Below are 72,089 nucleotides of genomic sequence, written 5' to 3' on the forward strand. Positions count from 1 at the left end.
ATGAACATCGCTCAGTTAAGGTGTCTAAGTGAAACATCGTGCCAACTTTAGGAGGTCATCGATGGGTTAGGCCCTACAACTAACTATACCCGAGGTCAACGACAAATAATCAATGGCCAGAAAGCAAGCAATATGGCAATAAGTAACTTACACAGACAATCATTATGCCCTATCTAAATATGGGGTCGCTAATACCAAAATATAGATCCCAACGAGAAATGTCTATATCAATCACAATTAACATAATTGAATAAGACTACGAGTAACTTAGTTAGGACAACTATCATATCTTTCATATGCTTTATTGTATCTTGAGCACAATTGGCCCTTGTGTCTGTATCGTGAGCCTTTTGGACTCCGATAACTATATTTGAGCCTTCTGGGTTCCTATAACTGCACCTTGAGCACACAAGACTCTATTAAGGGTCAGTAATTTCAAATTACGCATAAAGAAAGGCCATAAGTGAGTAGATTTCAATATAGTTCTATAGGCAATCTACACTTGTCAATAGGCTTTCTAGGCAATAAATACAGGGACATTTATATGTATATGACTCAAATTCTTACTCTCAAATATTAATAGCTAGTAAGATAGCCACTTTAGGCATCAAACAATTCTAATTAATCAACAAGTAAGATGACGTTCTACTCAATCTTTACAATAATCTGTATTTCGTATTGAAGTATAAGGTTGCTAACAGGTAGATGAAATACCCAACATGTCATCATCATGACTCAATAGGCAACCACGATGCTATTTACTTGAAGGTAAAACTATAATTCTAAGTCATTAACTTTATAAGCATCACGATACACCAAAAGCAAACTATGTAATTTATAGGTATTGCAATCACATAATTTCTACATCAAATTATTTGTTATGTTTCTAATATCAACATTAAATACTAAGCAACTAATTATAAAGCCCTTAAGGCATCATCAAGGTATCAATAGCCAGGCCAACAAGACGATTATAATTTATTTGAGGAGATTCTTAAAATTTTTTGAGAATTTATCTCCTAAAAATTCACTCATCAAAAGAGATTGAAGAATCTGAATATCAATAATTTTCATAAGCAATTGAGTCAAATATGAATTTCGAGCGATTATAATTGTAAAGAGGTTTATCACTATAAAACTATGCAATGATTTATTTATTTTTGGATTTTTAAAAGCTAATTAGCTAAATAATGCCAAATGACTGAATTTTAAGCTGTCAATTGGCAGCAATTATGTCCATATATTTTAATAAATAATATAGAATAGATTTTTTAATTGATTTCTCAAAATTGTATCCAGATGAGTTTAGTTACACAGAGAACAAGAGGAGTGGAGTGTAAAGAAAAAAGGAAAATCATTGGCTGTCACAAGTTTTGAGAAGAAATAGGTGAATATATATAACAAAAAAAAGGAAAGCCGAAGCCTTTAGAAGCGTTGGCATTATTTTTGTACACAATATTCCCACTTGCACTCCCTCTCTCTGTGTACCCTCCGCATCGAGAAGGGAGCAAAACAAAGGAAGAAAAAACAATGGCTTCTCCGGTGACACTTCCGATCTCCAGTCCGCAATCTACGGGTACTGCCGGATCTCAATCTCAGGCCCCTATCTCCACTCCCGCATTCCGTTCATTCATATCTCGTCTTTCATCTTCGATCCGTCAAGGTTTCGCTCAACGACGCCCTTGGTTAGAACTTCTCGACCGCACATCATTTGCCCGTCCTGATTCCGTCGCTGAAGCAGCCTCGCGCATCCGCAAAAACTTCTCCTACTTTCGCGTCAATTACGTTACCTTACTTGCTAGCGTACTCGCTCTTTCCCTTCTATCTCATCCTTTTTCTCTCCTTGTCCTTCTTGCTCTCCTAGGAGGATGGTTTTTTCTCTATCTGTTTAGACCTTCAGATCAGCCTGTTGTTATCTTTGGCCGTACTTTCTCTGATCGTGAAACGTTGGGTATCTTAGTGGTATTCACCATTATTGTGGTGTTCCTCACCAGTGTTGGATCCCTGCTTATCTCTGCTCTTCTTGTTGGACTGGCTATTGTTTCTGCTCATGGAGCTTTTAGGGTTCCTGAAGATTTGTTCCTTGATGATCAAGAGCCGGCCAACGTTGGATTCCTTTCGTTCCTCGGTGGTGCTGCTTCATCTGCCGCCGCTGCCGCTGCGCCGGCTGTTGCTGCTCGTGTGTAGTCGGATCCATTTGATTTGGAGACATGATTATGAGGTTGGTTTGGAGCTTCTATATTTGATGTGAATCAGTTATTCAATTTAATTGAACTGTAATATTCTTGGTAGAGAAAAACTAGTTTCTGCGTCGGATTTTGCAGAAAATATTTAGAAATTTTGTATTCAGATTATAGATCTAGATTGGATCTGTAATTTCCAACTTTTAGATCTATATTTAACTCCTTACTTTTGTTTGCTACTACATTTTAATTCATGTTTATCTGTAAGTTGGTGGCTCAGATGTTAAAATTTACGTGATAGTTTGCCTATGAGTTGATTTCTACACTGAAAATTGATGATGACTTTCGTTCTGCTCCTGCTTATAGTTCTTGGATTTTTCTTTACATGCTTTTCTATTTTGTTGGTTTGTGGGCATCTCTGGTACATGCCATCAGAGGAGGGGAATGTGAGATGTTTAAGATGATCCTGTGTGGAGTTATGCTGGAATGAGAAGAAGAGAAAGAGATGGAGTTGAGGGAGAAACAATATGTGTGAACACTAACCTCTTAGGGAAGATTATGTTTATGGTAGCACTAGTCTTCTGCACTTCTGTTGCAGATATATATATATATATATTTTTTCTGGAGATGTTTGCAGATAGACAAGTTGTTTCTTAACCGTTTAGCCTTATCTCGATTTTCACAGTAATGTGAAGTTTTAAGTTTGTCTTTCGTCGTGGATAAATTAGCTATAAAGGTAGAGTGTGTGTGAGAGAGAGACCCCTTTGTCTTTGACTCTGTTTTGTATGCATTTATTTCTTCATGAATTGCTGATTGATCTGTTTCGATGACCAGCTGGCTGTATTTATGAATGTTAAATGATTGTTATTGTTCTTGCTGCATGGTTAAAAATCGCTTGGTTGATAGTATCTATTTACTATTTAGTCTAGTGACATTGAGACGGGGACAACATTCAGTCTCTAAAAGGCAGCATATGGTGACACATATGTTGGTTATTATTTTTCTAGTGTCAATGTATTTTATGTGAAACCACAAAATGTTTTTAAGAGTTGCTAAGCTGGGTTAGAATATGACATTATTAGCATCAGATGCGATGTTCTCAATAACAAGTAGATGGATTAAACAATAGATAAGATATATTGTCTCTTGTAGCAAGGTCTACAGTATAATGATCTGCAGTTGCTTCTTAATAAAGCTATACTAATATCTTGCCGGAAGGGAACCAAAAGGATAAAAGGGAAGGTAAGAAAGAGGTGCATTATGTTCCTATTATACATACTGGCAAAATGAGTAATTTTTAGGGTTACAAGTCTTATATACATGGAGGTTTAAGAACCATGAGTAGCTTCTTGATTGGAAATGCTTTGTGTGATGTTGTGATCACTTTGTGAAGTGTCTCAAAGTTATGAAACTAAGTTTTCTTTGAGTATGATATTGTAGTATCAGCTCTTTTTTTGTTCTCTCTTGCTCCCCTTAATATCATGAGTTGATGACCAACTTGCTAACTCTTAGGATTATCAAGTGTCAGTTATATTATTCTTCAATAGAAGTTGTCTGCCTCATGCGCGTGAGAGGTCCAGCAATGGGATCTTCTTCTTTTCTGGTGGGGGTAGTTAATATTAAATTCTATTTTCATTCATTAATGTAATAATAATAGCACTTGGATAGCTCTGGGTTTGTACAAAAAAAGAAGAAGATCAAAACTCAGCTTCTATGACATGCTAGAATTTACATGTTACTTTTTACACCAAAATACGTAGCTACAAGTCAATGGTATTCTAACCTATGTGTGTTCTCTGTGCTGGCCCCGAACATTGAGTTTCCATATAATCCACCAAATACAAAGCTGGAATGGTATCTCAGATTCTTCTTCTACCTTTTGCCAAACATGCTTTAACCTGTCCAGCAGAGAAGCAAATCGTTGCACAATAGGGAAACCACTGGTCCACACAGAAACAAATGGTTAGCCTACTCTATCTCAATTTCACTTGTAATATCTGCCTCACAAAATCAAACCCCTTACATTTACCTCCTTGAGTCAGGATCGCTTCATAAGAAGCGTGCAGCGACTTTTCTTGCGACTCCGTAGGACATGAAAGCTTTTCCAATTGTGAAATAACCAAGATATTGTTTCCAATTCCAGATAGTTGTGGTTCAACGGGCAACTTACATTTGGTCGATCCATTGTCTGTTGTGCTAACTTGTTTCTGCCAAGATGGAAAATGACAACACACTGTTCAGATTGTCCAGATGATGCATGGTGCTAGAACAATTAGTGATGTTCATATGGAGTTGACTAATGCAAACACTTAGTAGCAACTTGTCCAGTGATGTTCATACTATACCAACACATTCAAAACTATGGCTTGGATAATAATATTGTTTTTACTTCATTGGCTATACTCCATAAATATAGTTACTATTTAGAGTATTTACTACTTTGGGTATAAATTTTAGAGTATTTCATAAGTAAATTCAAATTTACTGCTTCAGAAAATGCATCTTCAAATTTATAAGTTTTATACATATATCAAAATAAATTATTTCTTCTAAAATGATACATAATTAATCATCTTAAAATTATAATAACTTACAAGTTGCAACTTTTTTTAAAAAAATATTGCTACTTTAGTAGAAAATTGAGGTATGCACATAATATATACAGTAATATTGTTTTCTAACATGTCTTCCATTGTATAATCATAACAAGCCTATAAAAATACTGTCATTTCTAGTAAATAACGATAACGAAGACATGAAATATATTTCCACTTGTGGTGGTTGTACATTTCTGGAATTCTTGCACGTATGATCCGAACATACAAATATTGATTACAGTCAGTCAAAATCTATTAATGATAATGTATAATACACCAGGCTAATGTTATGTCTACTACCATTAGTTTCTTTTTCTTTTTGGAAAAACTACAGAATATGACAAACATCAATATATATTTAAGACAAATGACTACATTTTATCTTTTTTATATTTTATGGATATAAATACACAATTAATAACAAAGTTAATGATATACAAATAATATGTTTTTTTATATATATAAATATAAATAAATATTAAATAGGATGCTTATTATTACACAATAATTAATTAGCCATGCACATTTTCATCTTTCTTAAACGGTTGTAATCAATATTTTCCTTTTTCAATGTTTCTATCTCATCAAACTTGCCATCATCAACATTTTCTCTTTCTTCAAATTCTCTACATCAATGTTTTTTTATTCATTCCCCAAATTATTCCTTCCGATTCATTATCATTTTGCACGATTCCAGAAAAAAGTTTGATGGTGTTTATCAATTATATATCACATGATTGTAGTTTTTTTCTTGATTCTATGAAGATTATATTTGTATACATACATATTTTCATCTATTTTTCATAGGGTTTCGATTGAAGATTTTGTTTCTCCATTACAATGGTTGAAAGTGGTACTCCGAGAAGGGTTACAAAATGTATACATTTATTTGATAAATTAGTGGATGAAATACCTTCTTTTGATTTGTATATTACTCAAGAGCAAGTCAAAATTTCAAGGTTTATTATTGTGATTGAGAAAGAAAGAAGAACAAAGAAGGTTAATGATCTTATACCATTGAAGTTGTGTGAAGAAACCGAACATGCAAAATCAATAAAGAGGAAAGAAGGTTCAAAATCTTTAAAAGTGAAAACCAATCTAGAAAAAAAGTCAACAATGTTGATTCAGGTGGTAGTGGAAAAAGAGTAGTTCAACAAGAATCGGAGGAAAACGAGATTGAAGTTTGTGTTCTTTATAATTTTAGAATAATGTCATTTATATATATATATATATATATATATATATATATATATATATATATATATATATATACACACACACTTTCATTATGTGAAATTGTCATTATGTGTTGTCATCTAGTATTGAAATAGTTTAACAAGTTGAATTTGTATGTATATAGTTGAAAAAAAAATTTATTGAGGAGTTGTGTGATTGTCAATTTTGCATACAGTAGAATACTTGTATACATAGTTCGATACACATGTATATTTGTATTGTTATACTTTCATCAATACTTTACATTTCTGTGTTAGTCAAACATAGCATTCATATTGATAATTTGTAGAGTAGAATGCATACAATTTTGGATACTTCTATTGTGTTAATGTGAACAATATAAGAAATTGAAATACAAATAGAGAGAGTTATACTTGTCATTTTTTTTTATGTATCTTCATCTTGTATTGAAATAGTTCAACAAGTTCAATTTGTATGTATATAGTTGTAAAAAAATGAGTATCGAAAGAACATGAGCAAAAAGAGATAGAATGATTGTGAAAATGTCAATTTTGTATATAGTAGAATACTAATATACATAGATAGTAGGATACACATGTATTTTTATGTTTTCATCAATACTTACATTTCTATGTTAGTTAGTCATTCCATTCATATGAATGTTTGTAGAGTAGAATACATATAATTAATTATTGATACTTCTATTGTAGTAATGTGAACAATACAAGACATTGAAATACAATTAGATATAAGTTATACTTGTCAAGCTTTTGAACAAAATAATACATATATACTTGGATAATTACATATACAAATGGATACTTCTAGTGAATAGGTTTCACTGTCAATTGATTATTAGTTTCACTTTGCCACATTAATCGGATGTACATGATACATTAATACTTTACATTTGATTATTTGTATTTCAATCTATGTTAGTATATTATTGCATTTGTATGAATATTAATAGAATTGAATACATATATACTTGTATACTTTATAGTGTACTAATGTGACTAGAAGAAAGAAATTGAGATTTATACTTTTCAAATCTTTTATACTAAACAATTTATATGTACTTGGATATTTACATATACAATTGGAGACCTATAGACTATAGTGCATTAAGAGTTATTTGCCACTTGTTTTGGATTTTCATATGTAGTTGTCACTTGGATTCGACTGAACATATACCCGTACTCCCATATCGTTGCATATTTTCACAGGAGTATCATTACCTTTGACACTGTATTTGATGGTGATACACGTTGTAGTCAGATCAATGTTCAATTGGCCCGAAATTAATTCAATCAAATCAGAATACGAAGTATATTCTTTCAATACGATTCCATCAATACTATATTCTATATAGCAATTTTCATCGTTTCATTTTCCAGCATGTCTGATCAATATTGTTAAGCTTGCCATTGAATTCAACTTTTTTCGATTCATGAATAAGAGCAATGAAAAATGAAGCAATTTAAAAAAAAAACTGAAAAGAATTAACGCAATCACTGTTAATTGGTAATTATGACTTGTTAATTGATTAATGGAAAATTGAGAATTTAAAGGGATTAGTTAAAGGTCTGTCAATTATAAATAAGAAATTTTACCTTATTTAGTGCTTTATAATTTTAAATATATTAATGTATTTAACAAAAAAAATGGGCAGGCATAGAATACGGCTATATTAAGTTAGAAGATATAGCCATTTTATGTAAATATCACACTTCTGACTATTTTAATTTAATAACCCTTAAACTATAGTTATTTTTGTAAGTTGCTCTTCTTTTTTTTTTCTCCATAAATTGCATCTGGGAAAGTAATAGCGTTATTTAAAATGCAAAATTTACTACTGCACTGCACTAGTACATATTTATAAGATTCTTTCTCCTTTTTAATATCAAAAATAGAAATAATATGCAGCTTGTAGATTACATATATAAATGACAAGTATCACTACAATCTTCTGAAATTATTATCATATCATGTGGCAGATTTTCAAAAATCTCAGCAAAATAAATTGTTTGTCCCACACTATTTTAAGACTCAAGATAAGAAATTAATAAAATGAATCATTCCTTCGAATAGGGTGTACATGATCGGGTTGGTTCGGGTTTTTCAAATATCAAACCAAACCATTTGCGTAAAATATTTAAATTTATAAACCAAACCAAATTAATAAAATCCATTTTTTTCAGATTTTTCAACTTCGGGTTGGTTCGGATTTTTCAAATACCAAACCAAATCATTGTGTCGAATTTTTAAATTAAACTAAACTAATAAACATCATATTTTTTCAGGTTTTTGGATTTTTTGGTAAATTATGCATACAAACATATAATTAACTTGTGCAATATTTCTTAGTCCAACCAAAATACAACTATCTAAGGTGTTTCTTAAGAAAATAACACAAAATATGAGATGAGTAATGACACAAAAATATTTAATAAAAAATAATAATGAAATCATCATATAAAACAAATATTGCAAAGTCATAATGAAAATGATCATAATTTAAAAGTACTAAATCATGCTAAAACAAGTCTAATAAGTACTAGTTACATGATTAAACATTAAAGAAAAATTAAAATTAGATTATGCATTTTAAATGTCTAAACCAATGTAAAACTAAAGAACAAATATTCAACATTAGAGCCGTCAATATGGGCTAGGCCCATAAGGCAGGCCTGGCCTAACCCATGATTTAATAGGGTTGGGCTATGATTTTTGGAGTCCATCTAAGAAAAAGGCTTTTTAGCCCGACTTGAATACGCCTGCCGATTTGTGGGGCTTGAGAAATATGGATAGGATCGGCCAGTGGGCTAAATAAAAATTAATTAAAAAATAAAAATAAAATAGAATATTAAAAATAACAAGAGTCTAAGCTCAAAATTTGTTAAAAGTTTGAAATATTACAATTTAAATATAAATTATGTTTATAAAATATGTACTACATAAAATAAAAATTTCCTAAAATTTCTAGGGAATCACTACATAGGCCAGTAACCTATGGAATGTTGTCATAGTTTTTGTGTTTTATTACGATCATTAAAAAACAATTAGGTTAATATTTCTATTTAGCTATTTATGCTTTTACTTGAAATCAAACTTAATAAATATTATAAAGATAATTTTATTTGTGGATTTGATTAACAAGTAGTAACACTAACACCATGTAATATTGTCTTGTCGATATTTATGATAATATTTTTAAATTATAATTTAATTAAAAAAATAGAAAAAATATAGGAAATTTTAGGTATAGCAAAGATAAAAATCCTATTTGTATGCTATAGCCAGAGGTGAATCCAGGATTTCAAGAAAACGGGTGCATCATTGCTTTAAAGATAAGATCAAAAAATTTATAATAACAATAACTAAGCAATATATTTAATTTTTTTTATTTTGTTAGTTTGTTTATTAAAAAGAGGAATCATAAATTAAACTTTTTGTAGTCTATTGACTTTTGAAATTGTGGCTGACTGGGATCGAACTCAAGACCTTAATGTTAAAATCTGACTGTCAAACCAGTGAACTATCCAGCGACTTTGAGAATGGGTTCCACAAGTTATTATTTAATATTTCTTTAATAATTATACAAGTAATATATCGAGTTTAGTCAGATGACCACGGGTTCCGGTGACCCAATTTTAATACATAAATTCGCCCCTGGCTATAGCTATTGTTTGCATAATTGCGCTCCATAACAAATTTTATGTTTGCTATGGAGCTATTAATCTGTATATTTCAAGATTCATTTGAAGTTATATACAATTTTATTTTTTAAATAAATTTAATAAAAGGCTGTAAATTATGTTAAAAAAAAGGATGACAATTGCTAAACTCACACAAAAAGATCTTTTTCCTTCTACGACTTCTTCATCAGTAGTGACTCCATTGTAACTGGGTAAATCACATCGATCAAGTTTTGGTGATTCTCTTCAAGCAATCGAGATCAAATCAATTTTAGAGATAACAAGAGGAAGTAAAATGTATTTCATGCCGAAAAATGCTTTGATTTTACTTTTTTCATATCGAAATTGGTGTTTTTCGTGTATTGAAACTCATTTTTGCTTTTAAACATTCATCAATTGAATGAACAATCTAAATTGTATTTTTTTAGATGTAATAGATTCCAACTCATATAGTCGCAATCATTGTTCGAATTCGAGTAAAATCATTTGTTGAATTATGCAAAAAAATTGTGCTTGTACAATGATCTGGAAGATATATTGTTGTTTACCCTTCATTTTTGAAAGTATTGTTCAAATTCGAGAAAGATCATCCGTTTATTTCTACAAAAAAAATTTGTGATTCTATAATGTTGTAGAAGATATTGTTGTTTATCCTTCATTTTTGAAAGTAGATTTGTTTTTTGAAAGTCATTAATTTATAGGATTGTATATTATGATAGTAATCTATGTTGTTTGTTCTCATTTGTATATTAGTTGTTGTTAATTTGAATCTATGAATGAACAATGAAATTGTATATATATACAATGTCGATTCGTCCTTAGTTCTGATAGTTTAATTTGTATATCTGATAGTTTAGTTTGTATATTGTGTACAATTTGTATATGTATAAGTCTTTTATGTTATGCTTGTCAATTATATATTTATTTGTAGTTGTAGTTTATATATACACATACTCTATGTATTTGTATATACGTGAAATCTGTATATGATTTAGTCCGTTCTGTATAATCTTATATTTTGTGGTTCAATTTTTGTGAACTTGCATATTAATTCAGTGCAGGTTCGTGTTTTGTTGTGATAATTTAGTTTGTATATTACATATAATATGTATAAGTATATGCCTATTATGTTAGGATTGTCAATTGAATATTTGTATATGGTTGTAATTTGTCTATGTAGATATACTTTGTATAAGTATATATTTGAAATCTGTATATTAAATTGACTTGGCTATAATTTGTATAAATATATGTTCTTTTTTGTTGTGATTTTCTAATTTGTATATTTTGATAATCTTGCCAATTTATATACAATTTGATTTTAAAAAATAAATAAAGAAAAATGCGCTAATTTTTGTCACAAAAAAAAGAAGAAAATCGCTAAACTCATGCACATTATATTTTAATAGGATTTCTTTCCTTCTAGACTTCTTCATTAGTTGGGACTCTATTGTATCTGTATAAACAAACTAAAACATAGTAATTGTTTATAAACAAAATTACTACATATATATATAATTAAAGAGATTATACAGACATGTATTGTTATGTATAACTATGAAAAATATACAAATAGAAAATTATATACAAACAAATGCTAATATCTACTCCTACTTGTATATACAATGTCTTTTGTGCAAAATTTATAGAATATGTATAAACAAACTAAAACTAAAACATAGTAATTGTATATAAACAAAATTACCACATATATACTTAAAGAAATTATACAGACAGATCTTGTTATGTATAACTATGACACATATACAAACAACAAATTATATACAAACAAATGTTATATATATACAATTAATTTTTATACAGCATATAATTGTATAAAGGAAATTCATATGCATGATAATGGTGTCTACAACAAATAATCAAAAAATTATACAAATATGTAAAAACAAACAAATAAACATAATAAATCTGAGAAAGTATTACTATTATATATATATATAAGGGTTTATTATGCAATCATAAAATAGAACAAAATAATTATTGTTTATACATATACATTAACTTCTTCAGATCCATCCTGTTCACTAAGCCATGGACAATGTCTTCAGATGATTTTGACTGATCACTGGTAGAATCAATTGATTTTGCTTTCCTCTTCTCTGTTGAACTAGATTCGCCTTTTGTATTTGACTTTGTGATAATTTCATCCATTCTAATTGGGTCATTTTCAAACTTGGATCGGAAAAATTGAAAAAAAAAATCGATTTAGACAAGTTTTGGTGGTACCTGAAATTTTTGAAGTTACGATTGAGAGCGTAGTGGTGAAGATTTGAAATTCAAACTAATTTTATGGAGAGAATTTAGGAGAAATTGAAAGGTATGGGAGAGAGGAAGGAGATGAAGTGAATTGTATAAAAGGAATAACTTTCGTTTTTTTATTTACCTATACAAATCGTGGGACCCGTCAGTAGTAGCAAGATATGTGAAATTGTAGCTACTCAAAGGAAATAATTGAAACAGTAACTATATTATTTATTTTAAATTAATAGTTTGCCATTATGCACAATTTCCCCAAAAATATACCTTTTAAAAAAGAGGGTTGGCCCGTAGCCCACATACTTGTGGGCTGGGACGATCATTTTCTAGCCCACACAAAAAATGGGCTAGCCCATAAAATTTCAAAGCTTGTATTGGGTTAGCCCGGATGGAGTGGGTTAGCCCATATTGACAGTTTTATTCAACATTATTGTCATTCTTAGTGTTGAATTAATTTATTTTGTTAGCATAGTATTGATTTGATTTCAAATTGAGCTTTATTAGAGTTACTAATATATATGAACTATTACCTTTATTGGACCATTCAAAATTCTAAGTCTCAAAAATCTTTAAAAAATATGTTAAAAGATAAACTTGAAAACTTATATTTTGTTAGCCCATCTTGAAAACTTATAAATAATATTTAGAAATTACGTCAAAGTAAATACTTTTATATTGTAATTCATGAAAGTATAAGTTGTAATAAATATTACCTATAAGTTAAAAATAACGTACAGCCACCAATTGGACAATAAATACTTTTATATATAAAATATAGTTGTAACGTTATTCAATTATTTTTTTGCAAAAAATAAAAAATATGAGTTACAATAAATTATCTTTTGATAAAATGTAATTAATTTTTTTTCGATTTTTTCAAAAACCTAAACCATGAGTTTGTAAATTTTCTAAAATAATCTACTCCATTAGTTACTGCACCATATACTTGTTAAATAATCTCTTGTATTGAGGAAGAACTTAATTCAATTTTCCAAGCCTTTCTTTCTTGTTAATGAAGAAATTTTCTTCATTAGAGAAATCGAGAGCATCATGCCTAAAGAGTCGTTATTGTCCCTAACGTTTTAGCCTTAAAATGTATAGGTGAGTAACGAATTAATAAAACGTATTTGATAGTAACGTTTTATATATGTTCCCTCCGTCAGAATTCTGTCTTTTGTCATTGGTTTTTTTAAATAAAATAATACCTAAAACGTTACTACCAAATACGCTTATTCTAGTTTTGTAAAATTAAAAAAAAACCATATTATTTTGATGAATTAATTTAAATAGTGGCTTACTTCGGTCAAAATTTCTCTCAAGTGAAGAAGGAGGAGACAATGAAAAAAAGATAGTAGTAAATCACAAAGAAATGGTGCAAAATCTACTAAAAGAAACAATAACAACGTAATAGTGCGAAAATTAAAAAACAACATATTAGAACAAATTATTGAAAACAAGAAAAAACTATTATATATCATAAACAAAAACTATAATAAAACAACCAACCCCACACACAAATATATATTTAAGATACATTAAACTTATCTTCCATCAAAATTTGCATTATCAAAACTCTTAGTATTCCTTCCATTTCAATTTACCTATCACATTTTTTCATTAACCCATCTAAAAATGAATAACCTTTTTTATTAAAAAAAAAACTCAACTTCTATGTTTTTAATGAAATAATTATATAAATATTTAAGATTTATTAGACCATTATTTTTTTAAAAAATCCTCCCCTCCTTCCTTGTTTATATAATTTGTGTGAACCCAAATGAATCATTGAGAGGGGAAGTACTTTTTGATTGTCGTTATCCAATTGGAAGAGCACAAAATGAGAAGAAGCGATATATTTGTTATAAGGAAACGTCAAATCTAGTTAACCTCGGATGACTAAATGGACCCCCCGCTTAGACCAGCGGTAAGGATCAAGTCATAATCATAATACTTTTTCTCCATTTCAATTAATATGAGATAGTTTGACTAGATATAAAGTTTAAAAAATAATTTTGAATTTTTTTAATCTAAAATAAGTCATAAATATTTTTGTGGCTAAAAATCATTCTATTAGAAATAAAATAAATATTTTGAAGTAAAATTATTATTAAATATAAATATATATCATTTCTTTTAAATTGAGACAGAGGAAATATACATTGCAGGCGAAATTAGTAAATCAACAAATAAGGACAACGCAAAAGTATCAATTTTAAGTAGAATATGGGGGACCCCAACATGAAAAAGATAGCCGTTAGAGAAGAGGTTTAATTATTAGGTGGCCAGAATTAAAATAGCCCACTTTTCAAAGTATATTTTTTATCAACACACCATAACTTTCCAATATAAAGGCCAAAAACATTTTAGTTGTAGAAAAACTAGCCGTTATACGCTTTTAATTATTTGTGTTGGAGCCTGTCTTGTGAATCTGATTACACACCTGACACTTTTTCATGTCTCCCAATAAAACTTCTCATAGTTTTAGCTCTATATGCTTCCACTTCACGTGGAATCTTAGCTCCTCTTACTACAAAATCTTCTTCTTTTACTAGCGTCTTAGTTTCAAATTAGGGAGAGAAGAAAGAAAAGAAGAGGAAAGTTTCATTTTTTTTATTTATCTTAATTCTATTCTTTAAGATTGGAAATGAGAGATCAAGATCGAGTTTTTACTAGTTTTGAACCATACCCTTTTCGAGTTAACAAGTTTTTAACTCGAAAAGGAGGAGTTGGTAGATGCATAATTTCTCATCTTGCAAAAAGGTTCTTTCTTTTTGCTCAACTTTTCTTGTTATTTCAGTTACTGATATTTGGGATTCAGCCAGCTTCAGGTGAAGATTGGGATGGTATAATTATTACTGCAGCAGATTTTCAAGCACTTCAAGCTTTTAAACAAGAATTGGTTGATCCAAAAGGGTTCTTGAAAAGCTGGAATGATAGTGGATTTGGAGCTTGTTCTGGTGGATGGCTTGGTATTAAATGTGCTCAAGGACAAGTTATTGTTATTCAACTTCCATGGAGAGGTTTAGGTGGAAGAATTACTGAAAGAATTGGACAATTTCAGTCTCTTAGAAAACTTAGCTTACATGATAATGTCATTGGTGGTTCAATTCCTTCTACTTTGGGACTCATACCTAATCTTAGAGGACTTCAACTTTTTAACAATAGGTTAGCAGGTTCTATTCCTGCTTCTCTTGGTTTATGCCCTCTTCTTCAAACACTTGATCTCAGCAATAACTCATTCTCTGGTGTAATTCCACCTAGTCTTGTTAATTCAACTAAGCTTTATAGGCTTAATCTTAGCCATAATTCTTTGTCTGGTTCAATCCCCACAAGTCTCACACAATCTCCCTCACTCATCTTTCTTGATCTCAAGTATAACAAACTTTCAGGCTCAATACCAGATACTTGGGATGGAAATGGAAATGGAAAAAGACTCTTCCAACTTCAGTCTCTTACACTTAATCACAACTTCTTTTCTGGAAGTATTCCTGCTTCCTTAGGCAAGTTGAATGAACTTGTTGAGCTTTCACTTAGTCATAATCAATTGACTGGAGTTATCCCAAGTCATATTGGGGGACTCTCTAGGCTTACAACACTTGATTTGTCTCATAATGCCATTAATGGAAGCTTGTCTGATAGCTTCTTGAATCTATCCTCACTAGTGGTCTTGAACTTGGAAAGCAACCAACTTGATAACCAAATCCCAGCAGCCATAATAAAATTGCAGAAACTCTCAGTTCTCAACTTGAGGAGTAACCACTTTAGTGGTGATATTCCAGTCACTATAGGAAACATCTCTACTCTTAGACAACTAGATTTAGCTCATAATAATATAAGTGGAGAAATCCCAGCTTCTTTAGATACTTTACCAAATCTTAGTGCCTTCAATGTCTCATATAATAATCTGTCTGGTCCTGTTCCAACTCATCTCGTACGGGACTTCAACTCGAGTGCCTTTGTGGGTAATCTTCAGCTATGTGGTTACAGTGCATCAACCCCATGTCCAATCTCTCCAGTTAGCCCATCCCCCGAAACACCAAAAAAGCAACGTCGTAAGTTAAGTATTAAGGACATAATTCTCATAGCAGGAGGGGCACTTCTCATAATCTTGGCTCTGCTATGTTGCATTCTCCTATGCTGCTTGATCAGGAAAAGATCTGCAGCTGAAGCAGGGAAGGATGGTCAAGGCACGAGTAGGGCGGCTGCAGCCGCCAGAGGTGAAAAGGGTATTCCACCAACTGCTGGAGAAGTTGAAGCAGCAGGAGGAGGAGATACAGGAGGAAAACTTGTCCATTTTGATGGACCTATTGTGTTCACAGCAGATGATCTTCTTTGTGCAACCGCCGAAATAATGGGAAAGAGCACTTATGGTACGGTGTACAAGGCCACGTTAGAGGATGGCGATCAAGTTGCTGTGAAAAGATTGAGAGAGAAGATCACAAGAGGTCAAAGGGAATTTGAGAGTGAAGTCAATATTCTTGGCAAGATCAGGCATCCAAATCTTTTGGCCCTTAGAGCATATTACATGGGACCTAAAGGAGAGAAACTTCTTGTTTTTGACTACATGCCTAAGGGAAGTTTGGCAACTTTTCTTCATGGTAAGCACAAAATCAGTTTTCCATTTCACTTTGTATTTGTGAGAACTTCAGATTATAAATCTTACTGTTTTTTACAGCTCGCAGTCCTGATACACCAATTGATTGGGCAACAAGGATGAGAATAGCAAAGGGTACAGCAAGGGGATTGCTCTTCCTTCATACAAATGCCAACATCATTCATGGGAATCTTACATCGAGCAATGTTTTACTTGATGACAACACAAATGCAAAGATTGCAGATTATGGTCTTTCGCGCCTAATGACTGCTGCTGCAAATGCAAATGTTATTGCAACTGCTGGAGCACTTGGGTATCGGGCACCTGAACTTTCAAAACTCAAGAAAGCAAACTCAAAGACAGATGTATACAGCCTTGGTGTTATTATACTGGAACTTCTAACTGGGAAGTCACCAGGAGAAGCAATGAATGGTGTGGATTTGCCTCAATGGGTTGCATCAATTGTGAAAGAGGAGTGGACTAATGAGGTATTTGATTTAGAACTAATGAGGGATGCATCCGTTATCGGTGATGAATTATTGAATACCTTGAAATTGGCTTTGCATTGTGTTGATCCGTCACCATCAGCTCGACCAGAAGTTCAGCAACTTCTCCAGCAACTAGAAGAAATTAGACCTGAAACAGCTACCAGTTCTGGGGACGACGACGGTGCTGCAGCTCCCTCAGCAAGCGATGATTAGATATTAGATTTCTCATCTAAAGTCATTTTTAGGCAGGTGTGTTAGGAGTTAGGTGCCACAATTCTTTCATTCTTGAATTAGGTTGATTAAGAGAGTGATTTTTGTTCTTCTACTGTCTGTAGATACCCAAGTGTGCTATTTTGTTTTGTTATTTTGAGCAGCAATGGAATCCTCTTAATTTCCATAATTTCTGGCCCTAGAGACAGAAAATACACTAAAAACTGCACAAGTAAGAAGTAAACATGCTTGCATGTGTGTGGAGTCAATATTTTCAGGTCATTCTTCTATACAACAACAAACCTAGTGAAATCCCACAAAGTGGAGTCTATTTCGAATAGGTCATTCTTCTATCTAGACTAAAAAAAATATATATCACGTCAAACTGAAGATGATGATTATATATTCAGACAGTCTACCATCAGCCAATATTATTTAAGAAAAAGATTTCATGAAATTTGTAGGTGTAACATATAAGTTAGTTTGAAGTTTTCAAAGGTTTTTCCTTTTCTTCTTACTCCTAGTGTCGGGCTCATATGTTGGCTGGAACTCAACATATGAGGATCTGGGGGAAGTTTTGTTAAATGAAAATCCCCACAAGTTATCAATTAGAACTCTACGACGAAAAATATGTTGGATAAAACATCTATGCCTAAGATATGAACATGTCTCTAAGCTTGTATACAAATAAAGTACAATACAAAAGAAAGGGAAAGGGAAAGGGAGCCGGGAGGGGGAATAGAGAAACTAAAAATAGATAAAGAAAGGCAGAAGCCAAAAGCCATTATATACAGCAACTTCTCAGCTACCATGTTTTGCATATCCACTTGTTTCCTCTGCAACCGTCTTCCAAACATTTGCCATCTTTTCTGCATATCCTGCCTGGTAAAATCCAACTTGTTATTTTCTCCTATAAATCTTTTCAAGGGAATAGAAGGAAAAACTACTCTTGCTGGAAAGGAATATCATTAGTAACATTTCAACTGAAAACAGCAATAGCAGAATGATTCATCCAATTCACAGGTGACATATCTTATCTAAGAAAAGTTTAAAGGTGACCTTTAGTTTCATCTATACCCGACCCAAGATTTTAACTTGTCACAAGAAAGTTCAAGCAGTTTGCTCATGTCTGTCCCAGAAATGAATGGATCACAACAATCTGAAGCTAATCATTCTAATACAGATTGCTCAAACCGGAAAGCCAACTACAGCACAAACAAGTAAGAAAGATAGAGGACGGTAAGAAATTTGTTTGAGTTGAGTTGATAATGTATGTTAGCCTTCAGTTAAGCACAACACCAGTTACCATGTAATCATTATTATAAGCACTTCATTTCAAGTTTCCACAGATGGCAAACACAATTGATTTCCACAGATGGCACATTTAATGTGGGACCAGATTTAAGGGTCTTAGTTCTGTTGAATAATCGTGCTTCAGAATGAATCTAATCATCATCCAGTTTAACAATATGGCTTAACAAAGCAAAGTACTTCAAGTAGTTCAATGAGGCTGGCCAGAGAAATTAAAACAGCAGGTCGACCTCCTCAATGCCTTGGTTTACTGAAAACTAGAATAAACATCAGAAGCAACTCCATCGATTGGCAGTAGAGTCCCGAAATTCTAAAATGAACACAGTTGCTACATGCATAGGATGTTTCCAAGTTATTCACATGCTTGTATTCCAAATCATATAGTGGATATTCACTCACAATGATGCACCCTAAAAACTAAATGATAGCTACTATCATATCGAGAAGAGAGTAATTAGAAATGGCAAAACAAGCCCAGAAGAATAAAGATTCTTTTTTGCTTTGGCCTTTTTTGTCAGGCATTGAACCCCACCCCATGGAGCGGTGTGAAAGTATACTGTTGACTTCCTTAAAGATGATCATTTGACCTGAAGGAAACAAAGCAATGCAGAACAGCATTGCATCAACATTTCACATGATTCCAAGTACAAAATTCCTGATATTATCACAATATTCCAGGTCTCTAGTTCCTGTGCTCATAGCTTCTGAAACCACAGAAACAGACCCAAGATCCCACATTAACACTTGATTGGTTATCAATCTTCCACTTCCAGCCAACTAACCTAAATGACCAGCACCATTTCAAGCAATTATCAGTCTTAACAGTTCTTAATTTGTAACAACTCAGTTCGTAAGTACTTTAGCCTTTACTCTTCTTGGGACAAGAGTACAGAGCAAACCCACAGAAAACTCTTAAAACTGTGATGTGACACTCAATCCTAGGCGTAGCACAAAACACATCACCTATTGTCCATCAGTTATGCATCACTAAACCTCGAGTTAAAAGCAGTTAAAGCAACGTAATATTCCTCATCAATGTTCACTCTTTTCACTGAGATATGGGAACGACATTCTATCAATGGACCTTGTCTCAAACCATGTACTGACTTCCCCGTTGAGACACGATATGAGAGGAAAAGAGACGAGGCACCCAAACAATTTCATTCCACAAGGCAATAAAGAAATGACTGAAGATTACAACATGTTCCCAAACCCCTCTATATACATAGCAATCTCCTTTATCAGCTCTTTCTCAGCTTCCCCTCGTCATTTACCCATTCAACACAACTTTTCTGTATTCAGCTAGAAAATTAACAAACTCAATTTGGATATAGTAATGAAATAGGATGGAGTGGGAAGAAGGAAAACGGCCCTCCCTGAGTATGCATGCTGCAGAAGAGGTTAGGGAGGATGCAATTATTATGTCGTAGTCCTTGCTAAAGTAATTGAAACAAGGATCCTCCCTGTCTCCAAGAGATGTAGCTGTTCATGAAAAGCCTAAAAGAATAAGAGCAAGTCTAAGAAGACTAGAAAACCAATAGTAAAGACCCAAAACCAGCTTTGTGACAGGAAAAAACATAGCTGGTATGTGGCATATACTGATATCCTACACAGGGTACTTATTTTCCAATCACTCATCTCTATAGCGGAAAAGTTGCCCCCCTCATCCTTTTCTGTTCTTTTTTCTTCTCTGGCATTAGATTTTCAGATGAAATCTTACGTCTTCCACTCTAAAATTTCTCTAAGGGAACACAAAGGACAAACTGATATCGTGCATATTTACTTTTCTTGCACTTGCTAAAACACTTGCAATCTTTGGAAAGTTGGTGGAGAACGGACATTACCCTGACTATACTAGATGGTTAAAAATAGCTATAACTAGATTAAGTGTGCTTAACATCTGGAGTTTAAAATGGTCTATAATTTTAGTTGGGCATATTGAAAAAAATCAATTGCCTTTTACGAGCATTACTAATACAAGGGGAAAGATAAAGCATGTTCCTCAGAACAATGCTAAATCAATGATTTCCGAGAAGGCATTTGATGCAACAACACTAGAAGACAAGATACATTTTTTCTTGGTCTAGAAACAAAGATACCTGATTGACAATAAATCCTCTCAACATTCCCAAGAAGTCATCATGTCGTTCCTTCTCAAATCTCTCAAGCTCATTCTTGTTGTTTTCCTACAAGATTCACCATCAAACAGCTATAATGTCAATCTCATTGAAAATGATGTAGTATTAAAGAAAATGGAAGAGAAGATAAATTAAATATCCTCTATACAGCAGTTATATACTTTCCCAGATCAGAGCCCAATTTAAAAATAATACAGAAGTATCGCCTTCCTAAAATTACCATTATGCAAAATTAAACAAGATGAACTGGTAATACATGCATCGTCACTCTCTTGATTGGAGCGGGAGCCTGGTTGGAGGGGTCTTACATAAAATAACTTCAGCACCTAAATTTGTAAAAAGAAAACTAACGGAAAATCATTTAAGAGCACTGATTAGCAAGCCTATTACTTCTTGAAACAAATGGACACCAAGGACTAAACATCAGTGACAGTAAAAGGTTGAACAAATACAAAATCATAACAAGCTTCTCTTTTGAAAAAAAAAAGACTCTAAGAAGCCTCATTCAAATATGACTATCAACTACCTAGTAACATTGAATATAAAATATTTCTTTTATTGTAGCATGATTGCTGATATTAAGTGTCCCACCTTGGTTGAGGAAATAGGTTGTTGTCTCTTTTGGACAATACTCATCTCATGAGCTAGCTTAGGCCTAAGGTCAACTTTCTTAACATGGTATCAAAGCCAGAACCATCTTTATTCTTGATTTACCCAATGTTAGGCCCTCGTCATATTATTCACGCATCAGATGTCCAGTTGTAAGAGTGCCTAAGGGTGTTAATTGTCCCTCATTGATTGAGGGGATGGGTTAAGTTAGCTCAAAAGCCGTTTTCTTAACAGGGGACATGTTGAATAGTAACTCTATTGCCTCGGGTTACCTACATCACCTACACTGTACATAGTTGGCAGCACCTGATTAATAAACCAGAAATATTGTTCCAACACTAAGGTTCATAAGCTTTAAACGAATCTGCCAGATAAACCTTCTGAGGAAGTAGGTCTGTGATGTCCAATCCTAATCTTAAGCACTCGTAAAGCTATTGTCCTGTCCTACCAGAGCCATAAGAAACCTCACATTATGTTTCACTAATCCAATATGGGTAAAGGAATAGAGCTTTAATAGTCTATAATAGAATCAAGCATGAACAAGATCCACTGATATGAAATTCTAGGTTGCCAAATTTAGGTCCTCTTGTGGTGCTCAGAGTAATAAGTTAGAGATGATGTGGACAAGAATATCATGAACTAAATAGCTATGGTCTATTTTTGTCCCAGTCTTGTCTGAAAAAATGGAAGCCAAAAATCTGCAGATAGGAGGCCAGTGCAAATCAACCAGATGAAGCATTTACATTGACTTCCCATTGCAGTCTATGTATCCGAGTTAGCTTGAGCACACCTCAACTAATTCCATAAAATACTTGTTACCTCCCCTAGCACAGGTATCGGGCAACTTTGCCTAGCAAGACTTAGACAGATGGGAAGAAACCACCTAGTGCTTATTTGCCTTCATTGGGATTTGAATCTAAGACTTCATGGCTCTCAACCTATTTCATTGACCATTGGGGCACACCCTTGGATGCAAGCTAATGCTCGTCCTTGTCAACATATCAATAATTGGGCATACATGTAAATAGTCCAATTGTTATTAACTAAACTTGAACTTGGAACTGAGTATAACTAGACCAATTGTTGTTAATTAAGCCTGAACTTGGAACTAAGTAAATTCGTCCAATTGTTGTCAGTGACCAGCACCCAGAAGAATTTAGCCAAAAGACTACACGTCATATTCAAGATTAACAGAAAGATTCTCAATGACTTTGAACACAGTAAAGAGGATTTATTGTTTGAAGAAACGAGACAATGATGTTGATGATATGGATTGCTCACTAAGTAGTAAAGCAAATGAAGATACAAAAATCAGAAAGCTTACTTAGTTGCAAAACTAACTATTAACATGTGATGTTACCTTGATCCGCTCATACTCCTTCACAGCAGAACTTTTGGCATCTTCAGTAACTCTATGCGTTTCCTTGAGCTCTTCTATTTTGCGAATTCTGGACCTGTCCCCACCAAATATCTTAGATGCAGCAGCTTCAAGTTTTTCGATCCTCGAATTTAGTGATGACAGCTCAGACAACAATGTCTGTACTGTCAAAAGAGCACTTGACCTATCGGAAAATGCATTGTTCACAGCTAACATCACTCCAAGGTATTCATGGAGCTTATCCTGCAACATACCGACACTTGAATAGAAAATAAGCAAATGTAAAGACTACTGTATCAAAAACTTTTCAAAATTAGTAAAGCATAATTAGCTAGGATGTCTCCAAACAGGATATTGTCTGATGAATGTCAGGTAACAAATTTGTCTAATCAAGTATATTGGGTGCATCTTTATGAGTCAGCTTTCATGCTACTAAGAACTTACCAAATGTTTGACAGTTTGTGCATTTAGCTCCCTATATAGTCTGCTTGCCTTAACAGAAGCAGTTGCCACATTCTTCATATCGGCAGCCCTTGTTCTTTGTGAATCATAAACTGCTCGCTCTGTCTCAAACTTTGTTAACTTGACAAAAGCTAGGCCCATTTGGCCCATGGTTTCTCCAATATCCTGCTGAGCTTTTACAAGTGCTTCGGCCTGAAGAAAAATAGGAATAACTGCTCAGTGCCAGTAATGGACAAATACCTTTCTCAGCATAAGACTACTGAATAGCTCAAATGAAGATATTCATGCTCAGTCTAAGAAATTTACTGCATAGAGCACAGACAGTACTTTCATGATGAGTCTCAAGATTATGTGTACTAAAGTAACTAAAGCCACCAAGTGAACTTGCATTTATTAAAACTGAAATTCGTTTAGAGGACCAGTAATAATGTGCATACTGAACAAGCATAAAAGACCAACTTTATGATACTGCTATAATAATCAATTAGATGTGAACATGCCAACTATTTACCGGTCCACATTCTAAAGAAGAACAAGAACAAACAGAAAAAGAAAATGTTTTCCGAAAGATATTAACCTGCTGAGACACATTGCTGAGCTGCTGCTCAAAATCATGCAACTTCTGCTTCTTTTCCACTAATTCCTTATCCTCCTCTACTACAGGTGGCTTCACACCACCCCAATCATTAGACACAGATTGTTTCAACTCCCTAAAGATTCTCAACAGGTCCCTACCTCCCTTGGCAGGCTGAGCCACCTCATTGGCATCCACCATTCCCCCTGCTGTCTCACCAAAGATCTGCTTGGGTAACTGCACTGCCCCATCCAACATCCTGGATGCCACATCTGTTGTCCTCACCAGCGGCAGCTTCCCATTCGCCTCCAAAAACATTCTTAGCTCCTCACTCCTCCTTATCACAGGATGCGCAGCTAATCTCCTCAGGTACTTCTCCAGTGCTGCTCTCCTCTGTTCCAGGAATTCCTGTTTCTGCATCACCTGACTCTCAACAACACTCTTATCCGGCCTTAACGGAATGAAAAAACCTCTATACGACTCAGCTAATCGGTCGGACAAAGTCACCACATCTCTAAACCTCCTCCTCACACTAAATTCAGTTCCATCAAATTCCGGTAAATTTGTCCTGGTAGTAATTAGGTAGGTAACATAAGCAGTCCCCCCAGGAACGAGAGAATTGGACAACTCTTGCTCTTTCTGTGGATCGGAAACGGTAATGGTCAAAAAGTCGTCGGAGGATGGAGGTGAGGAAGGAGAAGCAATAGAGTGATCATGAGCGCCGTTGAGTTGAGGAGAGGAGTGATCAGCGTCAAAGGATCTGAAAATAGCCTCAGCGTAAGAAGGAGGTTCGAGGATGGAATTAAATGAAGAATTAGGGGTTTGACTTTGGTCAGTAGGGATTTCAGCGAAAGGAAGAGATGAGGATGATGAAAGTGGATCTGAGAAAGGATGAGCAGTGCCGTTGGGAGAATCGTCGTCGAGTACCAGAGATTCCATCTCCTCTTTGGATGCATAAAGGTGGGACTCTTGATTCTCATATCCCATCATCTTTACTGCTATATGTCAGTAATGGAAACTCAGAGAGGTGAGAAGGAGATTGAGAAGAGAGTGAAGTTCGCCGGGAAGAAGGAAGAGTTGTTACGGCAAGGGAGATCTAAGTTGTCGACGGTGAGACCGAAGCCTGCCTGCACGATGGCAACTCGAAGCACGTGAACAACATGTGTCGATAACGCATACCAGTTGCACTTGTACTACATTTTAGCCACATTTCCAGTAGGATTAGTTTTGGATTTCGCTTTCTTCTTTTTTTCGATAATAATGTACTACTCCTATTTAATTTGTATTCTTGTTCAATTATAACTCTAATTTCTGTCAAATAAATTACAATTCTAATCACCTACCTAACCGTTGTACAAGACTCTTAGGGGTCGTTTGGTTTGAAAATGAGTTATGATGGGATAAGTTATGTTGGGATAAGTTATGTTGGGATTAGTTATGATGGGATAAGTTGTGTTGGGATTATTTTTTATTGAGTGTTTGGTTTGTTGTATTCAAAATAATAAATTTTAAGAACAATTTATTTGTTTACAAAAATGCCCTTCATTAATGTAAAAAGTGATATAACAAAAGGGTTGAAAGAGACATTTTTGTCATTTACCTATTTTATCCCGGGATAAGTTATTCCGGGATTACTATACCACCCAAGGAGAGGGATAACTTATCCCGGTACTAATTATTAATCCCGGGATAAGTTATCCCGAACTTGCCAACCAAACAACAAAATAAACGGTACTATAATTTAATCCCGGGACTATTTGGTATTATCCCTCACACCAAACGACCCCTTAACACTTTGTTTGAATGGTTGTAACTTATATAATGTATCGCATTGTATTGTATTTTACTGTATTGTTTTAATAAATACAACATTTAGATAGATTGTATCGTTCTCCATCATTACATAATGTTACTTATGCAAAATTTGAATCATAAACATACAAGAAAAACAGTGTATGGGATAAAGTTATTATGAAAAAGGTAAGGTAATGATAAATAGAATGATTAAATAATTAAGACAAAATGAGAAGAAAATATTAAGATAACGACGTGATCACACCAAATCGATCATTACATAAAATAGATCTTTTCATTGTTACCTAATAATGAATTTAAACAATATTATACAATATAATTTAAGTAACAATCAAAACAAATATTATATTTAAACTAATAATACAAATATAATATAATGGGTAACAACCGTCCAAACAAGGTGTAATTGTGAGGCATAACACAACATTTGTTCCGGATAATACATAGGATCGGGTCCATTGTCACATCTTTTATGATCATATGTAAATATAATTCATAAATTAGTTTAAAATTAAATAAAATCATGCACACGTTTATCATATTATTTGCCTCTCTAACTTAAATTTATCATAATTTACACGTCATATAATAATACTTTTTTAAGTTATGCATGTTTAATAAAAAATAAAAGATTATTGGACACATTAAAATTTGATAAAAATATTTTACAGTATACTAAAATACGGTAAAAATAAGGATTGATACAATGCGATGGATCCAATATTTATAATGGATTACAAAGAGAGAAAGTTAGATTGGTAAATAGAATTCGATCGAAAATTCACATGAACATGTGAGTGAATTTAAGGCTAAGAATTTATTTGGCATTGCTGCTAAAAATTACTTTTTTTAAAAGTATTTTTTTTTAAAAAATAATTTTTCAGAAAAGTGTTTTTAAAAAGAAACACTTTGTGTTTGGCAAATTCATTCGAAAAATTCTTTTTTTTTAATATTAAGATTATTTTATAGAGAGAAACTATTTTAAATATCTTATACATAAACTTTAATTACATTTTTAATTTAATTATTTAAAATGTACATATTCAAATTTTCGATCAATATTGTTGAAAAATATTGAAAAGATGAATCTTTTTTGTTATTTATTACCTATTTTTTTGAATTCGATCTTAGCTATTATCTTCTTCTTTTTTTGTTATAATACTCTAAACTTTAAAAAAAATTCAAATTAAAATAAAATAATACGTAAATTAAGAATTTTTTTTTTTTTGTTATTTGTTACTTTTTTTGGGGAGGGTCTAAATCTTTCATTGTTACTTTTTTCTCTCTTTTCTTTTAACTCTACACAAATATCGTTGTTACTTTTATTTCTAATTCTGTAAAATAATATGTAAAGTAATATATACAATATAATATGTAATAATAATATAAAACATAAATAAAATAAAAAAATTATTATATAAAAATAAAAAATAAAATTCTTGAATAAAAATCAACCAAACTTATGAGATATGTTAATTAATGGGAAAATGCATAAGTACTCCCCAACATATGCCCGAAATCTCAGAGACACACTTATACCATATTAAGGTCCTATTACCCCCAACTTATTTTATAAATAATTTTCTACCCCTTTTCGGCTTACGTGGCACTATCTTCTGGGCCCAGCGCGTGTTGACAGTTTTTTCAAGCTATCTGATTGATAGTGTCACGTAGGCCGAAATGGGGTAGAAAATTTTTATAAAATAAGTTCGGGGGTAATAGGACCTTAGTATAGTATAAGTGTGTCTCTGGGATTTTGGACATAGGTTGGGGGGTACTTATGCATTTTCCCTTAATTAATTAATAAGGATATGTACATATGTAAGGGATATTTAGTCTTAAAAAATTAATTTTCTAATTCTGCTTCTGCTTTTTTTTTAAGTCAGAAATTTTTAGTTTCTTCTCAACAGCAGAAAAACTGCTTCTGCTTCCATTTAAAGCAGTTTTAAGATTTTACCAAATACTTATTTCTCAAAATAAGTACTCATTTTTTTATATAAAAAAAACACTTCTAATTTTCCAACAACAATGTCAAACAGGCTCTAACTCATACATGCATCTGACAATATAAAAAATGTGAATGAGCAATCTGTAATATTTATCAAAAACTATGAAAACTATGACACGGTATGCTGAAATTTCACTTCTAAAAATTCTAAACTCCAACATCATTTGTAAGGAATTTTCAAACTTCAATAAATTGTGTCCAAAATTTATTTGTTATCAAATTTTCATTTTCGCATTACATCTCAAAAGACAATTTTAAATGTTGGTCCGAAAACGATCAAGTCCAATTCAATTTTAACTTTTATACCTATTAAAAATCTCCCGAAAGTATTTTAAGTCCAATGTTAAAATGATTATCATGTTAAAAACTGTGCAAAAAAAAGTATTCCATCTGTAAAAGAAATAGAACTTATATTGAATGGTGTGTATTCAGAACTGGTTACATAGTAAATTTGAACTTTTAGTAGTGCATGAATGGTGTGTATTGTCAGATTCGACTTTTCGTCCCTTTTTTTGGAATCTTTTCAGCAAAGATACATTACATAAAATAGAGACTACTGTAAATGTAATGTATCCGAACATTGAAACTACTATCAAAAGGCTAGATTAAATATCAAAATAAAGTATATACATTAAAAATATGTACCTTAATGTAGAGTTGGACGAGATAATACAAATGTAACATTTTTTATCCCTTTGGTGGGGGGGGGGGGGGGGTCCACAGTAAATTTAGAAATCGAAGGTGCATTTGTCTTCGACTTTGACTTTTCCATACTCAAATTTTTCGTTAATAATGGATCGTGCCTTTTTTGGATCTATTTCCAGAGTTTAGTTGGGTAATACCAATACTAAATGAATGAGCATAATCCATATGTATCAGGAAAAAAAGGGTAAAAACAAAAAATTGAAAAACTGACAATGGAGAATACGAAAAGTACCTATTCAGTGGTTTGAATTTGATTGACCGGAGAGAGAATCCTTTTGAAATTCAAATTGAGATGAAAACTGTAACTGATAAGATTGTGGAGTGAAACTAGGGAGAGACTAAAGGAGTGAAAAAAAAAAGAAGGAAACGTTGGTTAATGATGGGATACTTATGTATACGGCTGACTAGAGATTTGAGAAAAAATAAGGGATTTTGAAAATATTTTGAAATGGTAGGGAATAATGAAAATTATAGAAAATAAAGGTGGGTATATAGGTAATTTATCCTAAAATTTATACATATAAAAAAGTTCACAAGAGAACCTTCTAAAGAACCCATGCTAAATTTATCATCTAGTTGAAGGCTTGGTTCAGTTCCCGAAGCTTTTGGGTGAGTCTCGTGTCCTTATTTGAAAGTTTGGAGATTCTTAAGTTAAAGTTGATTTTGTTCAACAAGTGACCTTGTTTGGGTGTTTTGATGATTTTATTGAGTCCGAAATATTATTTCCAAGCTAGAAGCATATTTGGTTTGTGTTCGGAAAGTTCTGGATGAGTTTTGGGTAAGTTCCTAAGCTTTTTGGGTGTCGTGATGTTGTTTCAGCAATTTGTGTCAACTAAAACATTAGTTATTAGTTACAAAGATCGAAAAATTATTCTGAAACTTCCAAAATTTTGAGCATGAATTATAAGGCTAATCTGCAAAGTTTGGTGCATTTTCACTAAGCTGAGATTGGACTTTTATCGTGATACATGAAATAAATGTTTACCGATAAAAATGATATTTGACTGGAAAAACAAGCACTAAACTGAATTTCGATTAAACGAGCAGATCCGTATAATTATTTAAGACGTTTAGAAAAAAGAATTGGATCATTTCTCTATCGTGTGAGGAAGTTACAACCCTTTTAGTTAAATTTTAAGTTGCTGGTGCGCTCGTAAAAATACCATTGTACATGTATTTAATTTCAAACTGTGTTCATTTGGTAATTTGAGCATATTGGGAGTTCTAGAGCTCGAAATGGAGTGATTCTTGCGGCACTCTTTTCGATTTAATATAGGGGTTAGTGTCCAATCCTCATTTTGACATTTTTCTCATGATTTCTTCATTTGGTCTTCTTTCCTTATTTGTGTACTTCTTTGGAGAAATTAAGGTTTTATCGATTTGGACTCAGTTTTAATGAAAAATGTATATTTAGGATCCTTATGTTTTGAGTAAACTGATTTTTGCATAAACTTGGTGATTCATCAATTATTTTCGTCATAGTAACCGCGAATAAGCTTAAGAATTTGAGTTTTTCCTCGGTAAAATTAAAATTTGATAAATTAAGGATTTCAAGGTCGATTTTAACTCCACTTTTTTTTTTTAATGAAATTTCATATCTTAACTTCCCTAAGCATGGGTAAGATATTTTCAAGAAATATTTTAGATTCGAGTCGGGGTTTCAGACCCGACTATTGGAAGGTTTTCTGATGAATTTGTGTTTTAAGTAAATTCAAGTTTTGAGCATGATTTTAACTCATTTTTCAATGAGATTTTCACCATTGAATTTCAAAACCTTTGCTTAATGTGATTTTATACAAATTTCTAGAATTATCTCTCATTTTTGGAAATGGGTTTTTGGGTCAATTTGTCTTGATTCTCAAAATCATTGATATAGATGTTATTAGTTTTGAAATCTTATTGTGGTTACTTATTTGATTAGATTACATTGATTTGGAGACTCAAAGAAAGGGGGAAAGCTCAAGTTCCAGAGTGATTGTGTGATTTTCTCAAGGCAAGTGAACTTCTAAACCTTGTTAAAGCTTGTGAAATCTTGAACTCTCTTTGTTGTATGTGTTGGGGAGTAAGGTGATGGGTTAATCGCTCAAATTGATTAACCTTAATGATAACGATGGGGTTAATGAAAAAAGCAATATCATGATATTGATGTGTTATTGTTGAAACACTATGTGGAGTGAAAATTGTTGGTAAACTTTGATTGTTGAATTGGATACTTAATTGTTGTTGATCAATAACCGTAAGGTATTGTTGTTGAAGTGTGTGCTACTTGAAAATATGAATTGTTAGATTGGGTTGATTTCTATGTAGGTTGTAATTGTGACGGTTCGGTTGAGATGAAATAAGTTCTTGTTTTCTAGCTATTTTTACCTTATTTAGTGGGTTACTTGCTGAGAACCGTGTTGTTGGTACTTACTCCTTACTTCTACACTTGTGTAGGTTCCGAGCCCGAATTCGTGTGATTGCTCTTCTTCTATCTTATATCTAAGGCTTTTCTGTGGAGACTTGAGAGGTAGTTGTTTGTCACCTCGGTAAACCATCTTGTTCCTTATTTATGTACGTTCTTGTTCTATCCTAGAAACAAAGACATTGAAACTTGTACTTCTTTCAATTCAGTTGTAATACATTGTGGCTTGTACACGTGACAATCAAATTTTAGGGGTTTTATGACTTTGACTAAGTTATCTGCATTTATAGTATTAATAGTTTACTTTCTGCATTTCTATCGCTATGTTTTGATTTTAGGCTTGGTGGGATAAGACGAGTCTTATCACACTCATTTTTGGATCATGACAATATACAACTAAATAGAACTAACTCGTAGGTCAATTCTCATCTAAAGAAAAGAAGAAGTGACATATATATACTAGTTATCACAAAATAAATTAAAAGTGGTTCCTCAATATATACCTTCAAAAGAGAAACAATGTCACAATTTAAATCTGACACTTAGACCGCGATAAGGCACCTGATGAGTTATGTACATATCCTCTCCCGATGAACAACAAAGAAAATGATTGAAAATTTAAATTTTTGATAATTTGGGTAACAATAAGAAAAAGAAACTGATTAGGAGAGAATTAAGGAATGCAATATCCTGTTAGTTAGAGTTTAATTTATGACAAATATAAATGATTATTACATACATTATTAATTAAATTCTTATTTTCTCTTTTTTTTAAGATATGAAATTTGTTAGGGATTATTAAGATTCTAATGTTACAACTTGAAAATTTAAGAATCATGTTAGGACTGATAGTATCAAGTCTTAAATATGTCATTTATTCAATTTTCTCAATATATCAAGTAGCACTCTCTCTAGTCCATAGAGTAAGTGAATTATTGGGCTATGTTACGTCTCTTAAGAAAAAAAATGCAAGGAAAAAAAATTAAAGGTTACTTTTCACTATTATCTTTTCGATTAGTTTCAAATTATTCTTGTAAAAGTGTATTGTAGTTAAGAACCTCATTAAATAGAGGATAAATATAAGAAAAAAATCTCAACAGTCTTCTTAAATTTAGAATAATTTACTCATTTTGAACTATGAAAAAAAATCTAAAGACTTCACTTAATATAAATTAGATGGAGTATTGCTCAAGAAATTCAAAAGGTAGTGTAGACAATAAAATTCGCGTCGAGAAAACAATAATCAAGAACGGAAAATTATAGCAACAATCGTATTTATTATTTCAAAGTACGAGTGTTACGATCTCTATGATTCCTCTGAATTCGCCTTTTCAAATATAAATTCAAGGGCTTTAAAGCTTGATCTTGAATCTTCGATGAATTTGAACTTTGAACTTTATCTTGATCTTGACTTTTGCTTGAATTCAAGGGCTTCGAGCTTGTTCTTGAATCTGATGGTCTTGATCTTGATCGTTCTTGAACTTGAATGCTTGAATTCTTAAACTTGTAGCTTTATATAGAATTTTATGGCGTTTATACCATGAATTTTCTCTAGCTTCTTGTTTGAGAATTTTCTGTCCCTTTTCTGAATTATGAGGACCCATATTTATAGTTTTAGAATATAGGAGTTGCGATTGGAACATGATTCCCTTCGACCAATCAAATTTAAGTGACATGACATATGGGCTTTATGGAGCGGGCTTGTCATCTTTGACACATGTCATGATCCTATTGGCTTCTTGCTTGACTTGGCATGCCACGTCATTTACCCACGTGACATCAAAATGGGCCTCTAGGATAAGATGAATTTGGGTTTAACAAATTGGGCTCATCTATTTTAGCCCAAATCAATTAAATTCATATTTATTGGACTTAAATAATTAGCCAAATTATATTAATCCATGACATTTATTTGGACTAATACATTTATGAATTTAATATAATTCAAATCATTTTATAAACTTATATTTAATAAATTTTAAATGATTACAAATGCCCCCTGCTTCAAGTCTTGTCAAATATTTTATCTTTTGAAAACTAGGCTTGAAGTATTAATTACACGATAATTATACACCATTATTTTTAGTGTATATACTCCAACGTGATTGGAGTGGAAAAATGGCATTCCAATGTCATATTCTGCCAACTTCTAACCATCCTTAGCCAATATGGGCAATTGGATGCCTGTTTTACCAATTAACAATTCAATTGTGACACGGAAAAGGGTTCTATCCGTTTCTTTTTTTAAAAAAAAAAATCTTTTACAACCAGTGGCGGATCCAGGATTTAAAGGTTATGGGTGCTCACTTCCTTTAACATAAACATGTTAGCAATCACATAGTGTAAGCGTATACTAACTCAAACTCTTTAATAAAAAAAAGTAAAAAAAATAAAACAACGATTAATATTATCATCATAAAAAACAACCACTAGTTATAAGTCACAATGACCTACTAGTAATATTATCATTACAAAAAGAGACTTCTAGTCTTAAAGTCATAATTGTGCTCGACGACTTTTCATATGTTGAAAACGATAAATAATAGCATCATTGCTTACATTTGCGAATATCTTACGCTCTACATAGCAAACTAAACAACCATTCAAAAATTCATCACCAATAATATTACGAAGTTCATTTTTAATGTACTTCATTGATGAGAAAGCTCGTTCCACAGAAGCAGTAGCAATGGGAAGAATGAGAGTCAACTTGATAAGCAAATAAACAAGTGGCCAAATTTGATGCAAATCTGACTTGACCAATACTTTAGCAAGATCACTAATTCCCTTCAAGTTGAAGAACCTTTTGTCAGAACCACGAACATAAACTATAAAGCTATCAAGCTGAAAATTGAGATCCCGAAGCTTGTTGATGTCAAACTTATTCATATAATATTCAGCCAACCTCATTATCTTGCCCTTATCAAAACTACCAAATGAATTAACTGGATTCAAACTAGCCATACCGAGAAGTAAGTCAGTACTCACAACATCAAAACGATTATTAAGCTCTTGAAGATGCAAATCAATAACAACATAAAATATTTCAACACGTAAATGATGAGAATATGTAACATCAAGAGCTTTACGCTTTGACTTCCCAGGAAAGTAGCTAGCATCCATCTCCGGAATGACTATATCATGTTTATCACAAAAAGAAGAGACATCATCCATTAATGATTCGAATTCATTATCCCTCATATTTTGTAATCTTTGCTTTGTAAGAGCAAGAAATCCCATAGCATTGACAATATTTTGATTCATCCTTTGTAATGAGGAGTTCAATTCATTTGTCATCATAAGAACTTTCCACATCAAGTGCAGCATAAAGGCAAAATCATATTTCTTAATCGCATCCACAAGAGTTTTAGCAAGAAGTCTATCAGTATAGTTTGGACACTCGCATCCAGTAAATTCAAGCACATGAATAACTGATGGAAATAGAACAATAAGATTATCTAATGTTCTATAATGAGAACCCCAACGAGTATCACCTGGCCGCTGAAGCCCACTTTCTTGATTTAATCCTCGCCCAGTATGCACTTCCCCTGATATAAGCAACTCCTCTAACTGTTCAGCTTGGTGTTTCCGAAGTAAATCCCTGCGCTTAAAAGATGCTCCAACAATATTTAACACATTAGTAACTAAGCAAAACAAGTCATCTACATTTGAATCCTTCTTTGCAAGAGCCACTAGTGTTAACTGCAATTGGTGGGCAAAACAGTGAATGCAATATGCCGATGGAGTCTCATTCAAAATCAAAGTTTTAAGACTATTTAGATGTCCTTGCATATTGCTAGCTCCATCATAACCTTGCCCACGTATTTGGGATGGACTTAATGAGTGATCTGAAAGAAAAGAATATATTGCTTCCTTTAATGAACAAGCAGATGTATCACTAACATGAATAATACCAACAAATCGCTCTATCACTTCTCCTTCTTTGTTAACATATCTCAAAACAAGTGTCATTTGCTCCTTGTGTGATACATCCTTTGATTCATCGACTAGTATCCCAAAATAATCCCCATCTAAATCTTCAAGAATAGATTTGATTGTTTCCTTAGCACAAGAATTAACAATATCCTTTTGAATACTTGGAGAACACATCATTTCATTTTTTGGAGCTTTTTCTAAAATAATGCTTCCAACATCTTCATTAATATCTCCATACCATTGCGAAAGTTCAAGAAAAATACCTCTATTTGAAGAAGATCGACTCTCATCATGTCCACGGAATGATAATCCTAATTTCAAGAGAAATCTTTTCACATCAACTGAAGAACTCAAGCGACGCCGAGACTCACTTTTTTCTTTCTTGGACTTTTTATCAAAGGAAGTGCGTATTGACTGTGATTGATTCATCAAATCAAGCATCTTGTTGAAACACTTGTTGTGGATGCTATTTATATCTCCAACATGAGCTCTAAATCTTTCAGTAGCTTTATTCCAAGCCCTATAGCCAGTCTTTGTGAAAGCAGCATCAACCACATATTCACAACTTTCACATTCATTTTTAAACAAGTAGCAACACAAACAAAATGCAGCATCTTTTGTTATGCTATACTCCAACCACTTACGACCATTAAACCAATCAGAAAAAAATTGTCGCATTTCCTTTCCAAACTTAGTTTTAGGAAAGTTATGATCCTTAGGTTGGCAAGGCTTTTTAAGAATATAATATCTCCTAATATCATCACGTATATTAGGATTATATTCTGCAATGGGCTTTCTAATTCCCGGATCAGCTTCAAGAGATTCTAAATCAACATCTGAAATAAATGTTTTCCTTTGAATTTTCGGAGCTATGGTTGAAGTGGTAGATGGATGAGTAGAGCTAGAACTTGGATGCCCAATTTTCGATCTTGTGACATACTTATCCATCTCAATTTACAAAGATAAATTTCTGCAAAAAAAATCAATTTTATCATAGAATTAATTCACATAATTCAATTAATTTTTATTGAAATCTATAACTTTCTATCAACAACCCAAACATCAATTAATATATCTATTTGATCTTTCAACACCACAAGCAATAATTAGCAATATCTGAGTCAATGAGCACAAAATTTTCAATTGCACAATTTGTTATTTGTATACATCCTAAAATTTAATTTTTGAATCAAGTAAGTTGGTAAGAAAAAAATTTATTTCAAAAGTATTCAAAAAATATATTTTTAATCACAAAACACTAAATATGTGAGACTCTAAAGTCTAAATCTATTTATCAAGTTACAAAAAAAGTATGTGGAATCTATTTTAAGAATTAAGACTTAAAGAGTACTAGCCATAAGCAATGCAAATCTCAAAACCTAATTTCCCTAACCCTTTTTTTTTTCATTATCTAACTTTAATCAAACATCAAAATTCAAATCTTATTACCTTGCTTTTGTATTTTGATTTTGAAAAGAAAAAAGCTTGAAGTTTGTTGTTGGGCTGGCTGCTCTTTCTTTGAAACAAGAAGAAGAAGAAGAGTGATTTCCTTGTTTTGTTAAAAGAAAAAAATCTCATAAAAGTGGATAGTGGAAAATGTTTTAAAGCATAGAAAAAATGGAAAGGGCCCAGAGTCCAGACGTTCTTGTTCTGTCCTTTTCTTTGTTTCCTTTTTATTTGGGCTTGTTTGGTCCAATTTTTGTACAGAATTATTTAAATAAAAAGGAGCTTTGAGCTCCGAATTTAGACCAAAAAAAAAAAGAAGTTAAAAATAAAAAAGAAAGAAAAAGTTAGTCACCCTAAACTAATTAAGAATAGGAAAAGTCAAAACAAGTACAAAATTCGGAGTAAAATAAGCCCTTAATTAAAAAAAGGAAAAGTAAAAAAAAAGGTGCAAAATTCGCTGGAAAAAGTAAAAAAAAAAAGAATGGGGCTGACGGGATTCGAACCCTCGCCCACATGCTTCGCGCGCGTTATTTTTCAGTTGTTAACCAGCGCACCCACGACTGCTATTGTTCTATGGGTGCTTATTTTTCTTTAATAACGTATTTATCATATTTTCTATATATATATATATACATTTTTTTTCCGGAGTCAATGGGTGCTCGAGCACCAAAAATTGACTACGTGGGTCCGCCCCTGTTTACAGCCATAATAACATTCTTCCTTAGGAATTTTAGCAGAAAAGAGAAGAGTTGTAATTGATATAAAATAAGGATTCTTCCACCGTCATTAATAACATCTAAAAAAAAAATTAGAGTCATACTTAGTGTGGAATATATATTCTCCCACAGTTCCTATACAAATAATATTTTTGAATTCTATTAGGATTCAAATTTGTATTGGATACTAATTGGAGTCTCAATTCTTATTCCACTAGGAGTTAAACCCCTATTTTTGAAATTTATAAATAGCCCTCACATCTCCATATTCTCTGAACACATTCAGAGATCGTGAGATCCATCTTCTCAACAGAGAGATTCTTGTGCTAAGGTAATTTATTTATTTATTTTATACTCTCTTTTTTTTGTCTTTCTTTTCAGAGACAAACATAAACAATATTTGTATTTTGCGAAGGCTAAATAATGGATAGCTTTATCACAACACAAGAGTTTGATCTTGAGGTGTGAAGGGATGTGTTTAACGTCTCCGCCTTGAAGATACTAACTTGAGGCTTTACCAGAATATTGTGTTTAACGTCCCCGTCTTGAAAAAAAATACTACTCTCAAGGCGTTACAAGGTCCTGAATACTTAAGCATAAGGTGTGAAGGGATGTGTTTAACGTCTCTGCCTGGAAGATCACCAACTTGAGGTTTTACTAGAATACTGTGTTTAACGTCCCCGCCTTGAAAAAATACTACTCTCAAGGCGTTACAAGGTCCCGAATACTTAACCAACTTGAGGCTTTACTAGAATATTGTGTTTAACGTCCCCGCCTTGAAAAAAAATACTACTCTCAAGGCGTTACAAGGTCCCGAATACTTAACCAACTTGAGGCTTTACTAGAATACTGTGTTTAATGTCCCCGCCTTGAAAAAAAATACTACTCTCAAGGCGTTACAAGGTCTCGAATACTTAACCAACTTGAGGCTTTACTAGAATATTGTGTTTAACGTCCCTGCCTTGAAAAAAATACTACTCTCAAGGTGTTACAAGGTCCCGAATACTTAACCAACTTAAGGCTTTACTAGAATAATGTGTTTAACGTCCCCGCCTTGAAAAAAATACTACTCTCAAGGCGTTACAAGGTCCCGAATACTTAACCAACTTAAGGCTTTACTAGAATATTGTGTTTAACGTCCCTGCCTTGAAAAAAATACTACTCTCAAGGTGTTACAAGGTCCCGAATACTTAACCAACTTAAGGCTTTACTAGAATAATGTGTTTAACGTCCCCGCCTTGAAAAAAATACTACTCTCAAGGCGTTACAAGGTTCCGAATACTTAAGCATAAGGTGTGAAGGGATGTGTTTAATGTCCCCGCCTTGAAGATCACTAACTTGAGGCTTTTTTTATGAGCCTTCGTTTTAATTATCTTCCATTAAGGAGGGGAGGTTTATTTGTCATTGAGCCATATAGTCCACACCGATTTAGTTGTCAATTTGGTTTTCATCAAGATATTCCTGACTATTTAGAAAATGATATTCGTGCTGAGTCGCTCGATGAAGGCCTTAGATATTAGCGCATTTGCATATCACGTGCAACTATGTCTAAAACGACATTTCCTCCTGCGATAACTTCCACAAAGAATCTTTATACTACCCAATATTCATCTTGGCGGGAGAGATCCTATGGAATGGTTCTTGAGGATAATTTGGATGTTATGGTGGAGAGCTGGGTCAGAATTTGTTACCATTTATAAGACAAAAGTCAAGATATCGAGAAGACACTTTCAAAAGTCAAGACACCACTTGCTCCCCAACATCAAAGTAAGAAGCTTAACTCCTCTAAGGTATCTAAGAAAGAAGTAGTTCATACTTATACTGATAAAGAGAAATGTCCCCAATTTCTCTTCTCTAGTAAACGAGCCCTTTAAGAAACAAGCAAAACTAGCAAGGATCAATGTTGGAAGAGGCAAATGGTTGAACCATCCGAGGCTGAAGTTGTTGATTTAAGAGTCGTAGAAGTTCAAAGTGTCGATAGTCCTTCAAGATCAATGACGATTCAGAGTGACAAGGTTTCCTTTTTTTTTTTTTTTTTGAATAACATGATTTTGCTAACCCACCCTTTTCACTTGTAGGTTAACGCTGCCGGACATCCACTAGGATCGCCACATGAAAGGCCACAAGTTAGCGATGAGTCTATTGCAATATCAAGACCTAAGGCAAAATCAATTTCAAATATTGAGCAAGAGCAAAAAACTTCATCTACTTCTCGTGCCCAAACTTTAAAAGGGTTGACACCTAATTCAAATGAGCTTTCTCGAGTTCTTCCAAAGAGTAATGGAGCTATGTTTGTCTTCAAAGGAAAAGGTGTTGTGTTCAACCACAAAAGGAAGTACATCTTGGGTCTTTGGGAAGAGATTTATGGAAAACTTTCCAGAACTTCTCTAGACAATATTTCATCTTACAAAGATGATATTTTTGAGATTTTCAAGGAGATGAGTGAGATGAATTTGTTAGATCTTTCACCATTGAAGAGCTTGGTAGATTCTCTTTTTGATCATGCTACTTCTTATGATCAAGAACATTCTAATTTTGTTGACAAGGCGCATGAAAATAAGAAGATGGAGTTGCTTTCCAATGCCAAAGAACGTCTCGAATTGTTCAAAGTAGAAGAGGGTGAGAAGCCAAAACATGTTTCTTCTATCAAGAAATCACTAAAGAAGGCTAAGCGGAAGCTAGCAACTTTACAAGGAGAGCGAGAGGGACTTGAAGTTGTTTTAGAAGCTGCTAAAAAGAATGTTGAGGAGATTCATGCCAAGATTTTAGCTACAGAAGATGAGATATCCTCGTATGAAAATATGAGTTTATTAACGCTTGAACATTCAATTCATTTGGAACAGAAAAGAGTGCTTGGAGGCTAGTCGTTAAGATTTGACTAACTATAAGTTACGCTTAGATTAGGCTTTTTCTTTGTGTTTCCCTTTTTTTTTGTTTTCTTTAGCATTTGATTGATGTTCTAGACAATTTTATAGTAATGAAGTTCTTCCTCTCTTTTTTTATATCATGCATTTTTATTGCATAATCCAATTTGAATTTGCTTTTTAATTCTTGATTGCAAGTTTTTAGTAATTCAAAGGCATTCCATATTTTGCATTCCAATAAGAATGAATATAGTACAAGTTCGACATTTTTAAGTTTGCACATTCAAACTTGAATTATGAATTTTGTGGAATTTAATTCTTCAATTTGCAACAAGTTTTAGGGCCTTAACTTGTAAATTCATAGAATTGAAAGACATTGACTTGCAGCTTGGTTGATTTAATAGTCTAACATGCAAACTTGTAGGACTTATCTTATTATTTTGTAGGATTTGAAGAATTCAACTTGTATACATGAAGGGTTTGAAGACTTCAAGCTTGCATACTTGTTTGAATTTAAAGACTTCAAGCTTACTATCAAAGAAGCTCATATTTTATAAGGGTTTGCCCCCATCTATTGGCCAATCAATACTTCGTACAAGTCTAAAGTTTGATGAGACAAAAGATAAAACAAAATACTTATCGCTTTGACTGTCATGTGACATATTAAGTGGGAACATATGGTTTTTTGACACTCATGCAACTGAACTTAGAATATATTCTAAGCGCCTACGTACCTCAGTGAAAATGATCAAGTCACAACGTAGTTCTGGGGGATTGAGTGATTTTTTATTATTTTTTTTTTATTGTGCCGTACACAGTTTATATTCTTGCAGGCCAAGAGTGACATGCAGTTTAGGCTCGTACCTTAAGGAGCATCATCTTACTTCAAGGGTAGTACCTCTTTAGGAATTTTGCATTAATAGGACCGATCCTTACGCCATCTGCATCAATAAGCTTGTAAGCACCATGTGAATATGCTTCTTGTACAACATACGGTCCATCCCACTTTGAGGTAAATTTGCCCCCAGACTTGTACGAAGTAATGATGGGTCTTCTTATTGCGAGAACTTGGTCTCCAACTTGGAAACACCTCAAGCGAACTTTCTTATTGAAAGCACGAGATAGACGAGCTTGATAACATTCAAGGTTTTATTGGGCTTCTAGCCTCTTTTCGTCAAGTGCTTCTAACTTAGCAAGACGCAGTTGAGCATTTTCTTCTTCAGTGAGCCCTTCTTGATTAGCAAGTCTTAAGGAAGGTATTTGACGCTCGAGTGGCAGGAGTGCTTCAACTCCGAAAGCAAGTGAATATGGTGTTGCTTGAGTTGGTGTGCGGTATGTTGTCCTATATGCCCACAAAGCTTCTTCCATTCTTTCATGCCAATCCCGTTTGGACTTGGGGACAACTTTCTTCAGGAGGTTGCATAGAGTCTTATTGAATGCTTTAGCAAGACCATTAGCGGCACCATGATACATAGAAGATTTACACTGCTTGAAGCCAAAAAGATCACAAATTTTGTTTATTAACTTGTTACCAAATGGCTTGCCATTGTCCGTTATTATGTAGCGAGGGATGCCAAAGCGATAGATGATGTTCACTCGGATAAAGTTTGCAACATTCTCTTTCTTCACTTCTTTAAGAGCAACGACTTCAACCCATTTTGAGAAGTAATTTGTTGCAGCCAAGATGTACAAGTGTCCACCAGAAGATATTGGTAGTGGTCCCACATCATCCAATCCCCAAGCGTCAAATGGCTAAGATGCGATAGTTGGGTGTAATACTTCAGGCGGAAAATGTATGAAATTTGCATGAAATTTACAAGCATCGCACCTCCGAGCATAATCTAAGCAATCCTTCACCATGGTTGGCCAATAATACCCCATCCTTTTTATGTGAAAGTGGAGTTTCGGTCCAGATTGATGTGATCCACATACTCTTGAGTGTGCTTCTTGCAGAGCTTGAATTGCTTCTTTATCTCCCAAACATCGTCGTAGTACACCCTCAAATGATCTTCTATATAATGTGTTCTTGTAGTAAAGTAAGTGAGGTGCACGACGACGAATGTCAATCTTTCTCCTTGGATTTTCTGGAAGTATCCCATAGCACATGTAGTCAATAATGGGTTGTCTATAATCTTCTTTTACGGCTTCAGAAACGACAATGAGATGCTCAAGCTCATTTTCTATATATTCTTCCTCATTTTGCGGTGGTACTATCTATCTTTGACAAATAGTAACTTGTGTTTGATCAGGAAGGGTTAGCGTTGAAGCCAGGGCAGCCAATGCATCGACTTTTTTATTTTCCGCTCTACGCACATGTTGAAGGGTTACATCTCCAAGCCATCAGATCAACTTTTGAGCATAGTTATGATAAGGACGCAATTCGGGCTTCTTCACCTCATAACTTCCCAAGAGTTGGTTGATCACCAACTGAGAGTCACCAAAGACTTGTAAGTATAATTGCTTCATGTCGACGACATCTCAAGTCCAAGTATCAACGCTTGGTATTTAGCGACATTATTAGAGCAACATTGCTTCAAAGTAAAGGAGAATGGTAGAATTTCTTCTTGCGAAGTGATTAACACTACGCCAGCGCCAGCTCCGCCACAATGTGCAGCCCCATCAAAATACATTTTCCAAGGAGGTTGAATTTCAATAGACATCGCATCTTCATCAGGAAGATCATCAGTTAACTCCCAATCATAAGGTATCGAATGGTCTGCCACGAAATCCGCTAATGCTTGTCCCTTCACAGCTTTCTGAGGGATGTACACAATCTCAAACTGTTGGAATTGGAGGTACCATCTTGCTAGTCGGTCACTAAGGACATGTTTTGACATAATAAACTTGATAGGATTTGCTCTAGAAATGAGGTGGATAACATGTGCTTGAAAGTAATGCTTCATCTTTTGAATTGAGAAGACAAGTTCCAAGCACAACTTTTGAATTGGCGAATAGTTTCGCTCATTCGGCGTCATCGTTCTACTTAAGTAATAAAGAGCGTTTTCTTTGTCGTCACTATTCTCTTGAGCTAGCAGGGCTCCTACAGACCTTTCTTGTGCCGCAATGTAGAGTATTAATGGCTTTCCAGGTATATGGGCTGCTAAAATTGGAGGTTTCGCTAGATACGATTTGATACTTTTAAAGGCATCGCTACATGTTTGATCCCAATTAAAATGAGCACCTTTCTTCATGAGATGACCGAATGGTTGGCATCTTCCCCCTAGATTTGAGATAAATCTCCTCAAGTAGGCTAACTTTCCTTGGAGACTTTTTAACTCGTGAATATTTCAAGGCTCAGGCATCTTCAATATTGCATCAAATTTGGCTTGATCAATTTCAATTCCTCGATGTCTCACAATAAAGCCAAAGAACTTGCCAGAAGTAACTCCGAAGGAACATTTCAATGATTCATCTTTAGTTGATATCTTCGGAGCAACTCAAACATCATTCTTAAGTCTTTCAAATAATCACCTCTTTCTCGACTTTACCACCAAGTCATCAACATAACAATCAACATTTTTATGAAGCAAGCCATCAAATATATTTTGCATAGCCCTTTGATATGTGGCACCAGCATTCTTTAAACCAAATGACATCACTTTATAGCAATAAATACCCTTAGGTGTGTGAAATACGGTGAGTTCTTCAACCTTTGGAGCCATGCAGATTTGATTATAGCTGTCCATGAACGACATCGCCTCATAACCAGTGGTGGTATCAATCATCAGCTCCGGAATGGGAAGAGGAAACTCATCTTTAGGGCATGCATTATTTAGATCTCTAACGTCAACACATACTCGAATTTGACCATTCTTCTTTCTTACAGGAACAATACTTGAAATCCATGTAGGATATTTGACCTCACGAATAGAGCTTGCCTTAATGAGTTTGTTAACTTCATTTTCTATCAATGGAAGCAAGTCTGGCCTAAAGCGTCTTTGAGCTTGCTTAACATGATAATAACCATTTTTGACTGCTAACTGATGGACCGCTACTTTAGTATTCAATCCAGACATTTCTTTATAACTACTAGAGAAGACATCCCTATATTCTTTGAGTATATTCATATAAGCGATTTCTTTATCAACTTCTAGAAAGGCACTCAAGTAAGTTGGCCTTGGGTCTTCATCAGTGCCAAGGTTAACTTCTTTCAAAGGATCTATTGTGGTTTTTACTCCTTCTTCAAGTTCCGGTGGAGCATCTCCAACATCTCCATCTTCTAAAGGATCATTGTCATTTACAGATATATGACAATACCAGACAATATCTTCTAACTCTTCATCAATCTTCATTTGAGGCAAATAATCGTACTCATTTTGGATTGTAACATGATTTGAGGAGCATACACTTTCTTTATTTTCCTCGCGCTCCTTGGTGTAAACCACAGTGTGAACCTTTGCCTTGAGTTCATCTTTACATGAAACTACAAGTTCCACTCGTCGCCTCATTTTAGAAGGAATCAAACCTTTGAAATTCTTTCGAACAAAATGTGAAGGAGGCGTTGTAACTTTTAAATAACTTCTTAGATTCTTTTTTTTCTTCAATGGACCTAACCTCTCAAACACAGAAGTTCTTGCAGTCGATTCTCCAAGTCGATCAAAGACGGAAGGCTTTTTGTTTGGAGTAGAGACATCATCTTCAAAAGTTATATGGTTGTTGCTTCCCCTTCTTATGGAAATGCGAATTGGCGGCGGTTGGCTATAGCCTAGGCCTTCACGTGCTTGCCTAGTTGTATTTTCTGATGCAAGTTTTCCTAACATTGATGGTTCATTAGGGTTGTATCCAGTCTTCACAAATAACTTGTAAGCATTGAGATCAAAACCTTCTCTTGTGCGTTTTGTAGGGAGCGCCACATCTCGCACTTGATTTTGAGAGATTGACTTTTCTGGCAGCTTTGAAGACAAGTTTACTGTATCAATCCGTCTGATAGGAAGGGTCAGCCCTCTCAATACATTTTCTTGAAGGTTATATGATTGACCTTCTTCTTTCTTCACTTTTGGAACATAGCAAAGTCTAGAAGTCATCTTCTTCTTCGAAGACATGATCTTCCCTTCATTAAGAATGGGACAAAGTTCTTTAGTGTCAACGTTTACCTTTTCGACTGCCGCATCAATTCTTTTGCTTATGACCTTATCGGACATGATTGGTTTTACATCATTAGATTTGGCCCCTTTAACAACATAACTTTTCAAATAGAATTTTGCATCGGCAAAGTGTGTCTCAACTTCAGTGAAAGGATTATCATTTGCAACTATCTTCCTTTCAATCCCGCCTTCAAGATACTTCAAACATTGATAGTAAGAAGATGAGACAATTCTATTCTCATGTACCCAAGGTCTTCCAAGTAATATATTGTATGACGTCTTTGCATCGATCACATGCATCCATGCGCTTGATCGCAAATCTTCCATGTGGATCTCTAATTTAATAGAGCCTATGAACCTCTGCCCCCTTGATTAAATCCTTGTATCAACAGACGACTTTTACTAAGTTCTCTAGTCGTGATGCCGAGTTTCTTCAATATGTGGATAGGCATAATGTTGACTCCAGATCCTTTATCTATTAAGATTCTATTTATCTTCTTCTCTAACACGTCACCCGCTATATATAAAGGACGATTGTGTAGTATTTCACCGAATAGAAGATTATTAGCTGTAAATGTGATTTTTGTATCACATGCATGTGCTTCTTGGGAAGAAGGTTCAATAGGTGTTTCAGAAGGTGAATGAGACATCATTAACGGGATTTCCCTTGTTGCCTTTTCATTATCACAAGGAGACACTTTTGGTGAGGATTCACTCGTTGTTCCTTCTTTGTTAGTAGGAGGCACCTTCATTGTTTCTGCTTTATCAGCATTGAAACATGATGCCTCGACATTGTCTTGAGTGGACTTTATGTTGAACGAACTTGGTAAGAATTCCTCTAGAGTCACAGGGCGTCGGGGATTTTGGTAGTGATGCACTTCTACCTTTGCCCTCTTTGGGCGCTTGATTGATTTTTACTTCTCCAATTTCTTCCCATTTTCCCTCTAATTGGTTGCTCGGATGATTTTTTTCGTAAGCTTGACTTGTTGCGTCTTTGCCTAGTTACAAGAATCCAACCTTTGTCACTATCTATATCAACTTCCTGCTCCAATGACTCTTCTTCATGATTTTCAGAGATATATATTTAGACCGGATCGAGTGAGCCAAACATGATAGAGATCTGGTTAGAACTAGCCTTCTCATCATCAAGGACAATTTTCTTTTTGTTAACTAATCGCATCACTCTATCCTTGAAGACAAAACATTTTTCGAAAGGATGATTCATAAGTCTATGATACTTGCAATAATTTGGGTCATCAGCTTTTCCAGCTTCATCGGGTCGCTTCATCTTTAGCAAGTCAATGAGCTTTAACTCGAGCTACTCATCAAAAATCTCAGAAACGTCAGAATCCAAGAAGGGATATTTTTTCCTTGCATCTCCCTTAATGTCGACTTTTGATTTGAACGTGCTTGGAAAGTCGTTCTCACATTTTGCTTCATGCCCTCATTCGTAGTGATCTTCGCAGGTGACACATTAACATTCATGGATTCTTTATTGTCATTTCTAGGCACAAATTTACTCCATCTCTTGGGTTCCTGCTTTTCGCTTCCTTTGCGAGGGTCTTGGACATACGTCATATCTTTCCAGCAGAGGACATGCTTAACTCCATATCATGAGCGCGAGTAGCTATATCTTCAAAGGATTTTGGTTTTATTCCTTGTAAGATGTAAAGAAGCTCCTAGTGCATTCCTTGAATACACATTTCGATTGCAGAAGCTTCATTAAACCTATCCTTGCAATTTAAGCTCGCGTTCCTCCATCAATTTATGAAATCTATAACTGGTTCATCCTTCCTTTGGCGAGTATTTGTGAGTTCTACCATGCTCACCGTACGCCTTGTGCTATAGAAACGATTGAGAAATTCGTGCTCTAATTGCTCCAACTATCAATAGAATTAGGTTTGAGATCTGTGTACCAATCAAAGGCATTTCCTTTGAAAGAGCGGACAAACTGTTTGACGAGATGGTCTCCATAGGTTCCTGTAATGACCCACCTGGTCATTTCTGTGTTTTGCCTTCGGTGTGTCATTTAGAGCATTCCTGTAGCGAACCCAAGTCGTTTATGACTTGCTGGGACTGACAATTCGGTCACCTGGTCGTTCATTTGACTTTTGTGTGAGTTTCACTGTTTTTGGAGTTTATGAACCTTGAACGATCGTTCTCGATAAAAGTTCAAAAAGATGACATTATAATCCAATTCTAATGATTTCATCAACTTCAAAAGGGTTATTTTAGGCTAGTAGCATGGTTAGCATGACTCCTGAGGTTTTCAGTGTGAGTCGGTGCGATTAGCCATTTTAACTTTAAGTTTTAGCCTACGTTTGACTTTAGTCAAGATTCTGAGTAAACGCGCTCGGATATGAATTTCGTCAGTGCGGTTAGTTCCATAATGTCGAGTTTGGTCTAGTTTGATCCTTTTTTTGTGTCCCAAGATTTCCGATATTTTTCTGATCCCTTTTGTGGTTTTTGACTTAAAATGACATTTAGGTGTAAGACCCACTTTTTGTCAAGATGACCTCGTATTGAAATTTTGACTATACCATTGAGTCCGGAATATTGAATTTTGTATAGTTGCATATCTCATTTGCGTGCACGGGGTTCCGAACGAGTTTGGAGCACCCCGTCTGAGTTTTTAAATTTTGGGAAAAATTGCAGACAAATCTGCTATAAATGCAGATATATCAGCAAACTTTTCCAAACTTAAAACCCTCGTAACTCTCTCATCTCTCAACTGAATTAGGCGATTCGAAGTGCGGGAGCTTCGTATTTTCGATGGCTTCTCTGTAGAGTATTCGGAAGTTGTTGAGTGCACGTAGTTCAAGGTAATTTTACGATAAGCCTCACTATTGTACCCTTTTTTGAAGTGTTCAAATAGTGTTGGGCATTTTTTTATTCTCGTTAATTTTGAGTTTAGACTGCTGTTGTTTTCTTTTAAGTTGGTTAAGTGTGGTTTTCTTGCTTGTTGGTTTTTGTTGTATATTGGGCCTCGAATTGTGTTCCATTTTGGAACACAAGTTTGGGGTACTGTTTAGGGTATCTTAACGGAGTCAAATACAGACAGTTTGGTGCGGGTCCCATGATTCCCGTTTTGACTTCAAAATTGACCCATTTTCGTTTGTTGTGATTTTGGTGTCTAAACGACCGAACTAACGTTGTGATCCTATATTTGATAGAGTGACATCATTTAAGGGTCGTTCAGGAAGGAAAAGCTCCGGTAAAGTGATTTGGAGCACGCGCGATCGGCGTTAAGGTAGGCTACGACTTCCTTTCTTTTAATTGTGTAAAAGCATGTCGATTGGAGCGAATTGGGGGTGGGTACCAGTTTCCTACCTTGCTTTGATTAGATACCTTATATTAGGATTGATTGGCCATATTTCGGGTATAGTATCATGTTAACCGGTTTAGTAGAGTTGCATGCTTATGTACTAAATGATATTATATGCTTGTATGCTATGTGTTGTATGCCTTGTTCATCCTTAATCTTAAGCATGATGTCATTAGTCTAGGTTAAGCTAGCATTGCCTTAGACTTATGACCCGAGTGGGCTGGATAGCCTTGACTTTCTGCCGACGTCGTTCGGATGACTTAGATCCTTGTAGACTGGAGTAGCAGACTTAAGTCTGATAGTTTGAGCCTTAGATTAGGCATTATAGCTGCTTAGTGCACTTCTATATCTTCTCTCTCTAGTTTCGACGCGCTCTCGAAGGTTTGGTGCATCACTAAAGGTGTGGGATTGAGATAGTGTAGGCTTGGAGCCTTTTTTGTGATTTCTTATAGTGGACGGCATTCCACGGTGGTTGTTGTTGGATTGGATCCTATTGGAGATACCATCACCCACGGGGTCGTTCTTTCTAGCTGGGCTGGGAGCGTATCGCTGGTTGGGTAAACTCGGTGATATCAGCGATCACTCTCGGGCCTCTCTTTCTAGTTGGGATGGGAGCTGACTGCATGGTAGGACGACTCGCGATATCTACCTCACTCACGGGTCCCTCTTTCTAGCTGGGCTGGGAGTGCACTGCTGGCTGGGTGGAGTCTGATGGATTATATTGGTTACTTTGGTTGGGAGCCCGGTTTCCTTCTTTCTCAGTAGACTTAGCTATTATGTGTACCTGTCAGGCTTATGGGGATTCGTTCAGGTTTTACTTAAACTTGCGCATGAGTGTACCTATCCGCTTTGACCTCTCTGTGTCTAGATTCTATCATTTCTTATTGCTTTTACCCTTTTTTCTCAGTCGGCCTGTGATGCCTACTGAACACATGTTGTTTTGGTACTCTTGCTACGTTATTCATCTATTTCGTGATGCAGGTCCCAGTACCAGTTACCAGCGGTGAGTACTTCCAGCCTTCTTTTGCAGCTGTGATTCGGAGACGAGGGTGAGCACTTGGCATTTTGGGTTTGCCTTGTCTTCTTCTTTCATTTTAGCTAGTCTTGTTGCCTTTGAGACACGCTTAGTTGTGGTTCACTTTTGGGACTTGTACTCTTTATTAGATAGCTTTGTACTAGTGACTTCCAGGTTCTGGGAGGGATTTCTATATATATTTATTTTGGTTTGCTTCCTCCTTGTTGTCCTTGTTTAGATTATTATTTTCGCTAGTTTCTGTCATTTCGCTCATTGCTTGATGTTCTGGGTTACGGGTTGACTTACCAATTGGTAGGGCATAGTAGGTGTCATCATGACTCGAGAAATTGGGTCGTGACAAGTTGTTTTAGTAATGGATATTGTAATGACCCTCTTGGTCATTTCTGTGTTTTACCTTCAGTGTGTCATTTAGAGAGTTCCTACAGCGACCCCAAGTTGTTTATGACTTGCTTGGATTGACAGTTCGGTCACCTGGTCGTTTGTTTGACTTTTGTGCGAGTTTTAGTGTTTTTAGAGCTTATGAACCTTGAATGATCGTTTTCGATCAAAAGTTCAAGAAGATGGCATCAGAATCCAATTCTAACGATTCCATCAGCTCCGGAAGGGTCATCTTAGGCTAGTAGCATGGTCGACAGACTCCCGAGGTTTTCAGTGTGAGTCGGTGCGATTAGGCGTTTTAACTTTAAGCTTTAGCCTAAGTTTGACTTTAGTCAACATTCTGAGTAAACGCGCTTGGATGAGAATTTCGTCATTACGGTTAGCTCCAGAATGTCAAGTTTGGTCTAGCTTGACCCTTCTTTTGTGTCCCGAGGTTTCAGATATTTTTTCGAGCCCTTTTGTGGTTTTTGACTTAAAATGACATTTAGGTGTGGGACCCACTTTTTGTTAACATGACCTCGTATGGAAATTTTGACTGTACCATTGAGTCCGGAATATGGAATTTGGTATGGTTTCATATCTCGTTTGTGTGCACGGGGTTCCAAACGAGTTCGGAGCACCCCATCGGAGTTTTTAAGTTTTGGGAAAAATTGCAGAAAAATCTGCTATAAATGCAGATATATCAGCAAACTTTTCCAAACTTAAAACCCTCGTAACTCTCTCATCTCTCAACCGAATTAGGCGATTTGAAATGCTGGAGCTTTGTATTTTCGGTGGCTTCGCTGTAGAGTGTTCGAAAGTTGTGGAGTGCACGTAGTTCGAGGTAATTTTGAGATAAACCAGACTGTTGTACCCTTTTTTGAGCTTTTGTTTTTGGCATTCTTGTTTTGGTCATATCTCACTCATTTTAGCTCGGTTTTTGGTGATTCGAAGTCTCACGTGTTGGAAATTATCGTGGCTACGTCGTAGAGTACTCAAGTAGTGCTGGGAATTTTTTGATTCTCGTTAATTCCGAGTTTAGACTGTTGTTGTTTCCTTTTAAGTTGGTTAAAGTGTGGCTTTCTTACTTGTTGGTTTTTGCTGTGTTTTGGGCCTCGAATTGTGTTCCATTTTGGAACACAAGTTTGGGGTATTGTTTAGGGTATCTTGACGGAGTTAAATACAGACAGTTTGGTGCAGGTCCCACGATTTCCATTTTGACTCCAAAATTGACCCGTCTCCGTTTGTTGTGATTTTGGTGTCTAAACAACCGTATTAATGTTGTGATCCTATATTTGATAGGTGACAACGTTCAAGGGTCGTTGGGGAAGGAAAAGCTCCGGTAAAGTAATTTGGAGCGCGCGGTCGGCCTTAAGGTAGGCTAGGACTTCCTTTCTTTTAGATTGAGCTTAATTGTGTAAAATCATGTCGATTGGAGCGAATTGGGGGTGGGTACCAGTTACCTACCTTACTTTGATTAGATACCTCATGTTATGATCGATTGACCATATTTCGGGTATAGTATCATGTTAACCAATTTAGTAGAGTTGCATTCTTATGTGCTAAATGATATTATATGCTTGTATGTTATGTGTTGTATGTCTTGTTCATCCTTAACCGTAAGCATGATGTCCTTAGTCTAGGTTAGGCTAGCATTGCCTTAGACTTGTGACCCGAGTGGGCTGGATAGCCTTGACTTTCTGCCGACGTCGTTCGGATGACTTAGATCCTTGTATACTGGAGTAGTAGACTTGAGTCTGATAGTTTGAGGCTTATATTAGGCATTATAGCTGCTTGGTGTACTTCTGTATCTTCTTCCTCTAGTTTCGACGCGTTCTCGAAGGTTTGGTGCATCACTAAAGGTGTGGGATTGAGATAGTATAGGCTTGGAGCCTTTTTTGTGATTTCTTAGAGTGGACGACATTCCACGGTAGTTGTTGTTGGATTGGATCCTATTGGAGATACCATCACCCCCGGGGTCGTTCTTTCTTGCTGGGCTGGGAGCATATCGCTGGCTGGGTAGACTTGGTGATATCGGCGATCGCCCCCGAGCCTCTCTTTCTGGCTGGATTGGGAGTGTGCTGTTGGCTAGGTGTCCCCTGGTCGCTCTTTCTAGCTGGGCTGGGAGCTGACTGCATGGGAGGACGACTTGTGATATCTACATCACTCACGGGTCCATCTTTCTAGTTAGGCTAGGAGTGGACTGTTTGGTTGGGTGTCCCCTAAGTCCACTCTTTCTAGCTGGGTTGGGTGGAGTCTGATGGATTATCTTGGTTACTTTGGGCTGGGAGCCCGATTTCCTTCTTTCTCAGTAGACTTAGCTATTCTGTGTACCTGTCGGATTTATGGGGGTTTGTTCAGGTTTTACTTAAACTTGCGCACAAGTATACCTTCTAGGCTTATGGGGGTCCAGTTAGGTTTAGTTTAGTTGTACTTAGTTTGTTTCTGGTATGCTCGTGTGCTTTCTTTTCATATCCGCTTTGACCTCTCTGTGTCTAGATTCTATCCTTTATTATTGTTTTTACCCTTTTTGCTCAGTCGGCCTGTGATGCCTACTGAATACCTGTTGTATTGGTACTCATGCTACGCTCTACATCTATTTCGTGATGCAGGTCCCAGTACCAGTTACCAGTTACCAGCGGTGAGTACTTCCAGCCTTCTTTTGCAGCTGTGATTAGGAGACGAGGGCGAGCACTTGGCGTTTTGGGTTTGTCTTGTCTCCTTCTTTCGTTTTAGCTAGTCTTGTTGCCTTTGAGACACACTTTGTTGTGGTTCACTTTTGGGACTTGTACTCTTTATTAGATAGCTTTGTACTAGTGACTTCCAGGTTCTGGGAGGGATTTTTATATATATATTTATTTTGGTTTGCTTCCGTCTTGTGTTCCTTGTTTAGATTATTGTTTTCGCTAGTTTCTCCCTTTCGCTCATTGCTTGATGTTCTGGGTTACAAGTTGGCTTACCTACTGGTAGGGCATAGTAGGTTCCATCATGATTTGAGAAATCGAGTCGTGACAGTTCCAGCATTATTACATGTCTCCACAAAGTGTGCAACATGTTGTTTTGGATTTCTTTTACCCTCAAATTGTTGAAATTTGGGAGGTTGATAGCCAGCAGACATTTTGAAATTATCAATTCTCACAATGTATGGCTTGGCATACATGTGAGAAGACTTGGTGGAGACTTCATACTTATCTTTGATAGTGCCTTCAAAAAACTCTTTCAAACGATCAAGTGGGATCATTCCTTCAGAAGAAATTGGCATCTCATTAACAAGCGGTGCTTTCTTCGCAGTATCTCCAATCTCTTGAACTTCAACACACTTTCCAGGATCATGACTCGCTTCTCCATCTAAAAGTCTTTCTATCCTATCTATCAACTTATCAATTCGAGATTTTCGGTGTTGTACATGTTTTGTCAAGCCTTCAACCAACTTTGTCAGATTTGCGAGTTGTTCCTCAGGAGAGGAAGCAACAGTTACCATCGTTTGCATGATCATTGGAGATGTAGGAGAGTAGCATGGATTGTCGCGTAAGTTAATCTTCAGCGAACTCACGTTACGCGATGCATGTGGAGATGATTCATTAGTTGAATCATAGTTCTCCCTTGTGGTAGAATTTTTCGAACCAGATTGCTCAAGTAGAGCCAATGTCTCCTTGATCTTTTCAACAATACTGCTTCCTCCTTCCAAAGCATTTATGGAGGAACTTGTTCTTTTTGGAGTCGAAGACCCAAAAATAGGAGTTGATGCGGACGACACTTGCAGTGTTTGTTGTCCTAGTGTAGCCGCTTTGTTTCTCGTAACAGCTCCAAAACTTCCAAAAGTAACATAAAAAATGTCTTCAACTTCAATAGAGAACTTGGAGCTAGTGGCCTTAGAGGCAGTTGATCGAGAGTTGTTCTTCATGGAAGTTATCTCGATGTTGTTTGATGCTTGAAAAGTTGAGATGAGAGGTAGAGATTGTCCCACTGGGCGTGCAAGAATTTGTAGACAATAAAATTTGCGTCGAGAAAATAATAATCAAGAACGGAAAATTATAGCAACAATCGTATTTATTATTTCAAAGTGCGAGTGTTACAATCTCTATGATTCCTCTGAATTCGTCTTTTCAAATATAAATTCAAGGGCTTTAAAGCTTGATCTTGACTTTTGCTTGAATTCAAGGGTTTCGAGCTTGTTCTTGAATCTGATGGTCTTGTCTTGATCGTTCTTGAACTTGAATGCTTGAATTCTTAAACTTGTAGCTTTATATAGAATTTTATGGTGTTTGTACCACGAATTTTCTCTAGCTTCTTGTTTTAGAATTTTCTATCCCTTTTCTGAATTATGAGGACCCCTATTTATAGTTTTAGAATAGAGGAGTTGCGATTGGAATAGGATTCCTTCGGCCAATCAAATTTAAGTGACATGACATATGGGCTTTATGGAGCGGGTTTGTCATCTTTGACACATGTCATGATCCTATTGGCTTCTTGCTTGACTTGGCATGCCACGTCATTTGCCCACGTGGCACCAAAATGGGGCCTCTAGGATAAGATGAATTTGGGCTTAACAAATTGGGCTCATCTATTGTAGCCCAAATCAATTAAATTCATATTTATTGGACTTAAATAATTAGCCCAATTATATTAATCCATGACATTTATTTGGACTAATATATTTATGAATTTAATATAATTCAAATCATTTTATAAATTTATATTTAATAAATTTTAAATGATTACTGGTAGATTGCTTCGCCAACTCACAATAATTGAATTGAAATCACTAAACATATGATATTTTGGGAACAATCACACATACCAATAAACAAAATTAATAAGAAAAGTTTTGTAAATTGAGTAGCATGAAATGTTTTAATTCAATGATAAAAAGATTTAAGGGAGTTGAAAGCATACTCTACATATAAAAGTTCTAATTAATTCATTTTCTAAACTCGTTGATTGCCAAATCTTTTGGGAGAAACATAACAAAATATCTATTACATTAACAATAGTTAAGACTTAAGATCCTTGATTTGGTTAATATAATTTGTACCATTCATTTTAAAATGAGACATATGTCAACCGTCTTAGTAAGAAGTTGAGAAAATAGAGACAATAAGAAAGGGAGAAGAGCAAATTCCATTTCTAGCTTACTTCTCCGTCTTAATTCATGTGACACTATTTGATTTGACATAAAATTTTAAGAAAAAATATTTTTTTTAAATTGTCGTTCTAAAACAAATCTTAGATACGAACTATAAATCATGGGAAAATGATAATTTTAGAATTAAATTATTTATAATTATGGAAATATAACATTTTTGTTTTGGAACTAATTAAAAGAAAAATATGTCATGTAAATTAGAGTATGGGGAGTAGCAAGCTATTCCTCCAAGATTTTACTTTATTGTATTGATTTGTAGATGTATACGTAAATTGTTTCCTTTTTAGGCTAAACTATCTTGGTTTGACCCGTTTTGGCTTCACACTATTAACAAAGGGAAGAAGATTTTCTATATAATCCGTGCAATTCACGCGGTATGTAATCATAACAAGTAATTACAATTTGATTAAAAAATTGACAAAAAAATAATCATACTTCTGTTTTAAAAAAAAGGAATATTACATATTGTTTTATAATATATTGTATTGTGTTAGTATATTTTTTTAATTAATACAATGTTTCAATGGATTGTATTGTTTATAAATTGTCACACATCAACAATTGGAATAATAAATCTACCACAAAAATAAGATTATTAAATAATAAGTAAAGACAAAATGAGAAGAAAATATTAAGGTAATGACACGATCACACCTGATTGATCGTTACACAAAATGAGACTTTTTGTCATTAACTAATGCTGGATTTAAACGATACGATACAATAAAATTTAAGTAATTAACAATCAAAACAAACATGATACGAAACTTTAATTAGCAAGCATTTGATGAAAAAATTAACAAAAACAAAACATACTTCTGTTAGTTTGAAATGTGAGAACATATTATGCTCAAAAGAGAAACTTTAGAAAACAAGCATTTGATGAAAATTTCTGGAGTTTGATGGGCAAATGAATTGGGTGCACCAACTCTTTCTACAATGTTGAACTAAGTTTTGCCCCATAAACTGACCTTGTTGCTTAATCAAAACCTAATCTGCCAACCATTAAACCACCCTCTCTCTCTTCTTCTTCTCCTATTTAACTAAAGCCTCAACTCTCTAATTTTTCACAACCAAACATAAACAGAGTTTAAGTCAAAATTAGCCTTCAACATGAGCTCTTTGTTATTCTATGCCATTTTGCTTCTTTTTGCTAATGCTGCTTCTTTAGCAAAAGCCAAAATTCACTACCATGACTTTGTTGTATGTTATCCAAGTGTGTCTTTGTTTTTTCTAATATTTAAAACTAGGATCTATAGTCTGACCTCTATTTTTTTTTGGAAGTACAGATTCAAGCAACGCCGGTGAAGAGGCTGTGCAATACGCATAGTACTATAACCGTGAATGGGCAATTTCCTGGACCAACTTTGGAAGTGAACAATGGAGATACTCTAGTGGTAAAGGTTGTCAATAGAGCTCAATATAATGTCACCATTCATTGGTAAGTTCATGCATGCACAACTCAAATATACTTTATGTTGAACATCATGATGTGATGATATTTCCGTGTTTTCGCCCTTGTTTCTAATATACTTTATGTTGTTTAAAGGCACGGGGTGAGGCAAATGAGAACGGCATGGGCAGATGGACCAGAATTCATCACTCAGTGTCCGATTAGACCAGGAGGGAGTTACACTTATCGATTTACTATTCAAGGACAAGAAGGGACACTTTGGTGGCACGCCCATAGCTCGTGGCTCAGGGCCACTGTTTATGGAGCCTTAGTTATCCACCCAAAAGAAGGAACTGCTTATCCATTCCCTAAGCCCAAGAGACAAACACCCATTCTGCTTGGTACTAATTCCTTCTTTCGTTACATTCAGTTCGATTTTTGCACATTTTTTGTTTACTTTACAAGCTTTTTCTGAAATAGTACTTAATTTGGGCATGTTGTTTAGGTGAGTGGTGGGATGCAAACCCCATTGATGTTATTAGACAAGCCACACGAACGGGAGCAGCACCTAATGCATCAGATGCTTACACCATCAATGGTCAACCGGGTGATCTTTACAAGTGTTCTAATCAAGGTAACTGTCAATCCACAATGCATTTAAAACAGTACATTAAAATGTGACTGATGTAAAAATAGTTTCCGATGCATATAACTTAAAATCCTTGTGCAGATACTACCATAGTCCATGTGGACTCAGGTGAGACGAACCTCCTTCGAGTCATCAACTCTGGACTCAACCAACAACTTTTCTTCTCAGTGGCAAACCACAAGTTCACTGTTGTTGGAGCAGATGCATCTTATGTTAAACCATTCACGACATCAGTCCTTATGCTAGGACCAGGCCAGACTACTGATGTCCTCATAACTGCTAATCAACCGCCTGCCAGATACTACATGGCTGCACGTGCCTACGCAAGTGCACAAGGAGCACCCTTTGACAACACCACAACCACAGCCATCTTAGAGTACAAGGCTGCTCCTTGCCCTGCTAAGGGTGTCAAGATAAACCCCGCTTTCCCATCTCTACCAGCATTTAATGACACAGCCACCGCCACTGCCTTTACCAGTAGCTTCAGAAGTGCAAGAAAAGTCCAAGTGCCAACTGAAATCGATGAAGATCTATTCTTCACAGTTGGATTGGGACTCAACAATTGCCCTGCAGGGGCAAGTTCCAGCAGCTGTCAAGGTCCAAATGGAACGCGGTTCACTGCCAGTATGAACAATGTATCATTTGTGCTACCATCCAATTTCTCCTTACTGCAAGCACATCACCAGGGAATACCTGGAGTTTTCTCAACAGATTTCCCATCAAGCCCACCCGTTAAATTTGATTACACTGGTAATGTTAGCAGGTCACTCTGGCAACCTATTTCCGCAACTAAAGTATACAAGTTAAGTTATGGCGCGAGAGTGCAGCTTGTGTTACAGGGGACTAGTATCGTCACAGCTGAAAACCATCCAATTCATCTTCACGGATACGATTTTTACATTCTTGCTGAGGGATTTGGAAACTTCAATCCACAAACAGATACTTCTAAATTTAACCTTATTGATCCACCTCTTCGTAATACTGCAAGTGTACCAGTCAATGGATGGTCCGTCATAAGATTTGTAGCTGATAATCCAGGTAAGAAGATAGAAAATAAGTACTCCCTCTATCCCAGATTATATGATTCACTTTCCTTTGTTTCTTTCTTAAACTCCGTGTCAAATCAAACTAACTCATATAAAATGGGACATGTTACAATAATTCAAACTTTTGGACTAACATTTTTTGTTATGACAAACAGGAATTTGGCTAATGCACTGTCACTTGGATGTGCACATTACTTGGGGTTTGGCCATGGCATTCCTTGTGGAAAATGGAGTTACTGAATTAGAAGCAGTAGAGGAGCCTCCAGTTGACCTTCCTGTTTGTTAACACCTGCTATCCACAACACTACAGAAATCATTTTGAATATTTTAGTTTATATCAATTATATTGTCTTTTTCTTTTGCTTAATTAATAGTCTCTCAATTTTTTATTGAGTTAAGATGGTGCCAACACTTGCAAGTCAAGGCACCATCTAGATGTTGCAGATATATATACTGTATTCTTTCAAGTCCAACAATTAATAGAGATGATTTGATTTCAGAATAATTTTTCACTTTGTCTAATAATTTGCTACAAATTTTCTATTATATTAAGAATTTGCGGTAACAATATTACAGTGCTTCAGTACTGGGCTTCAACTACGATCCTTTGAACTAAGGGCTAGTTTCAAATATGTACAATAAAAAAAATTAGTTTACAATATTTGTAGCCATATATTATTTACATAAAAAATAGCCAAAAGACATAAGAGATATACATTGACTATATAATATAGGCTATAACTTATCCATACATGAGCTATACACAGACTATACAATATGATACAATTAAAAAGCTGAATATAACTTAGATATACATGAAGTATACATTGATTATTCAATCTTGATCAATTCAAAATCACCTTTGCGGTATGTCAAAATTTATTTTTTTAGAAAAAAAAAAAGAGGAAGAAGAAGATGAAGAGACGATGAAGAAGAAGGATGAACATGTCTAATCTTGAAAGATAAAAGTGACGAATGATTACTTATTGTAATATAAGTGACTTACTTTCCGTTTGAATTGGCTTAAAAATTGGTCAAACTTACTTTTAAGTCAGTTTTTGACTTGTGTTTGGCAAATATAAAAAAAATAACTTAAAATAAGTAAAGAAATGACTTAAAATAAGTTAGAAAGCGTTTGGCAAGGTAAAAAATGACTAATAATAAGTTAAAAATGACTTAAAATAAGTCAGAAACAAAAAAGTAGGTCTCCTCCTACTTTTTATTTTTTGACTTAAAAGTCATTTCAGTTTGACTTTTTATTTTTGATTTAAAAGTTACTTTTTTAAGCCAATCCAAACGGGCTCTTATTCATTTTAGGGAAAATTACGTGGTTAAGCAAACTTGTACTACTTAATTACTCATTATAGCTATAGTTTGCTATAATTACCACTCGCGACTAACATTAATCATTAATTACATAGGTTGACTTCGAGTTTGTATAATTAGCCACGTTAGTATATGTATAATTCACAACTAACAATTCTTTGTTTGATTTGTATTTATATACGATGGTTTGTATTTGTATATGACGATGATTTCCTTTGATTTTTCAGTTTTGTCATCATATACATTCAATCTTTTTGTGTATAACTTTTTAAAGTTTGTATAAACATATAGTTTTCGTATTTTGTATAATATAATTTATATAATGTAATTTGTATAATATATTTTATATAATTGTTTAAATTTCATATGTTTATGTTTGTATCAATTCGTTATTTCGAGTTTTATCATTTTTGTATAATTTCAGACTTTATATTACTCAATTATACAAAAACACGTGAATTATACAAACATACCTGCGAATTATATAAATTATTGTCCTCTCTCGCTCGCCTCTCTCTTCCCTCTCCCAATCTCGCTCGCCAGAATATACAAATACATATGTATAATATACAATTATCTAACCGATATGCATATACAATTCACCTATCTCCCACTCTCTACCCTTTCTCGCTCGCCTCTCTCCTCCCTCTCCCAGTCTCGCTCGCCACTCTCCTCCCTATAACATGTAGCTACGTAATTAACAAACTATAACTATGAAGCGTAATTAGGCTATTTTTTAGTGGCTACATGCGAAAATTCCTCTTTATGACCATCCTCTTCTTCACCAATCACCCTCACCTTCCCAAATGATAGATCCTGAAAAACACAACATTTTGAAAAGAAAAGTGACACAACAGTTCAAGTCTTTTGTCACTTGTGAGACTAACATGAGATTGAACTTGAATGCTAGATTGCTAGTACACAGAGAGCGTTTCTAAGAATATCACATCCTCTTATGTGGCAGTCTCCAATATGTGAAACCTTAGTAGAATCACATGTGGGCAACTGAACTTGATGATGTAAACATACAGGATTACGTGAGCAAAATGCCAACATTGAGTGATCCTGGCGCATCTGATGGGTACAAACACATTGGATGAAGGTGATCAATAGTAGTAATGTCTATGGAATTTCCTAATTTCCCAACAATAACTCCAGGAGTGTCCATGAAATCAAAGAAAACAAAGTAAAACAAGGAAAAAACAACTGCAAATTCACAAAATGAAGCTAAGAAACAATGAAATTATTCACTGCTTGTGCAATAATTCTTCAAATGCAAGCTCTAATGGCTCTGATACTATGTTAAATTAGGTCTTGGTGCTAACTTACACCCCAAAAGTTAGCTCAAAGGGAGGAGGATTGTCCAAACCTTATAAGGAGTTCACCCATCTCATTAACCACCAATATGGACTTTTGTAATTCTTTAACACCCCAACTCACTCCTAGTGCTTAGCATTTGGTGCGTGAGCGATTTTGATTTTGCCCCCTCCCCCCAACATTGGGTGATATGGAACCTAACTCTGATATCATGTTAAGTTTTTGAAGTCTAGAATGAAACTTGGTGAAATTGAACTAACTATGAAGAAAAGAAGGATCCAGAAGATCATAGAGAGAATTAGTTTCATTGAATTGAATTCCAATGTGTAATGCATTGGCACATAAATACAATGTGTTTGCTCAGATCTAACCGGCTTAGTTAGTTATAACTAACTATAACTAATTCACTGACACCTTAACTAACTATAACAAACTTTGCTTGCACTATTCACAACACAATTATAATATAACACAATTATAGCTAATGTTATCAAGGTACTTGTCAACATTTATTTAACTCCTTTACATAGATCAATCATAGCTTTAGAGAAACCAATTAACTGCTGATAGATTAGCAAACATAGGTCACTGGTATTGTAGGAACCCATGTGTTTATTAACTCTTCTGCTGAGATTCCAAAGCACATCAAAAGGCGTATTAATATGGATAGATGAGATTTACCATCTTTTACCATCAAACATGCCTAAAGTTTGTGAATCTCTTTGAATTTTGTATAGATTGATTGGGTAGACATAAACTAGTCTCAGCAATTAGAGTATCATAGATTTTGTTTAAATATGAAAAAATTAATGATATGAAATATTTTTTTCGAATGAGGTTCAGTGTGAATTCTAGTTTGTCAAATTATAATGTGGTGTTTTAGTAAGATGTGCCAACTTTTTGATCCATATGATTTACCAAATCATAAGTATCTACTTGCAACTTGCAAAACTATTGGCTCCGTTATTTTGTTCCCTAATAAATAATTTAGACCAATCGCTAACCGAGGGGTATAAAGGTAATTAAGCTGACTATTGAGGTATAATAAATATCCTGAGAGGTCAAAATAGGAAATTTACAAAAAGTATAGAACGAGTGGTTCGCGAAGGTTCAGGTGACACGTGCTGAATCCCGCGGCATCCCAACAACCACGACTCAATTAAATAATTGCCACGTCACCATATTGAGAGATTTTTAAATAAATAGACTCCCTCTGTCCAGTTTATATGGTTTACATTAAAAATGTCTATCACTTATTTTATTTTTGATCTGATTTTTTTTTAAAAAAGTTCATAAATGTTCTGTCGAGTCAAACTAAGTCATATAATATAGATGGAGGAAGTGAAACAAAATCATATAAAATGGGACGGAGAGTATAAGGTAAGGAGTGAGTAGATAAACTAGAAATATCTAGAGAGGGCTATAAATACTCAAGTAGCTCTGTTACAAACAGATTTCTGATTCTCATCATTCTCTACAAAGCTTTTATCAGAGAAAAAAAAAACAACTTCCTGAAGAACTCACCAATTTGATCAATTCATTTATAAAAAAACACAGAAGAAAAAAGGTATGTAGCCTAATCTCATTCATTCAATTCATCTATATGTGATTAGTTTGGTTAGATCAGTCTTTCTTTTCTTGCTTGTTTTTTCTCTTTTCTTGATTTTTTATTCCACACTTGTTAGTTTGAGAAAATTTAGAGTCTTGTGTTTCCGTTTACATTGCTCTTAATGATGAGTATTTTTTAGGATTGTATATTTGTGGCATGCATAGTTTTGTATGTAATGAATGTTTTGCCTTCTTACAGAAATGGATGAAGCTGCTAATATGGCTTCTCTGCCGTTGGATTATAATAGTCGAAAGAGGAAATCAAGGAGTAGAAGGGACAGAACAAAGAATGGAAGAGAGACTAGCTAAATGGAAAGAGTATAATAAGAAACTAGATAGTGTTGATGATGAAGGGAAGCCAGTGCGTAAAGTTCCTACTAAAGGGTGTATGAGAGGTAAATGGGGACCCGAAAATTCGCGGTGTAAATACAGAGGTGTTAGACAGAGGATATGGGGTAAATAGGTTGCTGAGATTAGGGAACCTAAAAGAGGTAGTAGGCTATGGATGGGTACATTTGGTATATCAATTGAAGCTGCTCTAGCATATGATGAAGCTGCAAGAGCTTGTGCAAGGCTGAATTTGACGAATTACCCTTCTAGGGATGATTCTGATTCTGCTTCTGCTTCTGCTTCCTGGGCTACTACATTTGCATCTGATTGTACGGTTGCTTCCGGTGGTTTCGGCGAGGTATGTCAAGGTGAAGGTGTAACAACTGCAGCTGGCACACCATTGAGTTCAGTGAAAGACGAAGGAAAGGACGAGACCGCGGGGTTGCCTGGTGAGATGGAAATTGTTGAAGCTAAAGAGGAACCTACAAGTATTGATCAACATACGCTCAAGTCTGGATGGGATTGTCTAGATAACTTAAATTTGGATGAGATGTTTGATGTAGATGAGCTATTGGCTATGTTAGATTCTACTCCAGTTTCCACCAATGACTTCGGTTCAGATGGAAAGCAATATGCCTACGACAACAATTAGGTATCAAATTCGCCATGTCAGCCGCTGGGAGATCCACATGAAATGGGGCAGGAGGCACCTATGACATTTGACTATGGATTTGATTTTCTGAAACCAGGCCGACAAGAAGATCTTAATTTCAATTCGGATGACCTTACATTCATGGACTTGGATTCTGAACTTATGGTTTGAAAGTTTACGCAACAAGATACATGGTACCGTCGTTGACTGAGATATAGGATGTGAGGAAGAGAAAACTAGAGATGTTGAGTTTGGACAATGTTTTGGTATATGTTGGGCAGCATTGGTTGCCCTTTTTCCCAGGCCAGCTGATTCTCGGTAAGTTTTTGCATCCAAGAATTACGCATTTGGTGTTCTGGAGGACTAATCTTGTACAGATCTAACCTGCCTAGTGAGTCAACAATTAGTTCGTTTTGGTGTTGTGATACCACAAATAAATAAAGATGTTTTTGGGAGCTATTTATTTGTTGTAAAGTTTGGTTGACACTTGAGGTACTGGTTTTTGTGCTTTGATTGGAACAATGTAGAATGCATTGCCAGCATTTACACTTCATTCATAACTTGACCAATAACTTCTGTAGTGTGTATTTGTGAAGTATTCACAGGGGATTTGCCAATGAATATTGTGTTGTTTTGTGAAGTGTTTCGAGTGGATCAGAGAAGTATTTGCAGCAAGGAGAAGAGCAAATATATGGGGATGAAAACAGTGGTGCTATACAGCGTTTTATGTTAGCCCTCATCCATAACTTGGTAGATTTTACTGCTTGTGTAGTTCTATTTTGCACTTCGGCTTTTGTATCTTTATAATAAGTTTCAGTCAGGATGTAATATACGTTTTGAGACGTTTTAAAACGTTCTAGTCCATGTTCTTTTTTACATTGTAATTCAATAAATTGTTTGGATTGTAATCTTAGATGTGAAATGTAGTTGTTCTATCAAACTAACTCTTCAAAAAGAAGCAGAAGAAACCCAAGGTTTGTCAGCTCTAGTTTAGCATTTCTCTTCTACTTTCAGTCTTTCACTATTGAGCCATCAATATGGGTTAGGCCAGTTAGGCTCGTCTATTCTAACCAGTGATTTGATAGGGTTTGGTTAAGATTTTTGGACTCCATTTAAGAAAAAAACTTTTTAGTCCGACCTGAATAAGTCTGCTGATTTGTGGAGTTGAAAAATATGGATAGGGTCGGCCCGTGGGCTAAATAAAAATCAAATAAAATAGAATATTAAAATATTAAGAGTCCAAACTCAAAATCTATTTAAAGTTTTAAATACAAATTATGTTTATAAAATATGTACTACGTAAAATAATCTTTTCCTAAAATTTCTAGGAAATCACTACGTAGGCCGTAGCATATGGAATATTGTCATATTTTTTGTATTTTAGTACGATCATTAGAAAATAATTAGGTTATATTTAGCTATTTTTATTTTTACTTGAAATCAAACTTAATAAATATTATAAATATAATTTTATTTGTGGATTTCACTAACAGTCTAACACCATGCATTAAAATTGTCTTGTCGATATTTAATATTTTTAAATTATAATTTGATTTACAAAATTATAAGAAATATATTTTTTAAAAAGGTGGGCCAGCATAACCTGTAGCCCACGTACTTGTGAATTGGCTAATCATTTTGACAAAAAAAAAGGGTCAATATAGTTTGACCCGTCAAATTTCAAAGCCCGTATGGATTAACCTGGATGGGATTGACTAACTAATACTGACCGCTCTAATTCGAATATATACAAATTAAATTAATATTTTACTTTATATCTCATCAAATACCATTGTAAAAATAACAAGGAAGCAACAAGATTAGAATATAAATTTTATCTTATTGGGAAATAATTCTCATGAAACATTACTTGACGAGTAGAACTCCCGAAACTGATCTTAGCGTGAACAAATTGTTTTTGAATGTCATGGGTTGATGGTGTGTTGTGAAATGGGGGTTTGAAACTCTAATTCCAATGTTCTGTCTCCGCGCAAGCCGCCAGAGCGGGATTAGTGCCGCCAAAGTGGGGCCGCTGTAGTGATGAGGTCATTTGTGGCAGGACAGTCGCGACTTAAGTCGGAAATAAACCCCAAAAACATTTTATTCTGCAATTTTTGACCTTAAGAGCTAAGGAACGACCCAATGGTATTTCTTGAAGGTTTTCCACTTCTTCTAGGAGCAAATGTAAGGTTTTTACTCTCCGGATCCATTTTTTGATTCGTAGAACTTAGTTTCTTGGGTAATTATCGATGATAGAGGGTTTTGATTTGGAAATTATGGTGGAAAAAGCCCTAATCTGGGTATGGGGATCAAGGGTTTGACCTAGGGTTGATATTATTGATTATGATCCGGGTATTTAGGTCTTGTTTATTGATCCTCGCGTTATGTTGATTGTTTGTAGACCAAGAACAAGCGAAAAGAATCCGAAAAGGGAATAATCAAGTTTCTTAAGGGATTCAAGCTTTGTTTGAGGTAGTTGATAGTTGTGATTTCATGTTTTGCGTGATGTATGTTAGTAATTGCTTCATTGTTATGCATATATGTATATGAATGAATCTTATTGATCACACACAATGTAATTGAGTATGAACGAATGATTGTATGCCATGAATCAACACTTGATTGTATAATTATGAGAATGTACATTGTGATTGTGATTGTGGCTTGTTGAATGGATCGGGTGTCACGTTCCGACACACTAACTGGAATCGGATGTCACGTATCGACATATATATTGGATCGGGTACCACGTTCCGATACACTAAGTTGGATCGGATACCACGTACCGGTACACTAACAGTTTGGGTATGGGTTCAATGAGAGGACCATTGAATGGGGTTCCATGAGAGGACCATTGACTTGTCATATATAGTTGTTATTGAGAATGTGGAATTGAGCATTGCTTCGGAAATGATAACTGATATATATATATATATATATATATATATATATATTCTGTATATGCATGTTTTACTTTGTTGTGACTACTTATATATATTTCACTTACTGGAATAGTCGTGTGATCCTACCAGTACACTGTGGTTGTTTACTGATACTACACTTGCTTGTTCTTTATTGAGTACAAGAAATCTTCAAGCGGCTATTGATAGACCTTAGTTAGGTGACTATTGAGTGTGACCGAATTCAAGGGTGAGCCAGTTCTTTCAGGCTGCCATGGATCTCTCTTGTTTAAGTCCACTCTTTTCGGACCTAGACTATTTGTTAAAGGTGTTTGTTTAGTTTCGGGGTTGTACCCCTTGTTCTTAGACTTGTCGTTAGTAGAGTTTTGGTACAATGACTTTCAGGTTCTAGGGGTTAAGACTTCCGCATTAGTTTGGTTAGTTATTTGTTTAACCCTTTGGAGTTTATGGGAACTCCGTATTTCTTTTTGTCATTTAAACCTGCTTTCGTATCTTTAAATGCCTAGTTTTCATTAAGTTGCCTAGTAGGGTTGTAGTAATGGTTCTCCCAATTGAGGGTTGGTGTGGGTGTCAATCATGACGGTCTGGGCCGTGACAAAGTTGGTATCATAGCCCTAGGTTCATTGATCTCATTGTATCGAAACGAGGCTAGTAGAGTCTTGCGAAACGGTACGAAGACGTACTTTTCTTCGAAAGGCTATAAGACTTTAGAAAAAACTCATTTCTTTCTACTTTTTTGTGCTATGACTTGAATCCAATTGGTATCTTTCTTTCTTCACTCTATGGTCTGAACTAGAGCAACAAAAGTGGTAACATCATCACTAGCAAGAGAGGATGTGTATAGATTACCGACAGTTGAATAGGGTCACCATTCGGAACAAGTATCCTCTGCCTCGGATAGATTATCTTTTGACCAGTTGCAGGGTGCATCAGTTTTCTCTAAGAATGATCTAAGGTCTGGCTATCATCAGATAAAGATTAGGCCTGAGGATATACCAAAAATGGCATTTAGGACCCGCTATGGGCACTATGAGTTTCTAGTTATGTCGTTTGGGTTGACAAATGCGCATGCAACTTTTGTAAGTTCGATGAATGGTGTGTTCAAACCATTTCATGATTCGTTTGTTATAGTATTTATTGATGACATTTTGATTTATTTAAAAAGTGAGGAAGAGCATGCCGACCATCTTCGTATTATTCGGGGTGTTTTTGGGAAACAAAAGTGGTATGCGAAATTTTCTAATTGTAAATTTTGGTTGAATTCGGTTGCCTTTTCGAGGCATGTAGTTTCAAAGAAAGGGATAATGGTAGATCACCAAAAGATTAAAGCACTCAGGAATTGGGTCCAACATAGTTCTGTGACTGAAATTAAGAGTTTTGTGGGGCTCGCTACCTACTATCGTCGCTTGTGAAGAGATTAAGGTCAGATTTGCAGATTCATGTTTATAGATGACAACATTCAAGAAGTTTTGGTAAGGGACAGCTAGATAATGAACATCATTACTTTGGAAAATATAGTTAGTATTGTTGTCATAACATGTATGGGTTGTTTAGCGAATGATGAAATTAAGTTATGTCAATTGAGGTTAGAAGCTATATTACTATTTCATGGATTGATTGTATATCAAGGAGGGTCAGGATACGACTGCTCTAATAGCAACAATGCTTACTTGGTTAAGTTATTAAGTGTGTTACAATTGTGGAGAACCTGGGCATATGAGGAGGAAATTGACAAGGCTATGAAGGCCGGATAAATGGTAATGCAGGTAGAGGAGTAGTGCAGCCAGGCAAAGAGGTGACCCGTCAAGATGACAGGGCTCAGTTTTATGCCTTTTAGGGCAAGACCGAGGCTGAAGGTCTGATGCAGCGATCACAAGTACTATTATTATTTGTGACCGGATGACTAATATGTTGTTTGATCCGGGTTCTACTTATTCTTATGTGTCCGTGCGATTTGCCTCAGAATTTGATATGATTTGTGATATAATTTATGCCCCCATCCATGTTTCTACCCCATTGAAGAGTCAGTCATAGTCACCCATGTATATCGTGTTGTCTTGTTATGTTTATGGATTTACAAATTTGGGTTGATTTGGTTATGCTGAATATGACTGACTTGATATAATCTTAGGCATGACTTGGTTGTCCCCCTATTATGTTGTGCTTAATGGTAATGCTAAATCGGTAACTCTAGGGATCCCGGATAGGGAAATGTTAGAGTGGGAAGGGGGTACAAGCTTAAGTCAGCTAATGTCATTTCTTTCGTGCGGGTTAGGAAACTAGTGGGGCAGGATTTTTAGGCATAATTGGCTCATATTTGGGATGTTGAGGTCGAATCTCCCTCTATTGAGTCTATCCCTGTGGTGTCAGAATTTAGAGAAGTATTTTCTACCGATTTTCCTGATATGCCTCTGGATAGAGATATAGATTTCTGCATTGACTTGGAACCTGATACTCGTCCCATTTCCATCCCTCTGTATTGTATGGCTCCGATAGAATTAAGAGCGCTTAAGGCTCAAATCTAAGAGCTTCTTGATAAAAGTTTAATCCGTCCTAGTGCTTCCCCGTGGGGTGCTCCTTTATTGTTTGTTAAAAAGAAGGAGGGTAGTATGAGGACCGATGATTTTATCTTAAGCCATAAGGGAGTGAATTAATACCAGAATTACAAGCTTATGGATACAGAAAGTCCCGATGAGTATACCTGAGTTGGAGGTGTCATGTCGATGAAAAGGTTGACTTTGTAAGTGATAGCTAGGGCTAACTGAGCATAATGGTAATAAGAGTTCGTGGTGGATTGTAAGGGAATGCAACGATATAATAAGATTGTTGGTTAAACGAATTTTGTATAGTAATTACGACTTGCGAGTATCTAAGGTCGTAGTTTTCTAATATTTGGTGAGTAGCGTGGTTGTATGGGAAGTTTTAAGAGATGGTGGGACACCACTCGAATAGAATTTAAAAGAGCTAGAGTCATAATGAAGGAAAAATAGTGGGATGTAGTACAACCTTGAGAGAGAGACGAGAGCAAAAATATTTTATTTGATTGCAAAGGCTAAAGAGATATCTTCAGAGGGGTAGATAATTGGGTTGAGAGACGCGTGATTTCCTTCGTTTTGTTGTGGCTATTATGATAGTGCCACGGGTCCATCAGATTGGTTAAAAATTATTGAAAAAGACATGAGAAAGGAGCGTACAAACATTAGCTCGAATGTGATGATAAGTGCTTGTTTTGTTTTGAGATTAGTAATGAGTGCGATTAAATTGTTAGCGAAAGGTATTGTAAGATCGATGGAGATGCGATCAATGGTAGGCGAAGATGCATTAATTCATAAAAATCTTCAAGGTACAAGCTAATCTTGATAGATAAGGGGATTGTGTTATACTGTTGAATTTACAATTCAGATTTTTTATTGTAAGTCTATATTCGTGGTGATATATTTTGTCAAGGTATGAATTGAAAAGTGAGAAACGAGAAATTATATCTGGTATTGAGCATTTGAAAGGACTTACACCTGGGTTGAGTCGTAAAGTTTATTACTGTTTATTGCTAAGTACCTAAGAAAAATTTTCATTTAAAAGTGTTGGTTTATAGTAAGGTAAATGGTCGGAGTGTTCATGATGGTTGTTAGTATTGTGAGTGTAGACTTCAGCAGAATGATGTGAAGAGTATGTGGAGTCAACTTAATGGAAATAACTGGTATTGACTCTTCAGAGGAAAACCTTTAGTGTTATTCAATATTTATTCCTTAAATTCTTATGTGACCATCTATTCATTTTGTACATGGTTGTGAGTATGATTCACTAGTTATGCTCATGTGATTTCAATTTTGTGGGTGGATCCTTAGTGGTGGATCAGGTGTACTGATCCTGCGATGTTCTCTTGGTTAAGTGGGATGATTGGGAAGATTTGGTTATTTTAGAGGACATATTTGGTGTCGTCTTAGAGTTGTTAAAGTATTACAATGGTTTTACATGTAGAACATTACTTATGAGAGTTTATAGAAGAGCCACCATGCGTAATTATGGTTGTCCGGCAATCTTAATATTAATCTTGTCGTCGAGGTCATGTAACGATTATTTGTGGTTGAATGTGGGGATCATTGGGTCCAGTTATATCGTTCTTAAGGATAATCTATAGTCATAATTGCTAAATCTAGCATTCGATAGTGTGGTTACAGGGCTTGTATGCTTGGACATATCCCTCGATGAATATCTGATGTCTAATGATCAAATTTTTATAACTTAAGCTCACGGGAATTATGTTGTGAGATGGAGATGATGATAAGAACTATGATTGTTTGGGTATTATGAGTGTGTGTTGGTTGGTTCAGGTTCACCTCTAATTGTAGCGAGTATTGAGTTAGGATTTTATCATGGTTATGTGAGAAAGGATTCGTCCTGATGTTTGTGTCAAAGTCCTTGACAACATATTGCAGATATGTGTACGATCAACTTTGGTGGTTATTGGGAATAGCTTTGTTGTTAGTTAAATGCACATACAACAATAATTGTCACTCGAGTATTGTGCTGCTTCATTGAGGCATTGTATGGGAGGATGTGTAGGTATTCAATTGGTTGGTTTGGGGACGAAGATTATATCATAAAGTGAGACTCAGTTTGTTAAACAAGACATTTTGTATAAGGAAGAACCGGTTGAAATTCTTGATCGCGATGTCCGGAAGCTAAGGACATGCGAGACAAGTATCCCCAGTTGTTCAGCGATTCATGTACTACTCTATCCTTACTTTAGCCAGTATTTCCTAGTTGATCACTCGGGGACGAGTGATGGGTAAATTGGTATCTATTGTAACAACCTGATTTCCGTCGTTAAGAAAAAACCAATGGGGAAAGAATTGGGGCCAATAAACTTTTTGGTAGTAACTTGAGATTTCCTAGCCTAGTTCAGATTTGGATGAAATTGGAGTTAGTGAGGTCTAGGGAAATCTGGTATTGAATGAGAGATTTAATTATGAATTTGAATACATGAGTAGATAGCTAAGACGTTAATGAATCTGTACAACTTTACGAAATTAAAGTCGGGCGAGTAGAACTCCCGAAATTGATCTTAGCGTGAATGAGTTATTTTTGAATGTCAAAGGTTGATGGTGTGTTGTGAAATGGGGGTTTGAAACTATAATTCTGATGTTCTATCTCCGTGAAGCCGCCAGAGCGGGATTAGTGCCGCTAGAGCGGGGCCGCTATAGCGGGATGAGGTCCATTGTGACGAGATAGTCGCGACTTAAGTTGGAAATAAACCCAAAAAATGTTTTATTTTTTATTTTTGACCTTGAGAGCTAAGGAATGAGCCAGGGGTATTTCTTGAAGGTTTTCCACCTCTTCTAGCACCAAAATAAGGTTTTTACTACCTGAATTAATTTTTCATTCCGTAGAACTTAGCTTCTTAGGTAATTATCGACGGGGGAGGGATTTGATCCTGGAATTATGGTGAAAAAAGCCCTAATCTGGGTATGGGGATCAAGGGTTTGACTTAGGGTTGATATTATTGATTATGATCCAGGTATTTAGGTCTTGATTATTGATCCTCACGTTATATTGATTGTTTGTAGACCAAGAACAAGCGAAAAGAATTCGAAAAGGGAAAAATCAAGTTTCTTAAGGGATTCAAGCTTTGTTCGAGGTAGGTGATGATTGTGATTTCATGTTTTGCGTGATATATATTAGTAATTGCTTCATTGTGATGGATGTATGTATGTTAATGAAGCCTATTGATCACACCTAATGTAATTGAGTATGAACGAATGATTGTATGCCATGAATCAACACTTGATTGTATAATTATAAGAATGTACATTGTGATTGTGATTGTGGCTTGTTGAATGGATCGGGTGTCACATTCCGACACACTAACGGGGATCGGATGTCACCTATCGACATATATATTGGATCAGGTACCACATTCCGGTACACTAACTTGGATCGGGTGCCATGTTCTGGCGCATATATGGGATTGGGTGTCACGTCCGGCACACTAACTTGGATCGGGTACCACGTACCGGTACACTAACACTTTGGGTATGGGTTCCATGAAAGGACCAATGACTTGTCATATATACTTGTTATTGAGAGTGTGGAATTGAACATATATATATATATATATATGTATATGTATATGCGTGTTTTACTTTGTTGTGACTGCTTATATATATTTCACTTACTGGAATAGTCGTGTGATCCTACCAGTACACTGTGGTTGTGTACTGATACTGCACTTGTTTGTTCTTTGTTGAGTACATGGCATCTTCAGGCGGCTATTGATAGACCTCATCTA

The 72,089-nt window shown here is 35.0% G+C and overlaps 5 protein-coding genes and 2 pseudogenes across 5 annotated transcripts; 5 read left to right on the forward strand and 2 right to left on the reverse strand.

Annotated features, from left to right (window-relative positions):
• The first annotated feature begins 1,424 nt into the window (after positions 1–1,424).
• On the forward strand, positions 1,425–2,413 carry LOC125819265 (PRA1 family protein B3-like). Its single transcript, XM_049498733.1, has one exon. It carries the CDS (start codon positions 1,531–1,533, stop codon positions 2,185–2,187), a length of 657 nt encoding a protein of 218 aa, XP_049354690.1. The 5' UTR covers positions 1,425–1,530; the 3' UTR covers positions 2,188–2,413.
• Positions 2,414–14,595: 12,182 nt separating this feature from the next.
• LOC125819245 (probably inactive leucine-rich repeat receptor-like protein kinase IMK2) lies at positions 14,596–17,247 on the forward strand. The gene is made up of 2 exons (XM_049498713.1): positions 14,596–16,550; positions 16,628–17,247. Exons 1-2 carry the CDS (start codon positions 14,597–14,599, stop codon positions 17,245–17,247), a joined length of 2,574 nt encoding a protein of 857 aa, XP_049354670.1. The 5' UTR covers position 14,596.
• A 555-nt stretch (positions 17,248–17,802) lies between these two features.
• Positions 17,803–24,857, reverse strand: LOC125819256 (sorting nexin 2A-like). The gene is made up of 5 exons (XM_049498724.1): positions 23,720–24,857; positions 23,125–23,334; positions 22,663–22,923; positions 20,655–20,741; positions 17,803–18,126 (listed from the first exon to the last, which is right to left on the reverse strand). The coding sequence occupies exons 1-5, from the start codon at positions 24,704–24,706 to the stop codon at positions 18,046–18,048; spliced, it is 1,626 nt and encodes a 541-aa protein (XP_049354681.1). The 5' UTR covers positions 24,707–24,857; the 3' UTR covers positions 17,803–18,045.
• Positions 24,858–33,144: 8,287 nt separating this feature from the next.
• LOC125819325 (uncharacterized) lies at positions 33,145–35,532 on the reverse strand. The gene has a single exon (XM_049498780.1). The coding sequence runs from the start codon at positions 35,530–35,532 to the stop codon at positions 33,145–33,147; it is 2,388 nt and encodes a 795-aa protein (XP_049354737.1).
• A 2,758-nt stretch (positions 35,533–38,290) lies between these two features.
• Positions 38,291–39,610, forward strand: LOC125819327 (uncharacterized; annotated as a pseudogene).
• Positions 39,611–55,656: 16,046 nt separating this feature from the next.
• Positions 55,657–58,142, forward strand: LOC125819255 (laccase-12-like). The gene is made up of 6 exons (XM_049498723.1): positions 55,657–55,761; positions 55,848–55,999; positions 56,108–56,352; positions 56,457–56,585; positions 56,682–57,638; positions 57,802–58,142. Exons 1-6 carry the CDS (start codon positions 55,672–55,674, stop codon positions 57,930–57,932), a joined length of 1,704 nt encoding a protein of 567 aa, XP_049354680.1. The 5' UTR covers positions 55,657–55,671; the 3' UTR covers positions 57,933–58,142.
• A 3,935-nt stretch (positions 58,143–62,077) lies between these two features.
• Positions 62,078–63,050, forward strand: LOC125819359 (dehydration-responsive element-binding protein 2C-like; annotated as a pseudogene).
• Positions 63,051–72,089: the final 9,039 nt, after the last annotated feature.

The sequence above is a fragment of the Solanum verrucosum genome, unplaced genomic scaffold, assembly GCF_900185275.1.
Source record: "Solanum verrucosum unplaced genomic scaffold, falcon-dt-bn FXZP01000207.1, whole genome shotgun sequence".
Lineage (NCBI taxonomy): Eukaryota > Viridiplantae > Streptophyta > Magnoliopsida > Solanales > Solanaceae > Solanum > Solanum verrucosum.

Coding starts and splice junctions, on each gene's coding strand:
- LOC125819265 (XM_049498733.1), top strand. CDS start 1,531: ATGGCTTCTCCGGTGACACTTCCGATCTCCAGTCCGCAATCTACGGGT.
- LOC125819245 (XM_049498713.1), top strand. CDS start 14,597: ATGAGAGATCAAGATCGAGTTTTTACTAGTTTTGAACCATACCCTTTT. Junction 16,551..16,627: donor TTTGGCAACTTTTCTTCATG/GTAAGCACAAAA, acceptor TGTTTTTTACAG/CTCGCAGTCCTGATACACCA.
- LOC125819256 (XM_049498724.1), bottom strand. CDS start 24,706: ATGATGGGATATGAGAATCAAGAGTCCCACCTTTATGCATCCAAAGAG. Junction 22,924..23,124: donor CACAAACTGTCAAACATTTG/GTAAGTTCTTAG, acceptor GGTATGTTGCAG/GATAAGCTCCATGAATACCT. Junction 18,127..20,654: donor GAGGATTTATTGTCAATCAG/GTATCTTTGTTT, acceptor GGATTTTACCAG/GCAGGATATGCAGAAAAGAT.
- LOC125819325 (XM_049498780.1), bottom strand. CDS start 35,532: ATGGATAAGTATGTCACAAGATCGAAAATTGGGCATCCAAGTTCTAGC.
- LOC125819255 (XM_049498723.1), top strand. CDS start 55,672: ATGAGCTCTTTGTTATTCTATGCCATTTTGCTTCTTTTTGCTAATGCT. Junction 55,762..55,847: donor TTCACTACCATGACTTTGTT/GTATGTTATCCA, acceptor TTGGAAGTACAG/ATTCAAGCAACGCCGGTGAA. Junction 57,639..57,801: donor ATTTGTAGCTGATAATCCAG/GTAAGAAGATAG, acceptor TATGACAAACAG/GAATTTGGCTAATGCACTGT.